This window comes from Colius striatus, chromosome 17 (genome assembly GCF_028858725.1).
Source record: "Colius striatus isolate bColStr4 chromosome 17, bColStr4.1.hap1, whole genome shotgun sequence".
In the NCBI taxonomy this organism is placed as follows: Eukaryota; Metazoa; Chordata; class Aves; order Coliiformes; family Coliidae; genus Colius; species Colius striatus.
The window spans coordinates 1,068,224-1,139,518 of NC_084775.1; the positions used below are offsets into that span (position 1 = coordinate 1,068,224).

The window sequence follows — 71,295 nt, forward strand, 5'->3', positions numbered from 1 at the left end:
TACCTACTAATGAAGATGAAGATAACGAAGACTGTTGTGAATGCGATATGCCACGTGAAAACTATGATTGTAATTGTAAGGTATTGTAATTGTAAGGTATTATCTTGTGAGTGTTATGATACATGTTGGGATTGTGGAAAAAGTTTGCCTGCAGTGTCGAAAATGAAAATAGCGTCTAATAAACAATAATAGGATAAAAGAAAAAAGGGGGGATTGTAAGAAACTATGAATTAGGGTATTGTTTATTAAAATTTATGTTAAGCTCAATGTAAAGGTTAAGCGACAAAAGAAAGGAAAGTACTTATGCGAACAGCTGCAGGACATCACTCATGTGAGATAAGATAACTGCAATTGCCTTCACATACCAGACACCATTTGTGTAAACAGGAGAGATACTGCTCAAGGATGACTACAAGATGTTCTAAGGGACTGGCGAAGAGAAGAAAAACAACTCTATCTAAGTGAGGGATCAATTATAAAACAAAGAAGGAAAACTTCTTACTCAGCAAGCACCGAAAGACAGAAAAAAAAAAACCCCTCACAGTAACTGAAGCATGCGCAGAGCAGTTCTCCTACTTTACGGCCACGGATGCAAAATGTATAAAAAAGGACTGTTTAAACTAATCAGTATGGCAGTTGGCGGAGCGCAGACTCCCCTGTCGTCCAGCGCTGTCTTTGCTCTTATTCTACTTGCTACAATTAATAAAATTATAATTGGCTTATGATCCATTGTGGTCTCAATTTATGACAACTGAGAATTCTTAAGGCTTGCAGCTTGAACAGCATTAATTTGCCTGGCTTCACATTTTTTGCCGTTGAGTACCCGTTGTAATGCGATTGCTCAGCTTCAGAGCTAATCGAATTTGAGCTGCAGCTTGGGGACACGTGAAGTGTTGTGTTAGTGAATGGCCTAAAGGTGAGACATGAAGTGGATTCGGGCTGCAGGAATGCTGCTGGGCTCTCCCAGGCAAAGTTTTAACCAGTGGTTCTCTGGTAGTTTGAGTGATGACTCAGCAGGAGGCCTGTAAAATCTCTAACGGGACAACAGCCTGCTTTATCAAGAGTGTTTTCCAGTTCAGATACCATGGCAATAGTTTTCTGTTAATCAATGGCTACAAAAGTATTTTTTCTAAAGCTGGTATAAAAATGACTGTCTTCTCAGAAGTGAGAAGGAGTGAGAGAGTTCTTAAATAAATCTGCCTAACTCAACCTAAAGGTTGTTTGTGGGAATGGAAAGGGGTAATGTCATCCTGTTGGTGATTATTTTTTAAACAAACGGTTTTCTTTCTAGGAAGGTGCTTCAGCTAATGTCCCATGCAGCACAGATAGCTGGACAGTTTCTTCTCTATACTGGAACATAGATGTTGCAGCTGATGGGTGAATACGACGAAGACGGCACGTGCACGAGATCAAGGCGGGAGTAGTGAGCACAGCTGCACTTCGGATGTCGGATCCTTTTGCTTAAAGACATTCTCTTGCCCAGTTTTGATTGTAATTACAGCAGGGGGGGATATCTACTGATGGGAACTAACTTTTTTTTCCTATTTGGGAATGCTTGCAGGCCTTAGTAATAAAATAAGTGTGTGGTGTTCACAGGCTCTTAACACAGAGGAAAAATGGGTGCCTAATGTCTGTGAATTCAGCAAAAGGAGGGAGAGCAATTTTTTTGCCCCAGTAACTCAAAATGGAGAATAAGTTTACCTGGAAACTTGCATGCTTTGTAACCAGTGGAATTTCTTGCACCGATCAAAACATAGTTGGATTGGTTTTTCATGGCTATCTGAGTGGCCTTCAGAAGAGACTGAGGTGGGGGACGTGGACACTGTGGGTTTTTCTTGTTTTTAATCCTTAACAGTGCTGGTATTAGTGCCCGACTCACATAGAGATACAAAAGGGTGAAGTGTACTGCTTTGCTCCTGCTAACAATGGAACTACACAATACAACTGAGTCCTGGTTCGGTGACTGCCTGCTCTCATGAAGTCTAATTGGAGAAAGTGCAGCTACTAAGCAGAAGCTTAAAATTTAGCCTTACTTTCCTTAAAACAATGGAAAATGTTTCCTTTTAACTACTTGTATTTTCCTTCAAATCTACAGAAAGTTCAGATTTGTTCAGCTCATACCAACTGAAGAATCGGATTTATTTCTTTAATGGGTCTGGTATTCAGTTCTGCCTGAAGTAATGAATTATTTGCTATGGTTTCCTGAGTCTGGCTTACAGGCAACCTGCTGAAGCTTCCTTCAAGATTTGAACCTTCACTTCTGTAGTGTTTACTGTTCAGTTACAAGATGATGCTACATCCCAAGATGTACTTGAGGTGCATGTAGATGCTGGATTTTGATGTTCCTGTGGTCAGGGAGAGCAGCAGGACACTATCTAGTCTTGTGTAACGTATATATATGCTTTAAACTGGTTATTCATGATTTTTAGTCTCCCAAGTCAAGCTGTATTAAAGGGCAAAGTTTTTAATCCTTAGGTAGAATTCTCGGTAGTATTCTGTTCAGTTTAGAGAACTGTTAGTAGGACCAACTTCCAGGAAGGTTTTCCTAAACAGCATAGGAGACTGGAAAACAAACCATGTTAGGTATCTTGTGTCAAAATTCAAACTCCCGTTGCTGAAGGAAAAAAGCCCAACTTTGGTTGCTCATAGGTGTTGCTCTTGAGGTTTTCATTTGCTTGCTTGTGAAAAATTTTAGCAAGTTGTTATATTCTCGCTTAAGACTGAAAGCTGTTAAGGAAACAACAAATACAGGTAAATGTGTCTGACCTGACAGTAGGTGCCACCTAGGAAGAGAAGCTCTGATGACAAAACCCAAACAAGCAGGGCAGGGGAAAAAAAAGCAGTGGGAGCAAGAGGAAAAAGACCAGCGTAGGCCCCACAGTGCTTGGATACCTATCTCAGCAGACATGCCATTAACTGTGTGCATCAGCTGCACTAATCAATTGTAGGAAAACTTGCTCTGCTAAAAGAGCATCAGTTGGACTGAAAAGACCAAGCATCATGGTTGATGAGATCTCTTCTCATCTGTCAACTGGGTCTGTTCACTTAAATGTCACTAATGTAGGAATATTGATCTCACTTTTGTCTGCAAATTTCACCTTTATATGCTTATTTTTTACCTTCACTTTATGGAAGTGACTTAGCCATCTTTGAGCTGCATCTTTCAAATCACTGTTATGATAAAAAGCAGCCTAAATCCAAATGTTGAAGGAACTGATGGATGTAAGTTCAGCAGGTCTCTGCACACGTTTCTTCAGTAATGGTATTCTGAATAAGTTGACCACTAAGAAAAAGCGTGGATTTTCCTGGTTTCTATTGTTTCCCATCTACTTCTGAGTATTTGCTGGAGGAGCGGGGTGGGCACACTGCTCCAGACAAGAGGAGGACTCATTCTTTCTTAATTTCTCGTGGGGAAGAAAGCCTATAGCTTGCAGAACTGTCAGTTTCCCTTCAGAAGAAAGTATTAAACTGTTCTGTGAGTAATAAGAGAGGTTATATTAAAATGGAAGCTTTATATTTAATCTGTGTTGGTTTTGACACACACCCACTCCCAAATGATTGTTGCCGTAACGGTTGGCCAAAGTCTTTCTGCCCCTTTCAAGGAACTGTGTTTAACTGATAGAGTGCAAGGACATGTCAAGAATTCTTTTAGTTTTTAAGCACCACTTTTTCTCTCAAAACAAGCACATCTCTTGAAAGCAAACTATGTAATGCTGCTAAGAATATTTTTGTTGCTAATGATGGGAGAAGCAACAGTAAACCCAGCTAACTTGCACAGTTCAGTATTGTGTTGTGTGAATTGCCTCTTCAACATCTGTAATACAAAAACTTTTGCAGGTCTGAGCTGTGTAGGTCTCAAAACTGCATTCTGTAGTTTTCAGTGGCTCTGTCTAAAACTTTAACTTGGTAACAGTTAAACAGTTAAAATGTTAACAGCCGCTGCTTTGACAGCTTAAGGCTTAAAACTTCAGCTGCTGCAGGTCCTGTGAGCTGTGAAGTCTCCACCTCAGAGCATCTCCCTCTAATTCAAAATGCAAACAACTGAACAAAGTAACTCAGCTCTGATGTTTTCATTATGGGAGACACAACATGGAAGTTGTGTCTGAAATTGTTCCGTTGCTTCCAGATCTGTGTTTTGCCACAGGCCTAGGGAATGAGATTTGCTGCTGTAGCAGCTTCTTTACAGAGATAAAGTTTTGGCTTAGAGTCAAACTGAAGTAGTTTGTCATTTTCTGAGTTGGAAGTGGTTTGATTTTTGCTTTTTTTACAGACTGCTTAGGAGGCATAGCTTTTACTTCACCTGTGTGTGCTACACAGCAAAGAATAACTTCAGCATTATCTGCCTCTCAGAAAGTTATATACATTTCCTGTACAATATCTAGCAACAGACAAAAAGAAGCACAGGCTCTTAACTGCAGGTATGTAGTTAAGAAGCTTGCTATTCTGCTTGGCGTTTTTAGCGTTAATTTTTCTCTCCATAAACTCAGTTAACCTGCACTTGTTACTGTTGCAGTCAAGGCTGGCAGCAGTGGTTTGTTGAAGGTGTGAAACATATTTAGCCCTTTTGCTTGCACTGGCCCCTTTTGCCTGTTGTTCTGCGTGACTTAGTAGCAACGCTCCAAGGCATACTCTAGTTACCAAAAAGGGAATTTTCACTGAAGTACTCGATCTTGTTGACTTAGGCACTGTTCATGTTCTGCAGGCAAAAAAAAAGTTGCTCTCTTTGTGACTAGAATGAAGAATCCAGTAGCTTTTTTGTGTATGTGATTTATCATTACTTCATTTCCTTCCTTTCATAAGGAAGTTGTTGCTTCATTGCACCTCCCTATTCTTTCAGGAGAGAAATAATTACAAGCTCTTCTGTCCACGGGGAGGGAGAAAGGCAAGGTCTAAATTCCTGAAACCATTTGGAATATGGTCTAGGAAACATCCTAAATTGCCTTCCTACAGAAAAGTAGGTCAGAAAAGAAAGAAAAATAGGATTTTGATCTGTAAGGGTTTTTCCTGAGTAGAGAGGTAGGTGTACACAACTTAGGAAATGTTGGTGATTCTGAACATGAACTGTGAAGATAACTACATATTATCACATTTAACTGACCAGAATTACAACTCTAAATCATTTCAGCATACATCTTCCTGAGATAGCACTGGAACTAAAGACACAAGCTTCTTTAATTAAAAACAAAGTTTTAAACCAAAGTACAAGGTGTATGTTGATGACTCAAGTTTTACTGGAAGTATTAATATCATTAACATACCACTTCAGTTATGTATCAGTAAATACTCTTGTGGAGTTTAGAATTTATCACTGCTTTCTCTGCCCTGTGTTGTCATATATGCAGTTAAGATGTTTATGAACATGAGGATTGCCGTTTTGCTGAAGGGAAAAGGTAGTATTTCACCACTTCACAGTTTTCAAGCTCAGTAGTCTAACTATGAAAATGGAGGTGGGTTAGGAATGTGTATTAGTGATGGCAATGTTTTCTGATGTGTGGTGCCAATTTTAAGGAACGATGTCCATGAATAAAAACCAAATGGTAGCTTTGCACGTTGTCTCTGTTAATTTCCAGAATAACTTCTTCCTGATATGATAATGAATGTGAATGGATCTATGGTCTTGCACAGACAGTTTCCAAATGCTGGACTTTGGCAGTGAAGTAACTAGATACTGTTTTGCAGCTCTTAACTCTTTACTGCTGACTCATTTTCTGGCATCAAACTGTGCAAACTATGTTTCCTTTCATAGAAAAGGAATGCCTTCCTCCATCTTTTACCAAAGCTTCAAAAGACTACAAACTACTGAGTACAGGAGATAGAAGGCAGGGGCAATCTCTGGTTTTTGCTAAATACTGTAAGAATCAAAGACCTATTTATAATGCCTGATGATAACTCCTTACAGTTCTTTACCCACAGATACATTAGTACACATTTTATTGCAGGGAAATATGAATTTAGTTTAGTGAAATCTTAGGTTTGTGTAGCTCAAGATTAACTTAGTCTTTGTCAGGAATAATGTGTGTGTGATCACTCTAGTGCACTTCTATCTAGTAAGTACATGCTGTACTCAGCTGAAGGAGTTTTTCAGAGCTTGACTCCTGAGCAGTTCCCCTCTTACAACCAAACCAAGATCTGATTTCTTGCTGGTGAAATGCACCAAATGCTACTGCATTGGGTTTAGGGGCAAGGTGTTGACAGTGGGAGGTGGAGAGGTGCTGTGGGCGGCAGCCTCTGCATCATAGAGACCTGCTTCCAGCTGGCTCCAAAATCCACCCACCACTGCTCAAATTTGAACCCTTCAGCCAAGCTGGTGGTGCCTGTGTGGAAATGTGTTTAAGGAAGAGTAAAAAATGTGCAGCGCCTGTGAGAGAAGACTGAGAAACGTGAGAGAAACAGCCCTGTAGAAACCAAGGTCAGAAAAGGAGGAGGAGCAGGTACTCCAGATGCTGGAACAGAGCATCCTTTGCAGGCCACTTAGGACCTTGTGTCACAGCAGGTGGACTTGCCTTGAAGGAAATTGCAGGCTGTGGAGAGTGCACGAATGAGTAGTATCACTGCAAGAGAAAAGCCCATGCAGGAACAAGCTTTCTGGCAGGCCCTGTGGCCCAGGGGGAACCCACATTGGAGCAATTACTGAAGTACCATATCCTGTGGGAAGGGCTCACACAGGAGCAAAGGAAAACGCTGGGAAGGAAGGAGTAGCAAAGAGGATGTGTTGCGGAGTGAGCACAACTCCATTCTGCTGCTCTGCTTGGGGCCAGGGAAAGGATGTAGAAGAGCTGGTAATGAAGGAGTGCTTTGGAAGAAGAGGCCAGGGAGGGGGGGGTGTGCAGTGAGGGGAAGGTGGTTTTAGTTTTCTCTTTGTTTCTCACCATCCTGCTTTACTTTTAAATGGACGATAAATTAAAGTGACCTTCCCTATGTTGAGTTTGTTTTGTTGATGTTGGTAACAGGTGAGTGATTTCTCTGTCTTTATCTTGACCCACAGGCTTTTTCATCTTAATTTATTCCTATGTCCCGTTGAGGAAACCAAGTGAGAGATTGGTTTGAGGGGCTTCTGGCAGCCAGCCAGGGTTAACCCTCCACAAGCACAAAACATTATAGGTAAAAATAAGAAAAACTCAAACTCAAACAATAAATAATCTTCTTTAAGTATAAGGACCACTGATTGATGATTGAGATAAACAAACAGAAGTTTACAGTATACTGTATTTCATACCTGAAAAACTAAAGTGCAAATGGTGTCACTTAAGTGATTCCTGTAACAAATGTCATTACTTGAGGAGCTCCTGCAGCTGGAGCTTCCTTACCCGCACGGGAAAGTCACCCAGAAAAGATGCCTATAATAGTTGCAGAATATTGTCCTAATCTGCTCCTGACTCACTACGTGCTTGTGCTTTCCAAATAAAAATCAGTATCTTATAGAGTAGCTGCTGTGTTTTCAGAGGCTTTTAACAATAAACTCATTTTATCTGAAATCAGAAATTACAAAAGAGTTGCTGCAAATAGCTAGTTATTCCAGTCTCCCAGAAAAGGTATTTCATCCTTGAGTGAGATGATCACGCTGGTGTTCTTCATCATTATAAGCATTTTCTGCAAACTTGATCAAGATTAGAATTTCATCTAGAAAAGTACAGCTTCTAATAGTTTCAGTGCTGTGACCTCTGGATTCAGTAACTAATTCTCTCAGTTCCTCTTACTCTTATCTGGCCCTGACATGGCGCTGTGCTTAGTTTTCAGAAGAGTTGTGATCAATAAAAACAAGGCTCTGTCAGGGGAGTTGTCCTGACACAGGACACGCTGACACAGGAACAGATGCATCTGAGTGGGAACTACAAGTCGTCAGGTCTAGTGTTCTCTGTTGGGGGCAACTGGTGAGAGCAGTGGTGGGGGGGGGGTGGTGTGTGTGTGGTGGTTTGGCCCAACCAGCCCAGCAGCAGCACGACAGTCTCTTGCTCGGTGCCCACATCCACCCCCACCCTCGTTAGGATGGCAGAGGCCCCAGCGAAATGGCAGTAAAAAGATCACCAAGGTTGTTGTGGATGGAGACAAGGGCAGGGAGGGATCGCTGCCAGTGACGGTCCTGAGCAAAACAGACTCCAGTGCTTGACCGAGAGAGGAGAGTAGGAACGCTTATTCTACAGGAAAAACGAAGGTGGGAGCTCTCCTCATTCGTGTGCAGTCAGTCTGCTCAGCCCAGACTCAAATAAAGGCTGCCGTGGGACCCCTCTACAGGAGTAGGATGGACACCTTGTGACTGGGTTTGTGATGCCAGCTTTGACGTGAACAAGCCATTCTTCAAAGCTGGCCATGGTCAGGGAATCACGGAATCACAGAATGGTGGGGTTGGAAGGGACCTGCAGAGATCATCTAGTCCAACCCCCCTGCTAAAGCAGGTCCATCTCTGTCAGGAACGTGTCCATAGAGGTTCAGAGAGCTCCAAGGAAGGAGCCTCCACACCCTCCCTGGGCAGCCTGGGCCAGGGCTCCCTCACCTCACAGGGAAACATTGTTTTCCTTACATTTCAATGGAACTTTTGTTGTTCCAGCTTCTTTCCATGACCTCTTGTCCTGACACTGCCTACACCAGAAAAAAAGGAAACCCCAGCCTCCTGACACCCACCATGTAGACGTTTGTAACTATCAATGAGATCCCCCCTCAGTCCCCTCCAGACTAAAGAGCCCCAGATCAGAAGAAAGCCCCCAGCCACAGCTCTCCTACTCCTCTAGAGAGGTCCCAGGGGAGCCTGTCAGCCAGCAAAGTGCTCCCTTGCCAGCTCCTGTGATGTGGGAGCTGTGACAGAATCACAGAGTGGTAGGAGCTGGAAGGGACCTCTAGAGATCATCTAGGCAAGCCCTCTGCTAAAGCTCCCAACTAGATCAGGTCACACGGGAAGGTGTCCAGGCCGGGCCTGAGAAACTGCAGAGCAGGAGCCTCCACAGGCTCCTGGGGCAGCCTGTGCCAGGGCTCCCTCAGCCTTCCTCTAAAGAGGCTTTTCCTTCGGTGAGACTACTTGTGTTGCAGCTCTTGTCCATCAGCCCTGGTGCTCTCCCTGGGCACTCCCATCCCGCCCCATCCCCTTGCCATGCAACTGTCAAAGTGCCAAAGTGCCGAGCTGCCGGCTTCAGGCTTCTTCCCTAGGGCGTGTCCCCCCCTGGCCCAGCCCCAGCGCCAAGGACACCCAGCCCAGGGCTGCGTCATGGGCTCGTCTTTATTGCAGGAGCCGTGGCGGCCAGGAGGCTCAGGCCCAGCGGCCGCGCGGCGGATCAGAGCCGGCCGGGCTCAGCCACGGCGGCGGCCGTGCGTCCCACGGCGGCGGCTGCGCGTCCCGCGGCGGCGGCGGCTCCTCACGGGCCGCGGGCGCCTGGGCTGCCCGGCCCTGCGGGCTCTCTTGGCTCGGCGTGGGCCCCGGGAGCGGCGGCTCCTGCTGCGGCTCCTGCTGCGGCTCCTGCTGCGCGCTCTGCGGCTCCGGGCCCGGGCCATGCTGCCGCTGCCCGAGCGTGCTGCTCAGCCGCTGCCCGCACTGCCGGCTCCCTGCCCCCGGCCCGCTTTTATAGGGCTGCTGGGGCCGGGCCCTTTGTGACAGTGCCACCTTCTCTGGCCCATCCACGCTCTCGGGCACCTTCTCTCAGCACTGACGTCACCAGGGCTGCACCCGCCGCGCTGCGCGTGGGCTCCAGTGCAACGATGGTGCTGACCACAGGGCATCCTACAGGGACCGCAGGGAAAAAACACCACGACACAGCAACAGAAAGGATTGTGCAGGGCACCTGTGTTTTCTTTCTAAGCTGCTCAGGCCAGACTGAAAAAGCCCAGATGCAGCCAAGAGAGATTCAGGGGACAGGGTGGACACTGAGGGACACCCCAAAGCCCCCAGCCCCAGCTTTCTCACACTTTGCAGAGGTTCCATGGCAGCCTGTCTTGCCAGCAAAGTTCCGCCTTCATCCTACTCTTGCTGTAGGAGCTCTCCTCATTCGTATGCATTCAATCTGCTCAGCCCAGACTGAAAAACGGCTGCCCTCTACAGGAGTGGGATACCTGAGGCTGGGGCCTTGTTACCGTCCCTCGGAGTCTATCCTATCTCTTTCTCAGCTGCAGCCTGGCTTTTTCAGTTGGGGTTAAGCAGACTCCCTGCGTACCATTGAGGAGAGCTCCCACAGCAGTAGGGCTGGGAAGGTCGAACTTTGCTGGCTGACAGGCAACCCTGGGACCTCTCTTAAGGAGATGGAAACCTGAGGCTGGGACCTTTCTTGTGTCTCTCACTACCAAGCACATCTTTCTCAGCTGCAAATTGCTTGGCTTCTGGGCTCATGTGATGGTTTTGCCCTGACTGGCTGCCTGGTGCCTACCAAGTTGTTCCACCACTCCCTGTGCAATGATGACTGGAAAGAATTGAGGAAGAATGTAGCAATGACACTTCTCTGGCAGAGATGGCATTGTATCAGAGGGACACGCGGCAGTGCCAGGCTCGTTTCTTTGCGGCTGAGCGGCCGGTTGAGGGTATCTGGGTGTTCCTGGAGCGCAGGGAACGGAGGAGAAACCAGGAGCCCCGCCAGGAGCCAGCAGGTCTCACGAGGGGATGCTCCTGGTGAGTGCTGGAGCCGCTGCAACCACAGGGCTTTAAACATTCCCCAGGGAGCTCAGTGACCAGGATGGGCAAACAGAGCCTGGGCATCAGCCAGGGCCTGGCACAGCAGCTTGTGCGGCAGGCGGCACAGGCAGGGCGAGCAGGGAGGACGGGCAGGCAATGATTTCAGTCCAGCATCTGACACCGTCTCCCACAGCATCCTGGCCGCAAAACTGAGACAGTGTGGGCTGGATGATCCGGTGGTGAGGTGGGTTGTGAACTGGTTGAAGGGAAGAAGGCAGAGAGTGGTGATCAGCAGGTCAGGATCTAGTTGGAGGCCTGTGAGTCGCGCAGGGGTCGGTGCTGGGACCAGTACTGTTCAGTCTCTTCATTAATGACCTTGCTGAGGGAACAGAGGCACTGTCAGCAAGTTTGCTGATGATACTAAACTAGGGGCAGTAGCTGCCAGCCCAGAGGCTGTGCTGCCATTCAAGCAGACCTGGACAGGCTGGAGGGTTGGGCAGAGAAAAATCTCATGAAGTTCAACAAGGGCAAGTGTAGAGTCTGGCATCTGGGCAAGAACAACCCCATGTACCAGTACAGGTTGGGGAATGAACTCGGAGAGAAGTGTAGGGGAAAGGGTGCTGAGGGTGCCAGTGGGCATCAGGATGAGCATGAGCCAGCAATGGGCCCTCGTGGCCAAGAATTCCAATGGCATGTTGGGGTGGATTAGAAGGGCTGTGGGCAGTAGTTGGAGAGAGGTTCTGCTCCCCCTCTCCTCTGCCCTTGTGAGACCACATCTGGAATATTGTATCTGCTCTGGGCCCCTCAGTTCCAGAAGGACAGGGAGCTGCTGGAGAGAGTTCAGCACAGGGCCACAGAGATGATGAAGGGAGTAGAGCATCTCCCTTGTGACGAAAGGCTGAGGGAGCTGGGTGTCTTCAGCTTGGAGGAGAGGAGACTGAGAGGTGACCACAGGAATGTTTACAAATCCATCAAGGGTGAGTGTCAGGAGGATGGAGCCAGGCTGTGCTCAGTGATGACCAACGATAGGACAAGGGGCAATGGCTACAAACCGGAAGAGAAGAGGTTCCAAAGAGACACAAGGAAAAACTTCTTCCCTGTTGAGGTGAGGGAGCACTGGAAGGGGCTGCCCAGATGGGCTGTGGAGGCTCCTTCTCTGGAGACATTCCAAACCCACCTGTGTAACCTACTCTAGTTAGCCCTGCTCTGGCAGGGGAGTTGGACTGGATGAGCTTTCGAGGTCCCTTCCGACCCTTAAGATTCCGTGTAACTACAAATAAGTGTGAGGCACTGGTGGCAAGGGACTTGGATGAGCAAGCTCCAGAAAGGGAAACCCCAGCAAACAATTCACCATCAGCTGCTCCACCAGCAACAGGTAATGGGCACCGTAGAAAGAAGCGACGGGTGCTCATGATGGGTGACTCATTACTGAGAGGCATTGGGTGGTGGTTTAGCCCGGTGCCCACCAAGTCATAAAATCACTGCCTGTCCCAAACTGGACAGGAGAGAGAGAGAGAGAGATAACAAATGGCTTGTGAGTTCAGATAAGGATGGAGAGATCACTCAGCAATGAGCATCACAGGCAGAACAGAAACAACTTGGGGAGAAAAAGGTGTGATTTATTAAAGGAACAATAAGAGCAGGGAGGTGAGAAATAAAACCGTCTTAAAAAAACCTCCTGCCACCCCTCCTCTTCCCAGGACTCTCCTTCCTTCCCCCCCCAGCAGCGCAGGGGATGGGGAGTGGGAGTTGGGGTCAGTTCATTACAGATGCACTTTGATGCTGCTGCTTCTCAGGGGGAGGCCTCCTGACACTTGCCACGGCTGCACTGTGGGCTCCCTCCCACGAAAGACAGTCCCTCCCCAACTGCTCCAGCGTGGCTCCTTGCCGTGGGCTGCAGCTCCTCCCCAACTGCTCCAGCCTGGGGCCTGCCACAGGGGCAGCTCCTCACACCCTGCCCCAGCGAGGGTCACGCATCAGGAGAGCAGTCCTTCAGGGACAGACTGCTCCAGCCTGGATCCATCACAGGCTCACAAGTCCTGACAGCAAACAGGCTGTGTCGTGGTGTTTTTTCCCTGCGGTCCCTGTAGGATGCCCTGTGGTCAGCACCATCGTTGCGCTGGAGCCCACGCGCAGCGTGGCGGGTGCAGCCCTGGTGACGTCAGTGCTGAGAGAAGGTGCCCGAGAGCGTGGATGGGCCAGAGAAGGTGGCGCTGTCACAAAGGGCCCGGCCCCAGCAGCCCTATAAAAGCGGGCCGGGGGCAGGGAGCCGGCAGTGCGGGCAGCGGCTGAGCAGCACGCTCGGGCAGCGGCAGCATGGCCCGGGCCCGGAGCCGCAGAGCGCGCAGCAGGAGCCGCAGCAGGAGCCGCAGCAGGAGCCGCCGCTCCCGGGGCCCACGCCGAGCCAAGAGAGCCCGCAGGGCCGGGCAGCCCAGGCGCCCGCGGCCCCTGAGGAGCCGCCGCCGCGGGACGCGCAGCCGCCGCCACGGGACGCGCGGCCGCCGCCGTGGCTGAGCCCGGCCGGCTCTGATCCGCCGCGCGGCCGCTGGGCCTGAGCCTCCCGGCCGCCACGGCTCCTGCAATAAAGACGAGCCCATGACGCAGCCCTGGATTGGTCTGATATTCTGATTGTTGTCATCCTGTTCCCTTTGCTTCTCTGGAGCAGGCCTTGTGTCCTGCTTTGTCCAGGACAGCTCCATCTCCAGGGTGGCACAGAGCACAGTCTGCAGAAGGGCCCTTTGCAACAGGACTGTCCTGCTTGACTTACGGACCAGATGCTTTTTCAGGAGTTACTTGTGTATCAAGTCATCTTCAAGGCAGCACAAGGGAAAACACAGGGCAGAGAGGAAAAAGACTAATGGGCACTGCAGCTCTCCTGACTGCACTAAGGCACAGAGAGAGGAGCCCTTTCCACGTCCTGTGCCAAGGTTCCTCCAATTTGCAGTGATAAAAGTGAGTTCTATCGCAAAAAAGAGCAGCCCTGACACAGAAAAGCTGACTCCTCAGCAGCACGGGAGCAGAGCTCTTGCCCCTCACAGACAACACACAGCACAGCAGAGAAATGCATTTCATTGGGAGGGTAATTACCTGAAGAATGGAGTGGCTTTGCTCAGAGGAGTCTGTCTTCTATTTTCTCTGCACTTTGCTGTGTTTAATAGGCTCCATCTCCACCACGGTCCCCAAAACCATGGCTAACTCCTGCTGGGACCATTGGGACATCTCCTACTCGGGACGTGCTGCCCACACATTGAGGAGTCTCCTTTTCATTTCAGGAGAGTGTTATCTTCTCAGCATCATGTGCCTCGGCCGCTCCCTGGCCATCTGCCCAGCCCTGCACTAGGGGCCGCCCTGGGCAGCAGAGCCTGTGTCCAGGTGGCAGCAGCTGCCTGGGGCTCTGGCTTTCCCTCAAGTTCCTGTACTTTACTTTCTGTCAAGTTTCCTTTGTTTCCCGTGTTTTTCTTTGCAACATTAGACTTTATTTTGTAGGGTATTTACTACAGTTACTACTATTTACTACCATTTCCTACTATTTCCTCTTCTTTTTCTCTGCTGCAAGTGCTTGAGGTGTCTGGGACTTTGCAGTCCTAGGGACAGAAGGACGTGTCACCAGTGCAGGGGGATGCAGAGGGTAGATGTTGTCGAGACACAGGTGTTTGAATCTGCTGCCAATCAGGCTCAGCGCTCCTTCAACTTCATGGGAGAGGCCTGGAAGACAAGAATCCCACCCAAGGTCAGCAGCACAGGTAGGCTGAGGACACCTCCAGCCCTGCCATGGGAAGCAAGCCAGCTGCCAGAAGCCTCCTGAGCTGCATTGAAAAGTTCAGTTGGAACAGATTGGACACAGACCCTGATATCCAACCAACGTGAGCAGCTCAGATCCCCAGGCCCCACTTGGAATGGCTTTGGCCTCCAGCATGGACCCAGTTGGCTGGCAGATACTTTTCAGTCCCAATTGATCCAATATCCTTCCCAGTCAAGATGCTGAGAAGCATCCCCTATCTGCTGCTTCAAGCCCAAAGGGATCCTGCAAAAGGGGCTGCTTCAGCTCCAGCAGCCAAAGCTGCTCAAATGCATTCTCAGCCCTACAACAGAGGCTGCACGTGCCCAGGCCCAGGCCCCTTGCCACATCCCTCTGCTGGAACAGCCCAGAGCAGAACATTTTGGTAAAAGCCGTGGCCTAGCCAAGCCACTGAATCCATTTCTAATCTAATTCAAGGCCCCCAAGCTACGCTCTAGACTCTGAACAAAAAGGCTCCTCTTACCTTTGATGCCACAGACTTCATAGTCATCGACATCATGGAGTGCTGAGAGGGAAATTTTGGCCCCAGATTCTCTCCTCAAGCTGTTAATAAACTGTCCTTGTTTGCCTATCAAGTGTGTAACTGTATCCTTGATGAAAGACAAGAAAGCAAGAGTCAAGGAGAGAAATGCAGATCAAACACCACTGTGCCCTGGGGCTCGTTTTGCCCATCTTCCTGGTTCCTGCGGCTGATTTGGAGGTTGGGTTTGGACAGGCAGCTGGAACGTGACCCTCCTGCACAGGGGAAAGCACCACAACTCATCCCCTGCTCTCAGGGACTGTGAACCCTCAAAGCCTTCTGAAGGCTTTCAAAGCATCACCCTGACAGATCAGGGTGGGAAGGGATGGAGAAAAAGGACCCCAGCAACCATCCCAGGCTGTAGCCCTAACGCTGAAACCCTCGTTGGCTGGTTCTGTATCTCCCTGGGGTGGCCCTGAGATGGAAGAAGCAGGAGATGGCTGTGTAGGGCAGGGCAGGAGGCACGAGCAGGACAGTGGCTGCTTACCTTGGGCACCTCTATTTCACACACAAGGACATTGGACTGCCTGTATTTTTTCCTTCGGTGACGGTTCTGGCAACTCACTGTCTGCCCCTTGGGACCGTCTGTGTCCTCCAAGTCTATGTTAGTTGCATTTAAACCTGACAGAAAGGCGCTCATGTCAGCATTCCATTGCAGAGGTTCCATTGCACACGTAAAACTGCAGTTGTGCAGCACCAGTACAGAGGCCCCAGAGCTGCAAAACATAACAGGAGCCTCTGGTCAATCTTACACAGTCCAACGAGGCAAAGACACGCTGCTATAACTGCGGCTGCTCCTCACTGCTGCCTGATGACTGCTGCTGAGACCCTGCAGTGAAGGAGAGGGGCAGAGCCCAGCTCTGCTGCAGAGTCCTGCTGCTCCAGCCGCTTTTCCCATCAGAGCCTGCAGCAGCTGCTGGACACAACTAACGAAACCAGCAGCTTCTGGATGGGGAACTGGCAGGGCTCAAACCTGCCCACTGCTGCTGCTGCCGGGGTTGGTGCCACTGAAAGGGCCCTGAAGGTGGGATAAAAATGGCCCCATGTCAGGGCAGCGCAGCAGCGCTTGTTCCTGAGCCCATCTGTGTCAGGATGCAGTTGCAAAAGTGCTGAGACCAGGTGTAGATGCACGACAGGCCACAGCACTCAACCGTGGGCTGCCCCTGTCAGCAGCAAGTCATGAGTGTCCTGCTGGAGGAGGGGGGATTTTGGGGTCCCCTCCGTACCTTGGAGGCGGAAGGTGAAGACGTTACTGCTGAGGAGGCGCCGGCACATCGTGTTGACACAGGCTGGCACCGCCTGAACGGCCAAACCAAACAGCCCATGGAAACGGGCGGCAGCAAAGGCGAAACCCTGCAGCTCCAGGGCCTCGACCAACCACTGCTCCAGCACCGAGATTTTGGGAGGAAACTGAGGGCAGGGGGCACCCTAAAACCCCCACTAGACACCCCAAAACACTCCCCAAGACTCGTCTGGGTCTCAAAACAACTCAGAAGGCCCCAAACCCCCACTCAAAGCTGAGCGTTTGCTCTGGCACTGACATGTTTAACACCAGGGGAGGGGCTCAGGGTTAGAAGGGGACCCAAAACCCACCAAGACTCCTCAATATTTCCAAACACCCCAAAATGCCTCCTTCCCCCTGTCAGTTTTTTTTTGGCTTATGAAGCCCCAGAAGTCCCTCCCCACACCACAAAATGCTTGTGGCAAAATCCTCCTCCATGTTCCTCCCCTGCTGTGCCCCCTCCCCACCATCAGCGGGTCCTGGCTGAAGAAGCCCCTCACGCTGCCGCTGCTGCAGCCGATGCTCAAGGTGCTGCCGTTGGGCTGCTGGGTGCAGGGCAGCCCCGGACGATAGCAGGACAGCAACCCTGGGCTTGGGGGGGTCCTACATTAAGGGGGGGGGTCTTGGCCAGCCAGCCGATCCCTCGCCACACCAGACCTGCCCCCTCCCATGCGCAAGGCGGCGTGTCCGAGTGGCAGCAGCGCTCTGAGAGCACTCAGAGCTCGGAAAGGCTGGCGAGTGCCCAGGGACATGGTCCCATAGTGCTGAGACTGGGGGGGCAGAGAGTGTGTGTGGGGGTCACACAGGGGACCCCTCCCCACACAAACCAGCCCGGGAGCTCCCAGTGCCTCCCAGAAGATCCTAGTTGACCCCTCAGGAGTCGCTTGTCTCTCTCAGTAGTCCCCAGAAGGCTCTAATAGTTCCCCAGTAGCTCCCAGTTTTCCCCCAGAAACTCCCAGTGCTCCCCAGTATTTCCCAGTTCACTTCCAGTAGCCGCCAGTTCCCCCCAGTTCACCTCTCTGTAGCCCCTTGTCCCTCCCAATAGCCTCCGGAAGCCCCAGATAGGCCCCAGTAACACCCAGGACTTCCCAGTTCACACTCAGTAACTTCCAGTACTTCCCAGTGCCTCCCAGTAGCCTCCAGTTCATCCCTTAGTAGCCCCAAATAGCTCCCCAGTAAGTCTTTTCACCTCCAGTAACACCCAGTACTTCCCAGTAGCCTCCAGGGCAGCCCAGTGACTCCCAGTTCACCCATTAGTAGCCCCTTGCGCCTCCCAAAGAGCCCCCCCAGTAACTCCCAGTCACCCCCACTAACACCCAGTTCCTCCCAGTAGCCCACAGAGCCTCCCGATAGCCCCAAACCGCTCGAGGGGGGGTCTCTGGGGGTCTCTGGTGCTGGCTGAGGCGCAGTCCTTAGCTCAGTGTGCCCATCCACAGCTCAGGGCCTTGTGTCACAGTCACGAAGCTTCTCCTGCTGTTCCAGCGGCGCTTCCCCTGTGTCAGCGTGTGCCCGGCACCCCGCGTCCCGTCCCTGCCCACCACACAGCACACGCCGGCCCCGGCCTCTCGCCCCCTGCCCTGCAGGGAGCCCTCCACACTGACAAGGGCCCCCTGAGCTCAGCCTTCTCCTCTGCAGGGCCGCAGCCTTTGCTGCCCACAGCCATGTGCCGGCCCCTCAGCACTCACCCCTGGGGGCCTGTGTCCAGCAGCTCCCGTCTCTCTCGCCCTGCCTCTGCCTCTGCCTGTGGCTCAGGGGCTTTGCAGAGCCCGCCCTGAGGCTCCGCCGCCTCTGATTGGCTGCAGGCCTGTCACCGCCTTGCGCTGGGCCCGCCCTCCCTGAGGCGCCGCGGCCTCCGATTGGCTGCGCTCACACGTCCATCAGGGCCGTGCCCGCCTGCTGCGCTGCCATTGGCTGTGCGGGGCTCTGGCTCCCCTCTGGGCAGCCGTTGTCGGGCTCTGAGGGCTCCTGTGGCCGCAGCAGGCGGCTGGGACCCTCAGCATGGGGCTGCTGGGCCTCAAGCGCAGGCTGTGTGCAGGGGCACGAGGGGCTGGGTGCTGCCCGTGACGCTTTGGGCCCTGAGAATGGCAGCAGGAAGGCCGCTCTCCCATCGTCCCCGGCAGGTGCCCCGTGCCGGTCCTGCCATCCCTGACACGGCTCTGGAGCTGAGGCCAGGGGCTCCCAGTGTGACCTGGGCGCGGGTTTGCGATGCGGACCCTGAGGAAGCTGCTGTACTACCTGGCTTATGAGGCCGAGGTGCGTGAATTCGAGCGCGAGCACGGCTGGGAAGCACTGCTCGACCCTGAGAGCTGGCACAGTGCCGTGGGGCTGCTGGCCAGGTGAGAGCCCCCTTCTCTCTGCTCCCTCCAACATTTGTCCCCTGCAAACAGGACACCCCCGCAAATGCCCTTGGTGCTGGCTGAGAGGGGCTTGTCACCAAGGGCTGGCCCGGCAGACTGGAGAAGCCTGGCAGAGGTGGGTGCCCAGGAGCAGACACCCCCCAAAGCACCAGCGTCCCCTCCCGTGGGGCCTGGGCTGAGGGCTCGGGATGGGGCGTCCGTCCCAGGGCCAGGCAGGATGCAGCGAGGGCCAGAGACAGAGCCGGGGGGACGACTGGCCCGTGGGCAGCAAAAGAGTGTCGTCAGGAGGCTTTGGGGCAGGAAGGGTGCTTTTTGCTGGTCTTGGGCACTGCCTTTCTCCTGAGAAGTCCAGCCCTCAGCTAGTCAGTCCAGGGCCTTGCCCACCTTAGCGGTGCCCTTTTTCCCCCCACCCCCTGCCCGAGAGATGTGTGGTGCCGCGAGGGGCTCATGTTAGAAACTGATTCACTGCCTGGTGAATCTGCTGAGCAGGGAGCAGCCTTGCTGGGAGGTCCCTGCCAGGGCGTTCCTGGTCGAGGTGAGCCTGGTTGCTGGGAGGAGATGGGGGGGAGAGCAGTCAGTGGGGCAGAGGGTGAGTACTCGGTGTGTTTCAGTTCCTGGCCTGCCCTGACATGAGCCCTGTGATGAACGCGCCCTGCAGCTGGAACCGAGGTACCTGGGGAGCGAGAGCAGCGTGATGCGGTGCCTGGTGCTCAGAGCCGTCATCGCCCTCTGCCACGAACCCGCGATGGTGAGCAAGGGGCAGCCGGCCGGAGCCGTGCTGGGGGCCTGGAGCTGGGTGAGGGGAACTGGGGGCTGGGGGCACACAGCTGGGGCTTGGCTGTGCCTTGGGAGCTCTGGCAGCTGCTCCAGGCCTGTTGTAACAGTGCAAGCAACATTCATCCCAAGATGTAGAGAAGCTAGGTAATGCACGTGCAGAGACATACACGGGCAATGTAATGCCACCAACAGTGTTGACTCAAACCCACCCTTCCTTTGCTAGCTACTTCCTTAGATGCTGCTTTCACCCCTGTGATCACCCAGGGCCCAATTGATAACCTTGCAGCAGCTGTTTCTGATAATTGGAAGTAGCTTGCCAGTTGCATTAACTTGTCCCTACCATCTTTATTCAAGCTGGCTGGTCCATGTCACATTTGTGCCTACAAATCCACTGCTGAGCTGCTGTTCCCACCACACTCAAGAAAGAGAATATGATTTCTATTTGCTGGTGAAAGCAACACAGGGAATGGGTTTGTCTGTTTTGGGTTCCCTTGGTTAAATCCCTTCCTTCGGATTCCCCGGAGATGGGCAGAGAGGAACCTCCTGAGGTTCAACAAGGACAAGTGCAGAGTTCTGTAGCTGGGAAGGAACAACCCCCTGCACCAGATCAGGCTGAGGATTGACCTGCTGGAGAGCAGCTCTGCAGAGAGAGACCTGACAGTGCTGGCTGGTAAGAAACTGAATATGAGGCAGCAGCATGCCCTCGTGGAGAAGAAGCCAATGGCATCCTGGGGGCATCAAGCAGAGTGTGGGCAGCAGGGCGAGGGAGGTTCTGCTCCCCCTCTACTCTGCCATGGTGAGGCCTCATCTGGAGTCCTGTGTCCAGGTCTGGGCTCCTCAGCTCCAGGGAACTTCTGCAGAGAGGCCAGTACAGGGACCACAAAATGATCAGGGAACTGGAACATCTTCCTCATGAGGAAAGGCTGCGGGACCTGGGGCTGTTTAGTCTGGAGAAGAGGAGACTGAAGGGAGACCTTATTAACATTGACAAATATCTAAAGGGTGGGTGTCAGGAGGTCAGGCCGTCTCTTTTCTCTGTTGTGGCTAGCAACAGGACAAGGGGTAATGGGATGAAGCTGCAACACAACAAGTTCCATTGAAACAAAAGAAAAAACTCTTTTACTGAGAGGTGAGGGAGCCCTGGCCCAGGCTGCCCAGGGAGGGTGGGGAGGCTCCTTCCTTGGAGGTCTTCAAGACCCACCTGGACATGTTCCTGTGTGCCCTGATCTAGGTGGGAGCTGCTTCTGCAGGGGCTTGGACTGGATGATCTCTAAAGGTCCCTTCCAACCCCCACCATTCTCTGATTCGATTCTATGATTCTGTGAAATCTCTCAAGTCTGGTACCTGGTTCAGGCATTAAAGGTGTCCCGCCTGGGAAGCCTGCTTCCCTTTTCCTTGCAGGTGCTATTTAGAGCATACACAGTTGCTTTTTGAAAGCAAAACCATCACAATAAAACCCCAAAGAAACAGCTGGGTGATTTCCCTTCCCCAGTGCTGGCCACTCTGCAAGGTGATGGCCGGCAGCACTCTCAGGGTGCAGGGCTGGGCCCAGGACAGGCCTTTTGCAGGCACCACACTTCTGGAGGCTCCTGCTAGTGCAGTTCCTGGGCACTGCTCAAGAAATGAGGGCACTTGTCCATAATTGCTAGTTTTGGTGTCCCCCCGTCACTCGGTCTGGCTCCCTGCCCTCATCTTTCACCTCCTCCCTCTCGGTCTTTAGCCCATCACTGTTTTTTTCTTTCTCTTTCTCTGTAGGACTCCTTGTCTGTATTTTCTAACCCCTCCCTGTGTGTCCTACATCCTGTTGCTGTTTTTCCTTTCTCCTCTCCTGCTCCCTGTCCTTTGCCTTTTTCTATCACCACGTTGTGCTTCCTGGCCTTACTTTCCCTCTCCCCCCCACAGCCTGTCCCCACTTTCCTCCCCATCTCTCTTGCTCAGCTGGCTGGAACTTGTCTCTTCTCTCCGGGCCTCCATCCTGCTCCTCACCCCCTTTTAGCTCTTCCTCTGACTCTCTCAGGCCATCGCTGTTCCACCCTCTTGCGCCTCCTTCTGCTGATCCACATCCCTCTGGTCCTTGCTCTCTCTGGATGCTTTGCTTTTCCTCCCCTCCCTTTCTCTGTCCTTCCCTATTCCCTTCTGTCCTAATCCCTGTCCCAGTTCTCTGGCACTCCACTCTCCTGCTGCCTTTTCTGTCTCTCTGCCCCCCTGTCCCTCTCCCTGCCTGTGTCTGTGTATCGCATGTCCTCCTTTCTGCCCTTCCAATCCTCTCTCTGTCCCTCTTTCCTGCTCTTTAGTGTTCTTTTTCCTCCTGCACTCCCTGTCTCCTTAAGCTCCATCCCTTTCCTGCTCCAGCTGTGGCCTGGCTGAGGTGAGGGCTCAGGCCAGCCAGGCCCTTGGGCAGCTGTGGGGTGTCTCCTGCCTGCTGCCCACCCAGGGCTGGTGATGGGACCTCCAAGCTGGAGCTGGGCCTGGCTGGGACAGCCGTGGGGGTGACCCGAGAGCTGGGGAGGGGCAGGAGATGGAGTCAGAGGCCCCGGGCACAGGCCCCGGGTACCCCAGCTGCCAGAGCCCCCGGAGCCGCCCCAGCATTTCAGTCTGACAGCAGCAGTGTGTGGTGCTGGTCACTCTGGCAGGGCTTTCACTCCATTTCCCTTCTCCCCACAGGTGCTGGGCCAGAGGTTTCGCAGGCACAGCCCGGCCGGGAGCTCGCCGATCTGGCTGTGCCGCTGCTTTGGCAGCCGCCGCGGGGTAGGAGGGGACAAAAGCTCTGCCTTGCTGGCTGCAGAGGGGCAAGTTGACAGACCCAGGTAGGGACCCTGGCTGTGACGCCAACCTGATGTTCTTCAGGAGTGAAAAACACAGTGTAGTGTTGGCTGGGGGTTGTTGTTCTGGTATCTCTGGGATTGATGTGACCTTTCATAGGCAGTTGTTGGGATTTCAGCAGACATTTCCAGTTCAGCCCGTGCTGACTGCTGCCCTGAGGTGCAGCTGCTGAGCTGCTGTTCCCACCACGCTAGAGAAAGAGAATATGGTTTCTGTTTGCTGGTGAAAGCAACACAGGGGATGTTTTTGTCTGTGTTGGTTTCCCTTGGTCAAATCCCTTTCTTCGGGTGCCTTCGTTTCCCTCAGTCATGTGTGTGACTGATCCCAGCAGCCCAGTGACTCTCCTGTGTGGGGTGTGGAATCCAGCTGTGCATTTGCGGAAGGGAGATGGGGGACACATGCCCTTGTAAACACGGTCATAAGAGGCATCAGCAGTTGATTTTCGGAAATGATCTTTACAACTTTCCTGTTGTTCCTTTTTGGATCTTTTTCTCATGATCACTGTTCACGTCCTTTCGACATGGCATTGGTAGTGCTGCGTCTCTTCCTAACCTTGGGGAATTTCAGTCAGCTCTGTTGGGAGTGTTTTGTTTGTGTTCCATTGAGCTTGTGGAGGAAACCTCAGGAGAGGTGAGTAACCACAATTAAAACAAGGAGGTAAGATTCAGCCAAGTCAGAAGTGCTTGATGTATTCGTAGGATGGACTTCCTGGGATGCTTGCACAGCCTGTTTGAGTTTGTCTCTGACTGGGACGTATAGTCTTGGAGAAAGGAGCATGGCTCAGAAATGTGCTTCCACCTGAACTCACTTGGATCATCGGTGCTGCAGAGCCCAGGTTGTGGTTTTTGGGTCAGTCCAGTTCCTGTGTGTGTGAGCCAACATCCAGACTTGACAAGGTAGTAGTGGTGAGGCACAGTGCAGCTGGAGCTCTTAGCCAGGCTGGTAATTCATCTGCAGAGCCAAGTCTAAACTACCAAGGTGTAATACAGAGCACTGTGTGGAGAACTACTGCAAAGGCCTTCCAAAGCCCATGACTGAGCGGCAGTCTGAAGTACTTTTGGGTTACTGTTTGTGTGTTGGCAGTCTCCAGCTGTCCTTTTGTGATTGCCTCTTCTCTCCATTTCTCTACAAAGAGAGTGTTTCTGCTGAGAGTGCCTCGGTGGTGAAGCACTCCATGCCAGGCAAAGATCTAGCTCAATGCCATCATGACATTCAGCTCAAAGTCAGCAGCAGCCTTGCTGTTTTCTGTCTAGTGCATCTAAATCCCCTGGCATGTCTTGTGTCAGCTTGTTGTATGAAGGTGAATTTAAAACAGGGACGCTATTTTCTTTACTTTTCCTGCTCCTGGGTGTTCAGTCAGTGTGTGTAAACCATTAGAATGAAATGCAGGGCTTCAGGAGTAGGGATTTGACCCATGGTGGAAATGAGTTTCTGGAGAGCTTTTCCTAAGGATTTCAAAGACATGATTTTCCTCTCAGAGACAGAGGTGTCACAGATGCATTACCAGCCGTTGTCCTCAAGATGCACTTTTGATCCTTGTAATGTGGTCTGCTGTCTTCAGCAAGACACCTGCTTGCTCTTGGTTTCCCTTCTTCAGTTGGTAATGCACAAGACAGTAATCTCCTGTTCTGAGGGACCTTTCCTGTGCAACAGCAGTGCTTTAGTATCTGTGAAAGGAGCTCATAGTTCTAGTCCAGTTCAATTCTCCTCAGTACCTGTTTGTATGACAACAACCTGTTCGATTGCAGGTCTGGTTTAGGGTGCACCCCTCTAAGTGGGATTGCAGTCAGTTACTCTTGCCACACGTGGGTGTGTGAGGCTTTTGGGTCTGTTGCAGTTTTGTTCTCTTTCTATTCTAGTGAGTGCTTTGGGGGCGGCGGGCGCGGGGCCTCAGGGCCCTGCTCTTTGGGGCTCATCTCTTGGGACAAATGAAGGTTTTGCTGCTTGTGTTTGATTCCCAGACCTGAAGATGTCTTGCAGCCTGCAGCTCGTGTGTTGAGATGAGAAGTGCACGATGTTAGATGTAACATCGGGCTGTCCTGTCTGTAGCGGGGTTCTCTGAAGGGCTCTGACACTCCACATTCAGACACTTGCTCACAAACTGACTGACAGCTTTTTCTGTGCTGCCTTTGCTTTCAGAACACACCAATGAGAATGCCTTGATCCCTAAGAACTCGTCGGTTATAGACAGAAGAATGCCACCTGCAGGAGTTAAAGCCACCAGCCAAACGTCTGCTCTGTGAATATCCAAGAAACATCACGTTCTTTGGGAGGGGTTTCAGTATGTTCACCTTTCTTCCTGGCTGTTGGTTTGCAGAGGCATTCAGATTCTGTCTGTCTCCTTCCAGCTGCTGTTAGCTTTTCTTACCATGGAGTAGATGTGAATGGAGCTGACCCACAGCAGAGTTACACTTTTAGGCCTGCCGGGACGTAGGGTGCAAACCACAGCAATGGGAAGCTTTCAGATGATGCGCTTGGGCTTGTTCTTGCTGGTTTTCAAGACAGCAGCCTGATGAGTTGTTCTGGTTTTTCTTTACAGGGCTCCTGAGTCCCAGGACTTTGGGCTGAAAGCCTTTCAGCTGCACTGAATGTACCACGAGAGAGCAGTGTCTGTGCACAGAGAGATTTCCACAGTCACTGGACTCTGAGAACACAGCATTTTGATGTTCAGGCTTTAGAGTCTAGCTGCAAGTGCTTCATTTGAAGTTCTGATCCCTTGTGATGCTGTTCCCAGAATGAAAAGGAGTACTGGAATGCCCAGGAGTTTCATGGTGGAGGTGGATGATCCCAACACGAAGGGCGCGATGCTGACGAGCGACGGGAAAGACGCCATCCCAGCCAGTAACGCGTAAGTGGGGAGCTAATTGGACTGGCCAGAGAGTGAGCGAGAGGAACCATGTGTGTGTGTGAGAGAGAGACGGGCCAGCATCTGTCCTTGTGAGGGAGGCAGCAGTGTCAATGTATCTCAACCTTCCCATCTGTCCTCCGTTCCAAGATGAAGACAGTGCAGTCCTGCTGTTGGTGCCCCTGGAAGTTGCTTCATCTTGTAGTGTGCCCAGAACCTGCATTTCTGACCAAGAGTTCAGTGCTGTTCCTGGGGAGTCTTTCTCTTGGAAAGCTCCTTTTGCCTCTGGTTTAAGTTTCAAAGGCTTCTTGTCAACTTTCACCACTGGCTGCTGGCTGGAGATTTCCTCTGCCTTTGATCAGATGGCACGTGTGAAACCGGCTGAAGTTGTGCGGTTGCTCTGAACTGAGCAGGTGCTGCTGTGTGCTGACAAGAGTGGCTGTTTGAGAAAGGGATGGGGAGCACTTGTGGTTTTCTGTCATAGGGCTCCTTTTGCAGAAGCTGTTACAAAGACTTCCTCCTTCTCTAAAATGTGATGACTCGGAGACTAAACTCCTCGTGAGCCTGCATTTTGCACTGACCCTCTTCCAGAGCAGAGGTGGGATTCATTCCATGCATTTCCAGCTGTCAGAAAGGGATTTTACTAGTCTGAGAGGATGACTTTTCCTTTCCCAGTCTTTAATGTTTCTCTTTCCCCACCCTCCCTCTCCCCAGGGCAGCTTAGGTTCGGAAGAAGGAGGAAAAGCCAGTTGGAAGGGAAGGAAATGTTCACTGAGGTCTCCTTAGGCAAGGCTCAATGGGCTGAGGCCCAACTGGCTTCTCCAGGCCATGATCTGTTGTTAGAGAAGCTGACAGCTCCTTACAGACAATGTGGCCAGTTCAGGTCACGCTTGTTCCACACAACTGCCTCCCTTTCCGATGGGCTGTTAACACTCAAGTGCTTTGAATGCAGCTGCTCTGGGTGACCAGTCATTCTTATCAGCCTTTAGTGGGATGTGCTCATGTATCTGTCTCTGGGTTGATTTTAGGATTGACAGCCTTAGGAATCTTGTGTAGGTGAGTAGCTCCAGTGTGGCAGAGGTGAGAGCTGGCTGACAGTTGTAATGGGGCAGCAGTTGCTCAGGAGCAGGTGTCTCTTGACTAAATCTTCTCTGTGAAGACACCGTTCACCTCCTGGCAGGCGTGAGGAGGAGAGAAAGTGAAAAGGTGTAGGTGCTGGGTTTTCTGCATCTCCCTGTTCTGATTTGGGGTAAGCATTACCCCAAAGCACTTTGGAGCATATCAGTGAGAGAAATGGTCTTCATCTCCTCTTTGGTCTGTCTCGTGTAAAAGCACAGAGAGACTTTCACCCAGACTGCAGACTGGTGGCTTTTGTGAGTATTGGTCAGTTTTTGTCTCCGGAATTACGAGATCAAGGTCATTTTTAAGGAAATCTGAAACTGATGAAAGACCTTCAGAGGGGGAATGATGCTGAAGAACGTGTGTGGAATCATGTGAAAGTTATAACTTGGTGGGCTGTAGAGCCTCGGAGCGGGACAGCCAGAGCCAGTTGGGCTGAGCTGCCCTCGGGAGGACTCGGCTCCTTCTTTGGCTACTCGCCTTCCTGCTTGCTTCCAACTATCTCTCATTTGCTGCCCACTTCTCCAACCTCTTCCAAAGGTAAGGATGATCCAACTCTGTACCTCGTGATCCATCTCTAGGCTGAACTCTTGCACCTCTCTAGGCTGGCCAGGGCTATGAGTAGTGTTGCTCTGTGCTAGTTCTGATTGTGGCCCAAAAAGGAGGCACTGGGAGCTACAGAGGAGGGTTTGGGCCCAAACAGAAGCCTCAAGGCTTTTCTGAAACTTTTGCCTTCCTGTTTCTTTCCCTGTGTCTATTTGAACGTGCTGTCTGTGTGTCCTTGCTAGATGCTGCTGAGGCTGTGTGCAATGTCTCTGCGCTTCTGCAGCGTGATCCCATACGCCGTGCCCGGAGCGCTGGCACTGCTGGGCTGCTGGTGGCTCTATTCCTCCCGAAAAGCGCAGGCCAGCGACCATGAGGAACCGGCCACTGCTGCTGAGGAAGCGCTGGAGGAAGGAGGCCCAGAGAAGGAATCGTGGCCCCAGACGGAAGCCTGTGTCCCTCAGAGTCTGTGTTCCTCGTTGGAAGAGGAATGGCCAGAGGCTGACCTTCCAGAGGTGTCAGCGATGACATTTCAGCCCAGCACCTTGGAGGATGACACTGGGAGACAAGAGACAACAGGATGTGCAGGGGAAAGCAGTGTCCCTGCTGCTGTTTCTGTCCCCGTGCAGAGCACAGAGTGTCCCGACAGCGCTGCAGCCAGCCCCGCACAGGCCTCAGGCTCAGGCAGTGACGCAGAGCAGCGGCCGTCAGCAGCGCTGGCACCAACAGGAACCGGGCAGGAGCCCAGCAGTGCCCAGAGCGCCGCTGCGCTGCCGCCATCCCCGCAGGCAGAGCCCCGGGCTGAGGAAGCGCTGCCGGGTGCCGCGCGGGATGTGCCCGCTGGGCTCTGCCCGGCTGCAGCCGCCCCAGCTGATGCCCCTCCGCAGGCGGCCGGCGCTGCTGCCCCTGAGCGGGGGCTGGCGGAGGCGGCGGCAGCGGCTGAGCACACGGCTGCCAGCAGGGATGCTGCGGGGCTGCTGGCGGCGGGCAGCCATGCGCGTGGCGCGGCAGGTAAGGGCTGTGTCGGGCTGCTCGGCACCTGGCTGGGCTGGGACCACGACAAACGGCTGCTGCTCCACTTGGGGCAGTTTTGGTCAGCACTTGGACAGGACTGTCTTGCCTCTGCTGCTGGGATCACTGTGTTTGAGGGGCTGCTGCTGACCTTGGGCCTGCTCCTGTTGCATTGCCAGAGGTGGGCTGGTTTCTCCCCAGGCATCAAGGCTGTGTGATGGGATTTGACCCTTCGTGACATCCTGGGGAACCTGATGGAGGAGCATCCCCATGGAATGCGTAGCAAGTGCTTAGTGTCACCTCTCTAGGAAAGGATCTCATTGCCTGGCCTGCTGTGTGGCAGCTGCACTGTGTGGGCTGTCTGAATGCTGACCTGTGCGCCTGTCTTGCAGGTGTAAATGGCTCTGACGAGGACTCGGAGGACACAGACGGTCCCGAGTGGCAGACAGTGACCCGAAAGAAGCGCGGCCAAAGGGGAAAATCCAAAGTGGTTGTCTGGGCAATAGAGGTGCCAAAGGTAAGCAGCCACTGTCCTGCTCGTGCCTCCTGCCCTGCCCTGCGGAGACGCTTTCAGGTACCGTGGGACCCAATAGGAAGGAAGAAGAGGTGCAGAGATGGAAAGAAGAGGCATGTTAGGGAGACACCCAGGGCTGGTGGTTGCTGGAGTCCTTTTTCTCCAGCACCTTCCACCCTGATGTGTCAGGGTGGCGCTCTGAAAGCCCTCAGAAGTCTTTGAGGGTTCACAGTCCCTGAGGCAGGGAATGAGCTGTGGTGCTTTCCCCTGTGCAGGAGGGTCACGCTCCCGCTGCCTGTCCAAACCCAACCTCCAAATCAGCTGCAGGAACCAGGAAGATGGGCAAAACGAGCCCAGGGCACAGTGGTGTTTGAGCTGCATTTCTCTCCTTGACTCTTGCTTTCTTGTCTTTCATCAAGGTGATAGTTACACGTCTGATTGGCAAGCAAGGACAATTTATTAACAGCTTGAGGAGAGAGTCTGGGGCCAAAATTTTTGTGTCAGCGCCCCTGATGTCGATGACTACGAAGTCTTTCACATCAAAGGTAAGAGGAGCCTTTTTGTTCAGAGTCTAGAGCGTAGCTTGGGGGCCTTGAATTAGATTAGAAATGGATTCAGTGGCTTGGCTAGGCCACGGCTTTTACCAAAATGTTCTGCTCAGGGCTGTTCAAGCAGAAGGATGTGGAAAGTGGCCTGGGCCTGGGCACGTGCAGCCTCTGTTGTAGGGCTGAGAATGCATTTGAGCAGCTTTGGCTGCTGGAGCTGAAGCAGCCCCTTTTGCAGGATCCCTTTGGGCTTGAAGCGGAAGATAGCGGATGCTTCTCAGCATCTTGACTGGGAAGGATGTTGGATCAATTGGGGCTGAAAAGTGTCTGTCAATGAGTTGGGTCAATGCAGCTCAGGAGGCTTCTGGCAGCTGGGTTGCTTCCCATGGCAGGGCTGGAGGTGTCCTCAGCCTACCTGTGCTGCTGACCTTGGGTGGGATTCTTGTCTTCCAGGCCTCTCCCATGAAGTTGAAGGAGCGCTGAGCCTGATTGGCAGCAGGTTCAAACACCTGTGTCTCGACAACATCTACCCTCTGCATCCCCCTGCACCGGTGACACGTCCTTCTGTCCCTAGGACTGCAAAGTCCCAGACGCCTCAAGCACTTGCAGCAGAGAAAAAGAAGAGGAAATAGTAGGAAATGGTAGTAAATAGTAGTAATTGTAGTAAATGCCCTACAAAATAAAGTCTAATGTTGCCAAAGAAAAACACGGGAAACAAAGGAAACTTGACAGAAAGTAAAGTACAGGAACTTGAGAGAAAGCCAGAGCCCCAGGCAGCTGCTGCCACCTGGACACAGGCTCTGCTGCCCAGGGCGGCCCCTAGTGCAGGGCTGGGCAGATGGCCAGGGAGCGGCCGAGGCACATGATGCTGAGAAGATAACACTCTCCTGAAATGAAAAGGAGACTCCTCAATGTGTGGGCAGCATGTTCAGAGCAGGAGATGTCTCAATGGTCCCAGCAGGAGTTGGCCATGGTTTTGGGGACCGTGGTGAAGATGGAGCCCAGGTCCGAGAGGGAGAGGCTGAGGAGGAAGAAGTCCATGGGAGTGTAGAGGGGGTGGTCACAGGCTACGGCGCTGATGACGAGGCCGTTGGCCAGGAGGGCAGCCAGGGAGATGCCCAGGCACAGCCCAAAGTGCAGCAGCTGCAGCTCCCCCGTGCCTGCGAAGGGCAGGAGCAGGAGCTGGCTGCTGCAGCTGCTGTTGGGCATTTGCTGCTCCTTTGAAGGAGAGCCTTTTAAAAACAGCAAAGTGCAGAGAAAATAGAAGACAGACTCCTCTGAGCAAAGCCACTCCATTCTTCAGGTAATTACCCTCCCACTGAAATGCATTTCTCTGCTGTGCTGTGTGTTGGCTGTGAGGGGCAGGAGCTCTGCTCCCGTGCTGCTGAGGAGTCAGCTTTTCTGTGTCAGGGCTGCTCTTTTTTGGGATAGAACTCACTTTTATCACTGCAAATTGGAGGAACCTTGGCACAGGACGTGGAAAGGGCTCCTCTCTCTGTGCCTTAGTGCAGTCAGGAGAGCTGCAGCGCCCATTAGTCTTTTTCCTCTCTGCCCTGTGTTTTCCCTTGTGCTGCCTTGAAGATGACTTGATACACAAGTAACTCCTGAAAAAGCATCTGGGCCGTAAGTCAAGCAGGACAGTCCTGTTGCAAAGGGCCCTTCTGCAGACTGTGCTCTGTGCCACCCTGGAGATGGAGCTGTCCTGGACAAAGCAGGACACAAGTCCTGCTCCAGAGAAGCAAAGGGAACAGGATGACAACAATCAGAATATCAGACCAATCCAGGGCTGCGTCATGGGCTCGTCTTTATTGCAGGAGCCGTGGCGGCCGGGAGGCTCAGGCCCAGCGGCCGCGCGGCGGATCAGAGCCGGCCGGGCTCAGCCACGGCGGCGGCCGCGCGTCCCGCGGCGGCGGCTGCGCGTCCCGCGGCGGCGGCGGCTCCTCACGGGCCGCGGGCGCCTGGGCTGCCCGGCCCTGCGGGCTCTCTTGGCTCGGCGTGGGCCCCAGGAGCGGCGGCTCCTGCTGCGGCTCCTGCTGCGGCTCCTGCTGCGCGCTCTGCGGCTCCGGGCCCGGGCCATGCTGCCGCTGCCCGAGCGTGCTGCTCAGCCGCTGCCCGCACTGCCGGCTCCCTGCCCCCGGCCCGCTTTTATAGGGCTGCTGGGGCCGGGCCCTTTGTGACAGTGCCACCTTCTCTGGCCCATCCACGCTCTCGGGCACCTTCTCTCAGCACTGACGTCACCAGGGCTGCACCCGCCGCGCTGCGCGTGGGCTCCAGCGCAACGATGGTGCTGACCACAGGGCATCCTACAGGGACCGCAGGGAAAAAACACCACGACACAGCAACAGAAAGGATTGTGCAGGGCACCCGTCTTTTCTTTCTAAGCTGCTCAGGCCAGACTGAAAAAGCCCAGATGCAGCCAAGAGAGATTCAGGGGACCGGGTGGACACTGAGGGACACGAGGGGATGCTCCTGGTGAGTGCTGGAGCCGCCCCAACCACGGGCTTTAAACATTCCCCAGGGAGCTCAGTGACCAGGATGGGCAAACAGAGCCTGGGCATCAGCCAGGGCCTGGCACAGCAGCTTGTGCGGCAGGCGGCACAGGCAGGGCGAGCAGGGAGGACGGGCAGGCAACGATTTCAGTCCAGCATCTGACACCGTCTCCCACAGCATCCTGGCCACAAAACTGAGACAGTGTGGGCTGGATGATCAGGTGGTGAGGTGGGTTGTGAACTGGTTGAAGGGAAGAAGGCAGAGAGTGGTGATCAGCAGGTCAGGATCTAGTTGGAGGCCTGTGACTCCCGCAGGGGTCGGTGCTGGGACCAGTACTGTTCAGTCTCTTCATTAATGACCTTGCTGAGGGAACAGAGGCACTGTCAGCAAGTTTGCTGACGATACTAAACTAGGGGCAGTAGCTGCCAGCCCAGAGGCTGTGCTGCCATTCAAGCAGACCTGGACAGGCTGGAGGGTTGGGCAGAGAAAAATCTCATGAAGTTCAACAAGGGCAAGTGTAGAGTCTGGCATCTGGGCAAGAACAACCCCATGTACCAGTACAGGTTGGGGAATGAACTCGGAGAGAAGTGTAGGGGAAAGGGTGCTGAGGGTGCCAGTGGGCATCAGGATGAGCATGAGCCAGCAATGGGCCCTCGTGGCCAAGAATTCCAATGGCATGTTGGGGTGGATTAGAAGGGCTGTGGGCAGTAGTTGGAGAGAGGTTCTGCTCCCGCTCTCCTCTGCCCTTGTGAGACCACATCTGGAATATTGTATCTGCTCTGGGCCCCTCAGTTCCAGAAGGACAGGGAGCTGCTGGAGAGAGTTCAGCACAGGGCCACAGAGATGATGAAGGGAGTAGAGCATCTCCCTTGTGACGAAAGGCTGAGGGAGCTGGGTGTCTTCAGCTTGGAGGAGAGGAGACTGAGAGGTGACCACAGGAATGTTTACAAATCCATCAAGGGTGAGTGTCAGGAGGATGGAGCCAGGCTGTGCTCAGTGATGACCAACGATAGGACAAGGGGCAATGGCTACAAACCGGAAGAGAAGAGGTTCCAAAGAGACACAAGGAAACACTTCTTCCCTGTTGAGGTGAGGGAGCACTGGAAGGGGATGCCCAGATGGGCTGTGGAGGCTCCTTCTCTGGAGACATTCCAAACCCACCTGTGTAACCTACTCTAGTTAGTCCTGCTCTGGCAGGGGAGTTGGACTGGATGAGCTTTCGAGGTCCCTTCCGACCCTTAAGATTCCGTGTAACTACAAATAAGTGTGAGGCACTGGTGGCAAGGGACTTGGATGAGCAAGCTCCAGAAAGCGAAACCCCAGCAAACAATTCACCATCAGCTGCTCCACCAGCAACAGGTAATGGGCACCGTAGAAAGAAGCGACGGGTGCTCATGATGGGTGACTCATTACTAAGAGGCATTGGGTGGTGGTTTAGCCCAGGGCCCACCAAGTCATAAAATCACTGCCCGTCCCAAACTGGACAGGAGAGAGAGAGAGAGAGATAACAAATGGCTTGTGAGTTCAGATAAGGATGGAGAGATCACTCAGCAATGAGCATCACAGGCAGAACAGAAACAACTTGGGGAGAAAAAGGTGTGATTTATTAAAGGAACAATAAGAGCAGGGAGGTGAGAAATAAAACCATCTTAAAAAAACCTCCTGCCACCCCTCCTCTTCCCAGGACTCTCCTTCCTTGCCCCCCCAGCAGCGCAGGGGATGGGGAGTGGGAGTTGGGGTCAGTTCATTATAGATGCACTTTGATGCTGCTGCTTCTCAGGGGGAGGCCTCCTGACACTTGCCACTGCTGCACTGTGGGCTCCCTCCCACGGGAGACAGTCCCTCCCCAACTGCTCCAGCGTGGCTCCTTGCCGTGGGCTGCAGCTCCTCCCCAACTGCTCCAGCCTGGGGCCTGCCACAGGGGCAGCTCCTCACTCCCTGCCCCAGCGAGGGTCACACATCAGGAGAGCAGTCCTTCAGGGACAGACTGCTCCAGCCCGGATCCATCACAGGTTCACAAGTCCTGACAGCAAACAGGCTGTGTCGTGGTGTTTTTTCCCTGCGGTCCCTGTAGGATGCCCTGTGGTCAGCACCATCGTTGCGCTGGAGCCCACGCGCAGCGCGGCGGGTGCAGCCCTGGTGACGTCAGTGCTGAGAGAAGGTGCCCGAGAGCGTGGATGGGCCAGAGAAGGTGGCGCTGTCACAAAGGGCCCGGCCCCAGCAGCCCTATAAAAGCGGGCCGGGGGCAGGGAGCCGGCAGTGCGGGCAGCGGCTGAGCAGCACGCTCGGGCAGCGGCAGCATGGCCCGGGCCCGGAGCCGCAGAGCGCGCAGCAGGAGCCGCAGCAGGAGCCGCCGCTCCCGGGGCCCACGCCGAGCCAAGAGAGCCCGCAGGGCCGGGCAGCCCAGGCGCCCGCGGCCCGTGAGGAGCCGCCGCCGCCGCGGGACGCGCAGCCGCCGCCGCGGGACGCGCGGCCGCCGCCGTGGCTGAGCCCGGCCGGCTCTGATCCGCCGCGCGGCTGCTGGGCCTGAGCCTCCTGGCCGCCACGGCTCCTGCAATAAAGACGAGCCCATGACGCAGCCCTGGGCTGGGTGTCCTTGGTGCTGGGGCTGGGCCAGGGGGGGACACGCCCTAGGGAAGAAGCCTGAAGCCGGCAGCTCGGCACTTTGGCACTTTGACAGTTGCATGGCAAGGGGATGGGGCGGGATGGGAGTGCCCAGGGAGAGCCCCAGGGCTGATGGACAAGAGCTGCAACACAAGTAGTCTCACCGAAGGAAAAGCCTCTTTAGAGGAAGGCTGAGGGAGCCCTGGCACAGGCTGCCCCAGGAGCCTGTGGACGCTCCTGCTCTGCAGGTTCTCAGGCCCGGCCTGGACACCTTCCCGTGTGACCTGATCTAGTTGGGAGCTTTAGCAGAGGGCTTGCCTAGATGATCTCTAGAGGTCCCTTCCAGCTCCTACCACTCTGTGATTCTGTCACAGCTCCCACATCACAGGAGCTGGCAAGGGAGCACTTTGCTGGCTGACAGGCTCCCCTGGGACCTCTCTAGAGGAGTAGGAGAGCTGTGGCTGGGGGCTTTCTTCTGATCTGGGGCTCTTTAGTCTGGAGGGGACTGAGGGGGGATCTCATTGATAGTTACAAACGTCTACATGGTGGGTGTCAGGAGGCTGGGCTTTCCCTTTTTCCTGGTGTAGGCAGTGTCAGGACAAGAGGTCATGGAAAGAAGCTGGAACAACAAAAGTTCCATTGAAATGTAAGGAAAACAATGTTTCCCTGTGAGGTGAGGGAGCCCTGGCCCAGGCTGCCCAGGGAGGGTGTGGAGGCTCCTTCCTTGGAGCTCTCTGAACCTCTATGGACACGTTCCTGACAGAGATGGACCTGCTTTAGCAGGGGGGTTGGACTAGATGATCTCTGCAGGTCCCTTCCAACCCCACCATTCTGTGATTCCGTGATTCCCTGACCATGGCCAGCTTTGAAGAATGGCTTGTTCACGTCAAAGCTGGCATCACAAACCCAGTCACAAGGTGTCCATCCTACTCCTGTAGAGGGGTCCCACGGCAGCCTTTATTTGAGTCTGGGCTGAGCAGACTGACTGCACACGAATGAGGAGAGCTCCCACCTTCGTTTTTCCTGTAGAATAAGCGTTCCTACTCTCCTCTCTCGGTCAAGCACTGGAGTCTGTTTTGCTCAGGACCGTCACTGGCAGCGAGCCCTCCCTGCCCTTGTCTCCATCCACAACAACCTTGGTGATCTTTTTACTGCCCTTTCGCTGGGGCCTCTGCCATCCTAACGAGGGTGGGGGTGGATGTGGGCACCGAGCAAGAGACTGTCATGCTGCTACTGGGCTGGTTGGGCCAAACCACCACACACACACACCCCCCCTACTGCTCTCACCAGTTGCCCCCAACAGAGGACACTAAACCTGAGGACTTGTAGTTCCCACTCAGATGCTCTGGCATTCGGACCTCCATCTGTACCTAGAGCAGAGAGATCCCTTGCCCTAGAAAGCACTTGGATGTGCAGGTATTGGGAAAGCAGGACAGGCTGTGGTGATCAGCTGCAAGGCAAGGCCACAGAAGTGGACTGATCAGCCCCCTGTGTACGTGTGACCTGCTTCTTTCAACCCCTTTTCTCTCTGTTTTCCCACCTCTGCTCCTCCAGAAACCACCTGATCTCACCCTTTGCCTTGGTTTGGTCCTTTCCTACACATCCCATGGCAAGATCCGCGAGGCAGCAGCAGCCATCCTGAGTTGCCACGGCCATGCTGGTGTAATAAATAATACAGAGTGTGTATTGATCATAATATAGAGTGTGTATTGACCATAATATAGAGTGTTTATTGATCATAATAAATATAGTATTTAAAATAATAAGAGTTTAAGAAAAATATGTGTTAGGTGTGACAAACTTAATATGGAGTGTTTTAGAGAGATAAGTGTTTTAGAGAGAGATAAGGTCAGCTCTCAGTTCTGTTTGTTTATAGATATCTAGGGGTGGACCGTGAAAATGGGCTATGGGGACACTGTGATAGTGCTTAAAAATAAGTAATCGAGAGGGAACAGGAGTACTGCTGGACCCCAAAAATGCCCAAATTAGGAATACCGGGACATCCGATCTACAGCAAATGCAGAGGAATACGGACCAAATTGGGAATATCAGGACATCCCATCTACAGCAAATGCAGAGGAAAAAGAACTTTAAATCCTAAGGATGACCAATGAAGATCTCCGACGTAAAAGCTGGACATTTCGGAACCCAATCATGGACTATGTTCAGGCGTGTGGACAGCATTGAAATCTTATATAAGGCGGGAAATAGAAGGCCAAAGTGTGCCGTGGCGGAACTACTGTGTTTCCCCGGTCACCCAGCGCTGTTTTGCTCATTTGCCGCTTGCTAAATGTCTTTATTTTATGTTAAACATTAATTAATAAATTCCTTTATAGAAGAAAACAGATGTGACAACTTTTTCGTCCGTAACAGATGTAGATTCAGAATCTCTCAGCTGTCTGCCACTGGTCCCCCCTGCTCTGCTGGCTCCAACTAATGATAATTTGGCTTATGTGTTTGTTTTAACAATAGGTTCTTAATTCTCTTATTGACAAATCCAAAATGTCATACAAAGAGAAATGGATAATCTGAAGGGCAATGTATTTGTCAGCATCCGTTTCCGTTCCCAAGCACCAATAAACTGATGAACCTAACAGTTTGCTACACTGTCTCCTTCTCCTCACACCTTCCGCTGCCCGGGCCACTTTTCCCACCTTTCCCCTTCATTCTCGCGATGGGCGATGCCAGCCGCCAGGTCTTCCCTCCGAGCGGCGATAACGCTGGCGCCCGGCCTGCCGTTCCCTGGGACCGCCCTTCGCCCCGGCACACCAGCGGGCCCCGGGCCTTCCGGGCCCGGCTCACAGGAGCCACGGGGCGCTGGTACCCCCGAGGGGCGCTCGGGCTTGCGGGAAGAGGGGCTCGTTATCTCGGAGGAAACTAACGCCTCAGCCCCAGCCCCAGACTGGGGAGCCCAGCCTGGCCGGCGGTAACGGCCGCTGTGCCATGTCGGGCGAGGGGCGGCTGGGCCACGGCAATGGCGGTGGCGGTGGCGGCGACAGTGCTGATGGCGGCGGTGCGGGGCAGGCCGGGCCGGCGGCCTCTCCGCCACATCCTGCCCTCGGCGGCTCGGCGCGGCCTCGGCGCTCCTCTCGGAGGCCCCCTCCCCGCCTCTCCCGGCCCTTCTCCGGCCCCGGGGCTCAGCTCCAGTCAGCGCCCAGCAGCCAGGCGCCGCGTTGTAGCCCCGCCTTTCCCATTGATGGCGGCAGCCGCCGGGCCGCCTCCCTCCGGCCCGCTCCCCCCAGCGGGGAGGCGCCACGGCGCGGAGTGACAGCGGCGGCTGCGGCGCACCGGGCGGGCGGGCGAGCGGGCGGCGGTGCGTGGGCCGGCCGCCCTCCTCCGCGGCCGCTCCTCGGCGAGGAGCCGGGCCCTCCGCGGCCCCCTGCCCCGGCCCGGACAGCGGAGTCGCCGCCGCTAGGAAGCCGTGCGAGGAGGAGGAGGAGGAGGTGGGGGCGGTGGCCGGCGGCGGGGACCCCTGGAAGGAGTGCGCGGAGGCGGCGGTGCAGCTGGCGCTCCGCGCCGGACAGGTGAGAGGATCGCTCCCCGCCCGCGCCGCGGAGCGCTGCCCGGCGGCGGGACAGGGGCGCGGAGAGGCTGGGGGTGCGGAGCAGGCTGCCCTGCGGCTGGAGCATCCTTCTCCCAGGCGGCCGTACCGGCTGCGCTTCGAAATGAAAGAAAGAATTGTGCTAGAGGCGGGCGGTTTGAGGAAGCGCCGTGTGGGCATTAGGCTGGTGGGGCAGAGCTGGCGGGTAGGTGGCAAGCGGGCCAGGCCCCCGCTGCCGGAGACCCCGGCCGTCCCCTTCGGCCACCCCCTTCGGCCGCCCCCTTCGGCCGCGGGGGTCACGTCCAGCTAAGGACGAGGAGCCCCTTCAAGTGAAGGCCAGTTTATTTTGTAACTGGAAGTATTCTGATTTCACTTCAATAATACGGTGGAAAGAACTGTCAGCGTGAAGGTGGTTTTAGTAACTTTTTCAAATGTACACCGAGCGTTTATTCTATTACTGTCACGTTTTGAAGTGTGTGGTGATGTTAAGGTTGAATTTGTGTATAACTGAAGCTTTACGCTGTGGTGCCTTTATCCAGAATGTTGTGTATGTGCACGTTCCAGGACCAGCATTTAGTTTTGAGCAGCTCGTGCAGAGAAAAAATGCCCGTGTCAGGGAGGCTTTTTCTTCTTCTTTTACATACCGGTGTCTTCAGAGTAACTGAATTTCACTTGCTGGGGATAAATCGGCAGTGGCCTTGCAAAGATCTCCGTTAGCTTAGTTAAGATCCGTGTTTTGACACAGCAGAAGGTTGGTCATCTCAGGAGACATCCTGGCCGCACTGTGCGCAGCAGCAAAAATTGCACCAACTCTACCAGAGCCAAGAAATGGGATCAGCAGATTGTTCAGATGAGAAACTGAGTAAAACACAAACCTCAGCAACATGTATTTCTCTTCTGCTTCCATCTGCTCTATTTTGAAACTCACGTTGTATCTGTACACTATGATTTAAGAGCCTCCCTTTTCTATCTTGAGTTTAGGACCTGTAACTTTTCCTTAATGTGTGTTATTAAATGTATTTTCTCCTTAGTAGAAAGACACACACAAAGATGGAACAGAATGCCAGAGGAGAGGAGACTTGTTTTAGTAATACAAGGGAATAAGTGGGTAATCCAAATTGGGATGACAGGTCATGCTCTCACAGGCTCTCCAAACAGCAGTGTCTCCAGCATACTCATTCTGCCAGCCATTTCACAGGAGAAACTCATGACTTGCTCACAGCCATAACCATCTCCAGACATTTAAATTGCCTAGAAGACCACAGCTGAGTACCTCTTCCTGGAAGATATAAACATGCCAGAAAATTCATCCTGGTATCTTTTTAGCTCACAATTTGCCATCGCTACAGTGCAACTGGCAGGAAATGCCCAATTCATCGGCAGCCCAAATTTAAACCAGTCAAAGATATTGTTTAAGTAGGACTTTGGAACTGTGTCGGGTCTTTATTAACTTTGTAACGTTAAGGTATGTTTTTAGTTCCAAAACCCATCAGAGATTCTTGTGGAGGAAAAGGTGCAAATAGGGCTGTATCTTTTATTTAAGTGTCAATCCACTTCTAGCTGTCCCCAAAAGAGTCTAGAGACAAGAACACAAAATGCAGTGTGATATAGGTTTGGTAGGACTGGATTTTTGTTGAAAATTGACTGATCAAATGGGTCACCAAAAATAGTCGATTCCGCTGGTCATGTTCATCTTGTTCTTCTGCTTCTCTTCCCACCCCTCAGAGCTCTCCACTTTTGCCTCCATTGCTAGAAGTCTGCTTGCACTCTTTCTCCCCAGATCTGCCTCCTGTTTCCATGCCTGCTTGAAATGTCACCACTTTAGCCTTGCTTTTAAGGCCCTCCATTTTTCAGGACCATGGCAGGTTAGGAAGGCTTGGAATCATTAGAAAGTTTCTAAAAGAGACTTGGTGCAGGGGCCAACCTAAAGAAAGGCATGCAGGTCAAGATTTTGAATTTTTAGGGAAATGTAGACGGTAATACAATTTCCTGGTGTCCCCTTTTGTCCCCAAACGTGACTGTTTGGTTTACATTTCATGAGTTGGAGTAAAATGTATCTTCGTTCCAATGGATCGACATCTATGCTTTGGTATAGTTTCTTCTAAACTTCAAAGGCCATTAAAGAAGTGATTGCTTGAATATTTGTCAAAAGTTGTGTTGCTGGAATAACTTCTATTCCCAGGTTAAAACTGTGACATTCTCGCCCATCCTCTTACTTAGTTTCATTATTTTTATGAATGATCACAGACTCTCATTTAATACGTATGGCTTTTTCATAATGAGAGTGGCCATGGTTTTGTAACCTTGGTAATTGACCTGCATGAAAATGATGCAAAACCTGCTCTGTGAGGCCACATGTAATTGCACTTTTTGAAACCATTCTTCTGCAAGGTCTTCTATGAGTATGCTCTGCTTGCTGTATTCATGAGACTGTGCTTGTTGGTTTAGTATGACTTTTTGCTTAAAAAAAAACAGCATCCTTGATGCTGTTGAGAGCACTGAGTAATATTTGCAGAGTTCTCTGAGATTACAGTCAGAGAAACTTCACCAAAATGAGTGATGTACATATGGGTGAAAAAAAGGGTAAGAAACTCAGACTGGAAGCCATCACATTCAGTCCACACTAAGTACTTTTTGACTCTTTTTTTCAGAGGATATTTTTGTGAGGCATAAGAGACCTCACAGAATCCCACTGAAAAAAAAGGCATATCCGCTGATTCTAAAAAGCCAAAGTCTTTTTCCCCCATATTTGCACCCAAGGGATATTGTTAGGCTGTTGTCTATGGAACACAGACAGTTTTTTTTAACAAACTGGATTGATATTTCCTAAATTGTTTGCAGATAGTTATCCTTTTTATCTAGATGTTTAATTATGTGTTTGGGCAAATATTTCAGGACAATGTTGCAGGCAAGTAAAACCAACTTGGAATTCCCAGGATAAGGTGAGATAAAATACTTACCACAAGGACCTCACTGGAGGTGGCTGTCCTGGCAGGTACTGGGGGAGAAGGCGTCTTTTCCCTCTGTCCTCTTCATTCTCCTTTGTGTGAATTAGTTTCACAAAGGTGTTAGGAAAGGAGAAGTCCAGGACCATGACTGCACTGTGCCCTGCTCCGTGGGAAATGAAGAAGGGAGAAGGACAACTTCGCTCTTGCTCTGTGATGTGGTCTTCGTGCATGTACTGCTTGATGTAAATGCCCATCACTTTGCATAACACCCCCCCCACCAAATGCTCCCAGACAGGGTATTAGGATAAGATCTAGGCAATTCTTTGTTAGAGGGAAGGCAGCATGGGATAAGTGTTAAGTGGCTCTGCTGTAAATAACCACACTCCCAAAAACCAGCTGCTTAGAAATTGTTGTAAAATTTCCAGTCTAGATACAACCTATAATAGAGTATAAAAGACATTTACAGACAAAATACAGCATCTTGGTTGCCAGTTTTGTTGTACAATAGTGATAAGGAACAATCAGCAGTTTTCATTTCATCAACCTGTAGTTCTTCACCTGTAGATCTTTCACTTACCTATTGTCTGTTAGAAAGAGAGAAGCTTTTCTGGAGCTTCACGCCCAGCTGGGAAGACCAGGCAATTGCAGTAGGTGTCTTCAAACCTTGTTGTAAGGCTTCTGCAAGGAAAGGAGCTGAGTGATGTTGTTGGAGTAGTCTGAGGCCCCGGGCTGTAATACTCTGTAGGTAGATGATTTTTAGGGATTATTCAACATAAGCTGAATTCTGGACTACTCTGAGCTATTTGATGAATTTGTGAAGAATAAAGCTGTTTCCCCAATGATGCAGGGAATGTGGTCTTTGTGGGGGACACTAGCTTGGATTGCATACCTATACAAGCTGATGCAAATGCATATGAGTCCCTTTTGTCAGACCCTTCCTAGAATGCAGAGAATTATCAGGGATGAATCCATCCCATGGCACCACCACAGGTGAGCTGATGCAGATGGTGCCCATATGTAGCTGATGACCTCAGCATAGCATTGTGACTTCCCTTCTTCTGCTCTTCCCTTGACACATCAGTTACACAAGAGGCAGGGAGAAGCAGCACATCGTAGGACTGGGTAATGTGTGTCACAGCCCCTCAGCACAGGTCTGCAGAGGAAGAGAGAGGTGAGAAGGCCATCAGACACTGCTTCTGATCAGTCACACCCTTGCATAAGTCGCACCTCCAAAGTGACTGGAGCTTCAGGCTGGCACGTGCAGATCAACAGAGAAACAGAGTTAAAAATGGTCAGGAGCAATTGGAGAAAGGGTCAGAAATGAAAAATAATAAATTCAGTGCTGAGAGGTGCAAAGGATTGTGTTAAAAAGGGAGAGATCAAGTGCTGGATCACAGGGTGAAGAGCAACTGACTGCAGAGAACAACCACAGCAGAGAGCTTGCACCTCTCTTGTTTTTGCAGCAAGGCTCAGGTGTGATCTCACTCCCTCGTTGAGCACATACTGATTTAAATGGCTACAAAAATCTCCTTAATCTTATATTAAAACTGAGTAGAAGTCAAAACCATGGCACTGCTAAGAAGTTGTTGAAATCTTCTCTATTAAAAGGAGCATATTCCTCATCTATTTCACTATGCAGAGTTCTGAGCCCTGTTCTAAGCAGGGCATTTACTTGTGTACAGGCAGTATAAAAGTAAAGAACAATTAAATTGTAACAGAGTAGCATTTTTTTAGAATACACAACCAAGATGGCTGTATTGTTTTGAATTTTACTTTGTACTGAAGAGGAGCTCGAGGGCATTCCTAGAGTTGTGCTTTTATGCTCCTACAGCAAAACCTTCAAGAAAACCATGGAGGGCATTGAGGGGAGTAAAAGAAGTAAGTGTAGTTAATATTTTTATATACAATAGTGAAGCTCTGCAAGACGTCAAGCTGAAAAGTTTTAACCTGCCTTCACAAGCTCAGTAAATAGGCATAACTAGTGTTTTGAATACCTTCATTAGACACCTTCTGTACTAAAGCAACAGTTGGCCATATCCATTACTTGGCAGAACAATCAGCACACTCTTCAAACACAGTATTTTCTACTATGAAAACCAAGAGGCGAGACTGAAATTTGGGAGTTGCTGGTTCCCCTTCCCATGCAGCACAACTGTTTTCTTTGGTCATCAAGCATTTCTCAACACTTTAAAACTACTTTGATATTTGGAATAGTAGTGGATAGTGGAAAATTAGTTAAACAATTGAAATATTTGAAAGTTTTGGAAGGGACTTGGAATATTGGTCTTGTTGCTGCCAGTTTTAGTTAATATAATTCTGTACAAATAAGAGGTGTTTAATGTTTGGGAGTTTTTTTTGTTTTCCTAATTTCAAATAGTTTATCGTTTTCACTGGTTATAAAAATAAGTCAGCTCCATTTGCATCCTGCCTTCTTATTTTAATGAAAGAACAGAAAAAAACCAGAAATAAGATGGGAAAACTAGAAGAAAGCTTTTAACTGTTTTCCCATATGTGCATTTGCAGTTGATGTGGTTTAGTTCTGAGTTTATAACAGCTAAATCCTTAAAAAACATGTCAAAGACTTTTCTAGAAGAGTCCAGGGTTAGATCACTGGTTCCATACCTAGGGAAAAGTCTTAAGTTTTTTGTTTTATTAAAGACATAGAAATTCTTTGGGAATTAGTGGGTGGTCAGCTCTTGAAGTTCCAAAAACCCATATACTCGAGATAAAATAAACTTTGTGTGTTTTCACTGGCAAAAAAAAAAAAAAAAAAGAAACAAGTGGGGTTTGCCTTATTGCATGTCTTTTAAAGTAAGAGAGCAGTGGGGTATTGACCCTGTAAATTAAAGAAAAGAAAAGAAGCAGAGGGAGTTTCCATGAAAAATTCCTGAGTGTTAAGGCTCTTTCTTATCTTACATGTATTTTTTGTAATTTCCTAATTGGCTACAACTGCCATCATCCTTTTATTCTCTTAGTTGCGTTCCGTTCCTCAGTCCCTTTCTGAACTGTCAAGAGTGGTTCTCACAGAATGATTCAAAATGGTGTGTTTCCAAAGACTACTCATTAGCTCAGAAGGACTTTTTTAAAAAGTCAGAAGAATGAGAACACACTCTGGTAGAATTAGGCTTACAGTTGTTTTTTCAGGATTAGGTATAATTTTTCAGTAAATATATTATTTTAGTGTGCACTGGATGAATGGCCAACAACTATGGTCTGTGAACTTCTGTTTCAGATTATTAGGAAAGCTCTAACAGAGGAAAAACAAGTGTCCACAAAGACATCTGCTGCAGATCTTGTAACAGAAACTGATCATTTTGTGGCAAGTTGAATTATTTCTGTTCTGAAAGAGAAATTTCCTTCCCACAGGTGAGTGCCTATGGGATGATTTTTTTTTCCTTTAAGAGCTAAATATCTGACTGGCACTTCAAGGGAATTTTAAAAGTATCTATTTCTCATGTATATTAACCTATTGCTGTTGGACATTTTCACAGGACTCCTTTGTTTAAGAAGTATTACTTCCCTATACGTAGTACTTTATATTTTATTATCTTTATGTTTCTTAAGATATATATTGAATAGTCGTGTTTCCCCTCTAGGGGTATCATGTACAAAGGTTCCATGTGGATCTCCACTGATCAGTCCTCTAGTGTATAAGAATTCTTCCCAGGATATCTATTAAAATATAGTTGAAATTAATGATAGCAAATGTCCTGTCCTACAGACCTTTCTTCTGCTTTCTTTTGCCATGATAGGTAAGCATTTGCCAAATCAGGACAAGTACCGTATTTAATCACATCCACCCTGTGTTGTATGGAGTCCTAAAATGAGTGAGGAGCAGAGTTGTTTATCGTCATCATTTGATGCATGTACATGAAGAGATTATAAATTAGTATATGGGGTGTCAACCCAAGGTTTTAAAAAGAGATCAAATTATTGGCTTCTCTTGAATTATTATGGTCAATTTGAAAAATAACCATTCCTAGCACCTGTGCAGAATAGAGAGAGATTCTATGAGTTGTCTGGGTTTGGTTTGATGCAGAGGGTCTGCATCAAACATTTGACTTCAGTCTACATGGATAAAATGAATCTTCCTGCAGAGCCAGTGCAGAGCCTGTGTATCCTTTAAATGCTGTATGACTTCTTTCTAACTGTGTGCATCTCTGACAGAGATGAGCCTTACACTCCAGCACTGTGCAGAAATCAACAAAGATGAAAATCTGGAGGGCTCAGCTACTAATCTGGTTATCGACAATGCTGCTAGGAAAAAAAAACCCAACACCCCACCATAAGAAGGAACAGAAAAAACATTGTATACTAAATATGGCTTTCTAAATACGTGTTGTGTGTGATCACATCCTGAAGCAGTACTGTGCAGCACAATGTGTGGTTCTTGGCCACCATTCTCAAGAGAGTGCCAGGCTTTACGAGCCTATTATTTGTGTAATATTCCTTCGACTATTGCTGCCTGTGCTCCTTTCTCATCTCCACTCCTGTGTTGTGGGGTTTTTTTGCCTTGAACAGTCTGCCAGAGAACATAAAACATACACATAAAATAAGATTCATCAGAAGTGCTTAATTGAACTCAGAATGGGAACAAAAGTTTTAAGGTCAGTGTAAGACCTAGAAACTGAAGAATCCCTGACTTTATTAACTCTGTACAGTTAGCTTCTGACTTTATAGGCAAATGAAGGAATTGCTATTTCTTCAGTATTTTGCTGATGTTGGTTATTGGGTTTGGTTAGAGTTTGTTCAGACAGTAAATGCATTTATGTTAAACAATTGATTAAACTAGATTTAACTAGACTAGATTAAAACATTTGCAATGAGGAGTCCACAGTAGCAATCAAGGTTTAAATTCAAGTAAAACAAAAACTTCAAAAGATCGTGCACACTTTGTTTAGTCTGTTACTTAATCTTGCTGTTGGAAGCATTCTGCTACTTCTTCTCTCTTGATTCTTATGTTCTCTGAATCAACAAATGTACCTTAAGAGGAACATTAAAAAGTAAAAAAAAATTACAATACATTAAAAATTTAAAAGGGTTCTCATGAGAATCTGTGCCGTTTGCACTGTGACAGTGATGAGTCTTGAGATATTGGAAGTGTACCCAGAAGTAAAGAGAAGTATTAGGAAAACACGTGGAAAAGAGAATTCTGTCCCACGTTTCATTCTTCTTCTCTCCACTTGGTTCAGTGATATGTATCATCCTCATTCACACTTCATCCAAGTTTTCATCTCTCACCACCCTTTGGTACTCTGACATCCTTCAAGTGAGTTTTTTCAAAAGGGGATTTTTCCGATAGATCTTTGAATTGTGGATAGGCACAGCCTGAAAGGCTGTATTGTTACACAAGTTGTCATCTTCAGTTTTAATTGTGGCCTTAATCCTGTAGACATTACAACCACGACACAGTCATTATAGAGAGTGACATCCAGCACTAGCTTCCTGGCCTTCTGCTCTCAGGCCTCCATACGGGGATAGGTGAGGGGACAGCCCTGGCTTGAACCTCCTGCATTCTACTGGATGACACCCTTGCTGCAGGTTTCAGCACTTACTATGCTACAGGTTTCCCTGCTGTTCCAACAATGAGTTTCAGAGTGGCACCATGGTAAGAACAGATGTATGATGAGAGTTGGCTAAAATCACTGGACTCATTTTCAGTGGGAGAAAACTTTAATCCAGATTTAAGGAGAGCTCATAGGCTGTCAAATTAACTACTGTGATAACATGGCTATACCTCCTGCTTCTCAAGCTGTTCATAAAATTTTGTCTCCAGTATTTCAAGCCAAGTGTTTTGCTTAGTTTGCATATTTTTACAGGACAGGAAGCCATAGAACAACACATCTCACATTGACCTTGAGCAACTGTCACAGTTCCTAGTGTTGTATAACAGCAAGGGGCTTACTTTAAACTGTTAGCCCAAATTTCATTAAATGTGTAGCTAATTTATCCTGCATCCATTTTGGAAAAAATATTCTTGGACATCAAGACTGTATCAATGGCACTGCTGTTCCTCAGCTTCATGTTAGCATTTCTGTATGTGAGGACTGCAGCGTCACATCCCAGTGCAGGAAAAGGTGAGAAACAGACTTACAATACTTGAGAGCAAAACAACTCACACAGAAGTAGTCTTGTCTTTAAAGAGGTTACCATTTCATCTGTCTTGAACTGGCAAGGAAACAGCTACAGTTCAGGCTTTGGCTGTGGGGGTTGGCAGAGGGTTGAAGCAGAAGCATAATTTATGGAGAAGGTGGACAGTCTGAGAATGTGCTCCATCTGCAAGAAGATGAGCTTCCTCTGCAGCCAGTAGCACAGCCAAAGTGTGTGGTTGGGTTTATATGCTAATTACAAGATTTGTAAAAGATTTGTATCATTTGTCAAAATTATACAGCACCATGACAAAATAATGAAATATTTACAGCAAACAGTCTGCAAAATGTTACGTTTGAAAGAATTCCAAACGCTTGTTCTAGTCTTTCTCATTTCTCAGTTCCACACCAAGACTTTTCCTTCAGCTTTAATAGAGATGAAAATCCTAGTAAACATTTCCTTCTTCCCTCTTCATACCAACTAGGGGCCTATAATGCCATCAAAACAGTACTTTTTTTACTCAGGGAAAGCATTTGGAAAGTTCACAAAGTCTCCTCCTGTGTTGTCTGCGGAACATTTTAAGCTCACAATTGCAAGTGCTATGTGGCATCATGCAGCACTTGTTGAGAGCACAAGAAAAAATAGCTGCTACTCTAGCCCTGGGCAAGCAGCTATTTTATTTTATTGGGTTTTTTTTTTTCTCTTTGTGTCATCAAGAGGAGTTTTTTCATCTTCAACTGTTTGGAGGAGATTCTGAATACCACTACCAGCTATTTGAATGAGAAACCAAAAGCAAGATTGAGTGCTAGCAGTCTGATTCTGCACCTTCTGTACATGCAGCACTTAATTCAGATCTTTGAGAGTGACAGCTGCACAGCACTTAAAGAAACAGGCCGTGAGCAGTTCATGGGAGAGCAGGGATAATTAAGGTCAGCAGGAAGTGTACCAGAACTGGATGTTCATTTCCCAGGGAAAAAGGAGGGTATCTACTGAAGGAAAAGGATATCTACTGAAAGAAATTTGGACAGAACAACAGAACAGAAGATGAGCTCAGATTTCAATTTGTGCCTTCTGCATCCAAACAACAAAAAACCAATAACTTGTTGATTTTCTCTAGGTCACGGGAAAAAGAAAGTTTAGCTTTGTAAACCTCATTTCTCGAGTCAGTCTACTGTAAAAAATTCAAGTAGGAGTGAGATTGTGGATTTTCTAAGAGTGTGTTATTTCCTAATGACTGAATTTGGCTGCAGAAGAGAAGCAGCTACAGTTTGCAGTTTATATTACTTACTGCAATAGACAGTCCTAACCCATAAAATGACATTCTGCATTAAAAAACTCCTTCTGAAGTTCCAGGGGTGCCAGTTTAGATCCATTGTTGTATTCATTTTCATGACTTTTTTATATTTTGGGAAACATAAATGGAGTCCCTTTTTACCATGCAAAATAGTGTGCTATGAATTTGAGAACTCTCCTTCAAAGTTTCTATGAAAGCTCCTTATTCCGAGAAGAAAAAGCAGTATGTACGTTTATACATATAGATATAGATATAAAAATTAATTAAAATATACAGATATTAAAAATTAAGTATCTCTTCAAAAAGAGAAAGATGGAATTTGTCTTTTCACGTCACATCTCTAAACCACACTTGTTTTACTCCACACCAAATGCAGGTTTATTGCAGAAGAGTCCACTGCTGCTGGTTCAAAATGTGTCCTCACTGACAGTCCGACCTGGATTATTGATCCTGTTGATGGAACGTGCAACTTTGTGCACAGGTAAGTGGACAGTGAACTGGGAAGTACATAAAAGAGCAAAATGTAGCTTCTCACAAAGCCTCTCTTCTTCTTGAAAATGTTTTACCATGGTAGATTTATTCCATTGTCTTGTAAGTAGGTGTCATGCTGTCCTGGTTTCGGCCCATCAGGGAACAAAGACCACGATTAGCCTCAAGTACCGAAGAGGCTGAGAATTGCTCGAGGGCAGGGAGGGCTTAATTGCTGCTTAAGGTTCAGGACAAAACAGACCAGGCTACTTGGTTTGGGGAAGAAAACAGAAAATAATTTAATGCAGCATCAACTAAAACATACCCACAAAAACCCAAAACATAACCAAAACGAAACAAAACAACACAGAGGAATACGTCAATGAAGAGTCCAACCAGCCTTTTTAAGAACACCTTCCCGCCACACCTCCCCTCTTCCCGGGCTCAGAGCCCTGATCCCGGGGTTTTTACCTTGCCCCCCACCCTGAACGGTTCGGGGGGGCAGGCAGTGGAGGTCTCAGTCAGTCTGCTCCCAATAGCTTCTGCCGTCTGTCCCTCCTCAGGACGGGTGAACTCCACACCAGTCCTCCCTGCGAGTCCGTGGGGTAACTCACACACATGGCAGCCCTGCACGGGCTGCTCCGACGTGCACCCATTCCAAAGGCTGCAGCTCCTCTCTGCCTCTCGTGTGGGGCTGCTCTACGGCGTGCAGGCTCTCCAACACGGCCTGGGCCATGGCCGTCTCCCCACACAGTCCCTCGCCCGTCCGGGCTCACTCACATGGAGCTGCTGGTGGCTCTCAGTCCTGCCACGGATCTCCACAGGTTTCAGGGGCACAGCTTGCATTCTCGCCACGGCCTGCAGAAGGGTCTCCGGTCTACTGCTCCTCCTTCCTTCCTCCTCTGGCTGAAGGGTCCGCGTGGTCGCCTCCATCTTGTATCCCTCTTACACCTCCTGACCCGCATTCCAAATTCCCGTCCCCTAAATAGTGATCGCAGAGGCGCCAGATTGGCCCAGCCAGGCCGGAGGTGGGTGTGAACCCAGGAGCCGGGGGAGAGTCCGCAAACTCTTTACCGGGTCTTCACTGCAACCCGCTCCCCCTGTTACTAAGCCAAAAGCTGCTCCTTGCTAAACCAGAACACATGCCTTTATCTTTTTGTAGCTCCCTTAGTGTATCTGAGGGAGTGTGTGTTTGTGCTGGGGAGAGCTCTAGACTGTTATCTAAAGGTAAGCTAAAGTTTCTGCTGATTGCTTAATGGCCCACAGCTCTTGACTCACAGCTTGTTTATATATAACCGCACATGAACATGCAGAGGCTTGAGCTGAACTGGAGGAACAAGGCTGTGCTATGATGACATTTGGCCTAACGCCTTATGTGATTGTTACCTATTCCTTGTAGTGGTGACGTTTTCTCCCTTTCAAATACAAGTGCTTCAGTTTTCCTAAGAAGTACAACCTTTGCACATATGTAAAGTAGAAAAAACAAAGTTGTACATAGATACTGTTTTTAGACTTACAGAATACTGCTCTGCAAAAGTAAATCTAGGGCTCGTTCTCACAGAAGTGCAAAACCTTTAATTCATCATTTAAGTCCTAGAAGTTGTAAATGAATGACTGCTTGTAATACTTCTGCTTAAAATATGTTCTGCCTTGTACTTTGTGATGTAACATAACTGCAGTTTTCATTAAATGAGAACAAAATAACTTGTTGGTGCAATTCCCTAGAATTCAAGGGGAGGTGGAGGGATGTCATGTGCTTTTCTTCAAGTGACATTTTCTCTTACTAGCAATATTTCCTGAGCCTTGCCTTCACAACTCTTTTTAAAACTTGTTTTTAAGAAATGAATTCCTTTCATTGTTTAAAGTGTAATAATTATACTTTAGTCAAAAGGAGCAAATTAAATACATGATGGTGACTGATGAAAGAGAGGGTAGAGGAGCTGGTTTCTCCTTACGTTGATGTCAGCAGCAAGGTATCTGTGCAGCTGGATTGCTATCTCTGATGCTTGAACTTGAACAGATTGTGCTCTTTAAAGTGATGACTTGTTATAACAACAGTGATGATTTTATACTGGGTAATTCAATTACACTAAGGCAAAAAGATCACTAAAATATACAACGCGTTTCGTGTAAAAAGCCTGGTATCTTCCTGTGCTTATTTCTTGCCTTCTCCAATAGTAAATTCAGTTTTAACGACACTGACAAAGAGGACAACAAAGGAGAAATAGTACAATGCCAGGAGCATTTTGACACAAGTAAAACCACAGAGCTCCATGTGGGTTTTTTTTGCCTGAGGGAGTTGCATAACGAGTAAGTCAAGAGATTTTTCATTAGTGATGGGTCTTTTCTTATTTTTCACAGATTTCCGACAGTGGCAGTGAGCATTGGATTTGCTGTTAACAAAGAGGTATGAAGTATGTTCTTTAAGATGAGTGTCTGAGATGTGGGTAGAACCCTCAAAATCACATGGGAACTTTCAATAAAATACTTTTAGAAAGAAGCTAGCCACTACTCAGGTTTTTCCACCCTTTTTTAATTCATGTGGTCATACTCTACTAGTCTAAAATGATAGTCCTGCAAAACCTACTTGTGCAAACTGGCAATTGAAAGATAATTCTTACAAATTATTATAAATATTATTATAGGATTTATGTGGGGAAAAAAGAGAGTACTGACGTGGGCAAGGTTTTGTAAGACAAAACCGTGGTGAGTTAAATAATAGTGTTGCCTATTTGTAATTGAAACACATCTCCCAGTGTTCTTATATTAGCATTATTGCTTCTTTCCTACAAGCGGTATCTGTGAAGGCTAACTGCTGCTGTGAGGCAATTCAGAACTGATTTCTGTTAAGACCTCTCTGAACTTATGGGCCTAGTTAATTTAATCTACCTTTATGGTTTTCTTAACATGGAGAATAAGTGTATTTCCCACGAGAGCTTGATTATTGGCGGGGGGGTGGGGGTGTGTTAAGTATCCAGCCTTCATATGTGCCATTTTGAGTCTCCTAGCTATACCCGATCACGCTACTGCCTTTTCTCTGTATGTTGTCAGCTTACAGTTTGATATATACAGAAGAAGGAGCTATTCAAAGGAATGTACCTTTTTCAGACTAATTGCATGATCTCAAATACATGTATAGCTGTAAGTGAAGCCACCAAGAGTTCCATGCAATAACAACATAGTTTTCAGGTGCGCTAGTGCCTGTTACTGGTTTAAACAGCACAATGTTCTGTACTTCTCTAGTTAGACTTTTCAAACATGGAATCTGCAGAGAAACACTTCCATGCTTTTCTGAAGTTTGTTCATTCCCAAAGATCCTTTTAAATACTACATATTATTACCAGACAGCTTTCTCTAATATTTATGTTTTCTAGAACACCATCATGATTTTGATGCTGCATAATTTGGGTTATGTAAACTGAACAAAGCTGAAACAAAAATAAAGAATGATGTTAAATCTCCCTCAGTAAACAAATGGGAAAAGCAGAAAAAAGTATTAAGCTGAAAAGGAGCCAAAGTACACACAGGGGAACTGACCTGAATGTAAGCCTTGAATGGTACTGAAGAAATTCCTGCAAATGTCTTCAGGGAAAGAGTCTATTAATAGTGTCTTCCTCAAAAAAACCCCTTGCCAGATGCAATGTGAATGGTGAATCAAATTCAGAGTACTGTGTCGGCTGTGAAGTGTGTTATGTCTGTAGGCACACATGCTAACTGTAAACTAAAGGATGAGTGCTTCATTAGGGGTTCTTTAACAGCTTGCTTTTGTGTGCGGTATGTTTCAATATGCAAATAGCTAGCAATACTTCATCAACATTTTCATGGAATTATTTTATTGGTAAACCATGTTACAGATCTATCTGTTTGCCTAAGGATAACAGATAACAATAATCACATGTATGTAGTGAAGTTTTCTTTTAATCAATCAAAATGCAGATGAGAACAGACAGAAGCAGACATGTGCCAAAAATGTACATCGTTGTACACAGGAGGTGATAAAAAATTTATCCCAAAACCAGATATCGTGAATTTGAAACACAGTAAATTCAAGCAATTGAACATACAGACTTGTTGTAGTGCCTCAAGCAGACCCTCAAAACTTCCCTGAAATTTGGGAAGTTTAACTATTCACCTGGATTAATTATGAGCTGGATCTCCCTATTTGGAGAGTTGTAATGTCAATGACCCCTAAGATTTTAATCCTTGATTATATAACACCTTTTTTTTCAGTGCTTGAATATCTCATGTTCCACAAAAGCCCGTGCTGGCAGAGACTAAAAACATGTGCTCCCATTTGGGCTGGCTGAGCCACTTTTGAAATGGCCTCACTCCTTTTTGCAGTCAGAGTTCTGGTTTCCAGATGGGCAAGGAACAGTTTTGGCACGTGCCACTTTGTCTTCCTTTCTCTGGACATCCAAATCTAGAACAAAGCAAGGAAGTGGACCTTCTGCCCTTGCAAGTGCTTTGAAATTTGCCTGTGTTTTGAGAGACATAATTTGGTGGTGGCCAGTTTCACTAGTGAAGATGGATCTTCTTTAGTCTCACTTCTTTTGATGTTTTAAGTATATAAAATCACAGTTGCTCTTCTTCTGTGAGGACTGTGGCTTCAGTGAAATAAACCAGCCCTGGAAGAGAGGGTGTGTTTCCCTATGCCCACCACTGGAAGTCAAGCAGCCTTCACCAATGCATGATGTGTTGGAGGTCTAGGCTGTCACGTTACTTCATGCCTTTTGTTTCTAGGAAATGTGACTGTTGGATAACATTGATCTGCGCTATACATTTATTATTCACATGTAATCATTTGAAATCACAGTCCAGGCAAACACTCTTCTTTGTCAATGCCAAATTTTGTAGAGGCCTGGCATGGGAGTCCAGGCATCAGGATGCACCTAAATGAAGGATCCATCTTCCCTTTGATCATGAATGGTGTTTCTTCTCATGCTTAGGTTCAGGTCAGGCCTTGTATGTGCTTCTGTGGTCAACAGAATTGTTCTTTTCCTCATAAATCTATCCGTATCACCATTAAATCTCTTCTACCAAGCCTCCTTATTTTTCTGGCCTGTACTAATGTAAGGAGTAGCCTGTAAATTTTCTCCTGTACCCTGAATTCGTGAAACCCCACTGATACTTGATCAGCCAGCTCATTTTCCTAAACAGAGACCTCCCTCTTAGTCTCTTCAACTAATTTCTACCTATAGCCTTTATGAAAACTGAAGAGAGCCACTTATCTGTTAGAAATTCATTTTAGAACTCAGAAGAACAACTTAGTCATGACCTAGCTGTGACTGGTGTGGTATGAATGCTTGGTGCATTTCAGCAATGAGGCGTGCTTTAGATATTCTGTAATTATAACTTGGGCCTGTTATGCAAAATTATCTGAGGCAAATTGCTTTCACCATCCAGAGTTTTCACTGATGGCTAAACAATGAATACCCTGCAGCGTGCCTGGATGGGTGTTACTGTATTTGAATTCGATAATTTAAAAAGTGATTGTTAAATCTGTGTTCCTACAGTTATGCTTTGTGATATCTTGTATCTTTCAATCTAATGACGTACCTGTTGCTCACCAACCGTTTACCGCATTGCTAGAATCCATACTCTACTTCTGCAATACTAAATTCATTGTTAGCCTGTTTAATTAAATGATGTCTCCAGCCTAATTTGAGTTTGAAAACCCCCTTGCTACTTCTGCTAAGAATTTTCAACTTAGGCAATTAGCTGTAATAAGCAGGCAGCCGTTCTCTAGCGGAATGAATGCCTCGCCTTTAACCCACAGTAGAGGTGACAGCTGACACTTGGACACAGCTTAGTTACTAAGTAATGAACGGCTAAACCTTTGAGTTTTGTCATGCCTTTAATGCCTCCAAGTTCAGCTGGCACAACAGAAGCAGAGACACTTGGCATTTGATGAACCATCTGCATCTGCATTGGCATACGCTTGTTATAGACTAGCAGTATGCAGATCTCAGAGGTGGACGACTTCAACACCTTGCAAGTCACTGTGGGTCTTTCCTTTGACTGTACACAAGGCTGACATCCTCATCTGCTGTGGGGCAGAATTGCCCTTGCTGAATGCAATACAGAAATAACACTCATATTAGTATTTCTTAATTAAGATACTGGTTTCATTTGTAATAGGTAAGGGTTCTTCTCAGTCATAAGGTGTCGTCAGTCTCTGAAATGTCAGAATGAGGAGGAGCTATTACTGAATGACTGGTGGTTTAGGTAGAAAGTTTCCTTTGCTCTTACTGTATTCCCAAATAGTTTATTAACAAATTTCATTGAAGTTCCCTATTCATGAAATCCTGTTTTCAAATATAATTAGATTAAAATCATTGCTAATCCCTCGTTTATTTTATTATGCTGGGTCCCCCGTTTATTTTTAGTTGACCGCTAATGTTAGTACATTTGCCAAAAGCTGACCGGTCAATGAAATCAAATGGTGTGTATAAAGAGAAGGAATGTAAGAAGGCATACTTCTTTTTAATCTTTCTGTTCTGGTTTTAAAAATATCTGTTTAGATCAGACTGTTTGGTATGAGAAATCTGGTCTTGCTTGAATTTTTATGCAAAGCTGTCACTTATCCTATGAAAGAGTTAGAGGTATAAAATTTGGGCATGAAAACTGTTTTATTGTGAAAAGTCCATTAGTGTTGTGTTTAAAAACAAATTTCTAGAATCTGCCTGGAAGCTGTTGAATTACTGGAAGCAACTGCCTACATTGCAGATATCTCGAAGGCCTTAATTTTAACAGAAATTGGTCCAAAACGTGACCCTGCGACTCTGAAATTGTTCCTTGGAAACATTGAGAGATTGCTCAAGGCCCAAGCACACGGGTAAGATATTTTACCATATATGTCTCACATTAGTGACCAAAAGTCATTAAAAGCACTCCCTCCCGCCCCCTGAAAGCAAAACCCAGACAAGTATGTGGCATGTTTTGCAATCTTGACACATAGGTTGAAATCAAAGGCCCTTTCTGCTTTCCATTACCATGTGTCCTTCTCGTGGGGTTTAGGGTCCGTGTGATCGGGAGCTCAACCCTGGCCCTGTGCCATTTGGCGTCCGGTGCTGCAGACGCCTATTACCAGTTTGGGTTACACTGCTGGGACTTGGCAGCAGCCACTGTCATTATTAGAGAGGCAGGTGGCACCGTGATAGACACTTCAGGTGAGTAAAATATCATTGTCTCTGTTGACTTTTGGGTGACCGAGTGGCTATTTTGGGGCAACTTGTGTTAACTCAATACAGTCTTCCTATGGCTCTACCTCATTTCTAGCAGCATCCTGTAGAAATGTCTGTACTCTCCACTAGAGTCTGGCTGATTATTCATGACACAGTGATGGAATTCCAGCCCAGGGTTTCATCACATCAAGATCTTCTGAGTCAAACTCTATTTTGATGACTGAATAATTCCTTTAAAGTATCAGATTTACAGTGAAGAACTAGCCCAGGAGAATGGTAGATGCATTCAGATTCCAAACAGATTTGGGGAGACATCCTCCTGAGAAAGGATGATTCCAGGTTATTATTTTACTCATTTAGACAGTACACATCTCACAGTAATTGTTTACTGGTGACTCCAGATAGGAGTTGCTGAATAAGATTGTCCTTCCCACCCCAAAAAGAGCCACGTATGAAATTGTTTCAGTGTTTCTGAACCTCCTGAATGACAACATGGTTTCTATTTCAGAACACATTGCCTTTTTACATAATGTAAGACAGTTCTCATGAATCCCCTTGTTCTCAGGGGGACCGCTGGATCTGATGTCCTGCCGAGTGATTGCTGCGGGCACCAGAGAGATGGCTGTGTTCACAGCTCAGGAATTACAAACCATTCACTACAGACGGGATGATGAAAACTAAATACTTAGCTATGGAGTCTACTCTCCTAAACTATGTTAACCTTTGCAAGATGGGTGGCTTAAATGGTACGTGATTTCAGCAGGATGCTTTCTGTGGAGATTGTCTGTGTCAAATATTTTTAATAAATTTATTACTATGTGGAAAGGCATAGGGAGATTTTTAAACCTCTAAGAATCTTGTTTCCTTTTGAATATGTATCTCTTTCAGCAGTATCTTTTTTATAAGATAGCATATTTTACTTGTAGTAAATTAGTCTCAAAATGAAGTTATCATTTCATATCTGTGGGGCTGATATTTAGTCTTTTGTAACACGCAGCTAAAAATGGAACTTTATTTTTACAGATGCAGATCTCAGGTAAACGAGCTTTAGGACTGTAGTAAGGACAAGTAGTTGAGAATGTGTGCCTATAATACCCTTGTTCTGTGATACTTAAGAACGCAATAAAAGTGACGTTATTGTTTCCTAACTGTCATAGCTATATATCCATATATATGTATATCATAGAATCATTTTGGTTGGAAAGGTCTTTTAAGATCATGGAGTCCAACCACTAACTTCACACTGACAAGCCCATCACTAAACCACGTCCCTCATCTGCACATCTTTTAAATATCTCCAAGAATGGGAACTCCACCACCTCCCTGGGCAACCTGTTCTGTTGTTTAACTAGCCTGTCAGTGAAGAAGGTTCTCCTAATATCCAATCTAAACCTTCCCTGGTGCAACTTGAGGCCTTTTCCTCTTGTCCTATCACTCATTACTTGGGAGAAGAGACCAACCCCCAGACTTCACTACCACTTCCTTTCAGGTAGTTGTAGAGAGTGATCATGTCTCCTGAGACGCGTTTACTCCAGGCTAAACATCCCGAGCTCCTTCAGCCTCTCCTCATAAGACTTGTACTCCAGACGCTTCACCAGCTTCATTGCCAGCCTCTGGACACACTCCAGCACCTCCATGTCCTTCTTGTAGTGAGGGGCCCAGAGCTGAACACAGTAGTTGAGGTGCAGCCTCACCAGTGCTGAGTACAAGGGGACAATCACTGCCCTGGTCCTGCTGACCACACTATTTCTGATACAGGCCAAGGTGCCATTAGCCTTCTTGGCCACCTGGGCATACTGCTGGATCATGTTCAAACAGCTGTCAGTCAACACTTACGTACATCCATGTATATCTGTGTGTATGTGTGTGTGTATAGATACACACCTATACACGTATATGCATGTATACATATACATATCGGTGTCTTGGATGTTCACAGCAATGTAGAGAATGCTTAGAAGAAAGCTAATATTTGAAGTTATTTTCAGGTAAAGAGCATAGGTTGTTTAGGTGGTTTTGGTGGGGGCTGTCCAAATGGCAAATAACAGAGCTGATCATGAAAAACGTGTCATGATTTTACAAACTGTCCAGGTAGTTCTTGTTTCCCTTCATCCCTCTGCATTGGGATAAACCATACTGTCCTACAGGCCTCTGTAAGATATTTAAACCTTTGAACTCTTACTACCATAGAGTAAGTGTAGTTAAAACCAGGAATATCAACTCCACTGAGTTGTTCACAATATTAATTACAACACGCAATAGTAGGCCAACAGAATAGAGCACAGTATCAAGGAGCTGTTGATTTTGGAGAAACTTGGAGCAGAACAGCAGGATTTGAACAAATTACAGGCAAGTTATTAAAAATATGAGATATGCTTGAAAAAAAGTTGTAAATCACATGCCCTTTCTCACAAAGTCGTAATCACACTTTTTGATTAGAGAAATGTGTAAAATCAGTTACATACATTTCCTAAATACACAGTTGCTGTCCATCCTCGTATCTAGCATTGGTGTTAATTCCCAGTTGATCATTTCTGTTCATATTAATTGTTAAGTTATGAGCACATGGAATATACAAGTGTGTCCAGAAAAGCAGTTGAGATTAAATGACTTCTATATTCTTATTTAAAAAAATAGTTAAAGGGTACTTAATTTTTGCAAGAATGCAAATTAAATAGAGGAATGAGTCAAAAAGTAAGTTGGTTAAAAGTTTTTAACTTTATACACTGCATGTGTAGACTTTGTAAACATGTTGAAATATCTGCTTAGAACATACAAACTAAATATTTTTTTAAATAATCTTACATATATTTCTTGCAATGAAAAACGTTTTTTACTGACGATAACATAAAATTCTGTGTGATGCTTTTTTCACAAGAAATATGAAGTATTGACTGTGTGAAGAATGTTTAAATACAACTAAGTGCCGCAAAGTTTTCGGCTCTTGGCCTGAAAAACCAGACTCGAAGTCTGCAACCCAGACTCTAAGTCTGAAAAACCCAGGCTCAAAGTCTGAAACACCCAGGCTCGAAGCCTGAACAACCAGCTCCAAGCCTACTTCATGCGGTGATCAACCCAGGGTCCGATTCTCAGCTGGGTGGGAAGAAATCAGTCCTACTCAATGTGAGTGATAGCAGAAATCCTCTTTTATTGAGAGCAGGCTCTAACTTATATACACAGCAGCTTCAAAGCTAGCTCAGCAACAGCAGCTAATAGATTACATTCTCATGTTCATCCTACTTGCGGTTTCTGCCATAAGCAAGCTCCCTCACATTTTCCCATCTTGTTTTTCCCCCGTAGTTGTTTTCCACCTTGGGCTGTTAGCTCGATAGCTGAAAACAGCCCGACCTTGAGCTGTTAGCTCGTTAGCTGAAAACAGCCCGACCTTGAGGGAGCAGAAAGCGGCCTGCTGTCTACATGACAGCAACTGCTTTAACCATGGCTCTGACTCTGGTCTTGATTGTGCATTAAATTCATATAACTAGAACTCAGATTGCCTTGCCCCAACAGGTCTAACATTATACCCCGGGATCCATGTCCATGCTCCCTTAACCACTCCTCCACAAATCCCCCGTTTTGTTTTTGCACGATCAAGACAGAGTCAGTCAATGTGTGTACTGCCTTCATAACACAACTATATACTATTCTAAACATTACAAGCAAAAGCAAAATAACCAAAATCCATCTTAACCCTTCTTTGATTAACACAGTCAACCAAGGTGACAACCCCCAAAAGCTGATTGAAGCCAAGTATCAAAAGGGTTATAACCCACCGTAATATTCTTAGCGTGAGCCTTTAAATATGCCAAAGCTTTGTGAATAGATTCACTATGATCAGAAAGATTAAAACAACACATGCCTTCAAAGTCTTGGCATCCGTGCCCTTGTGCCAATAGCAAAAAATCAATAGCTGCACGATCTTGCAATCAGGCATGTGTAAGGCTTTTCTGGTCTGCTAACAATTTTTCAATAACATCAGTAGTAACATTAGCTTGCTGCTCCGACCAACACACTAGCTTTTCTAACGGCCGTAAGGCCTGGGCTGCAGCCAGCCCAGGTACAAATGCTGAAGCAAATACATTCGCCGTAATGGACCACAATTGTACTTTACCATCACAATCTCCTTTTAAGTTGTGGGTGTTTCTTGTTTTCTGTAACTTGGTAATTTTTAACCAGTCCTGCTGTCGAGGAACAAAGTAAGTTAGTTTCCCTAAATAACATGGTTTCTAGATCTCTCTCTTGATCTACAGTAAATGCCTCCTCCTGAGCAATGAGGATATCATGCATACAATGATACACAAGTGCATGTCTAATACTACTTACATCACTAATCAAGCCTTCTAATGTCATTGAGGTTTGGTTACTTTGTTTGCTAAGCCAGCATCCTAATTTGCATAGCTGAGTTAATAAAGCAGATACTCTTACACCTGGAGCAAATATACTAGTTGCTATTATTGCTGAGGGAGACCAAAGGTAACATGGTCATCACACTCGCCAGTAAATGCATGCACAAATTGTTTTGGACAATGATGTTTCTAAATCATTGTGTGATTAGGCATCAAGATCGTCAGTTGTCCCAAACTGCGTGGTTCCCTTTGTAATCTCGAGGATATTCCAGGCCATGCCTGGTCCCCACAGATCAGAAACATTCCCTTTGGTAACTGTACAGGCACAAGACTAGACCTGGGTCTTTTTGGTGAAGTATAATTGCAGCAAGATGTTGTGCTCTTATACACGCCCAGGATGGGATCCACATTCTGTCCCAAATGTTTTGGTATTGCTGCTAAAATTAAACATAACACAAAAATCCATCTTTATAGATCCCAATAATTCTAACTCCTGTGGCTCTGTTGTCATTATTGGCAACCGTGAAATGATCAAATCCCAGCTGTCAACTTTGCCATTACCCTTAACTAAGGGATTTGTTTTTAATGCATTTGGTACAGGCCATTGTGCCACATCTGATGGAACTCCCACCAAACAGGTAGAAAAAGGATTATCTGGAGTGGCCATTGATAAACATATTGTAGACTGAGTGATTGCTTTGGCCAGTGTAAGCCACATGTTTTGCTTGGGTTGCTGAAATTGCCTAAAACCATTTACCACAATCATTTGAAGCATCAACAGTGTGACAAAATCTTTTTTTTTTTTTACTTCTGATAAAAAAAAATCCTTCACCACTGAGTCTAAAACACAAACCACCTTTTAGCTTCTCAATGCCAAAATGTTCTGTTCCTGACACCTAAAACACCTCAGAAAGTTTCCACTGTAAGAAAACCACTATTCATTATCACATTTACAGCAAAAGGCATAACATCACGACCAACAGTTTTTACACTCGTTGAGGCAAGGGACTGAGGATGGAAAGGACGAGCCCAGCGGTCCGTGAGGGCCGGGGCCGGCGGTGTCGGTGCGATGTGTGGGGGGGGCTCCGGAGACACCGACCGGGCGCGGGAAGCGGCTGCGCGGCGGCGGCTGCGGATGGAAGGGGCGGGGGGCTCTGGCTCACTCCGTGCCGGCGCCGGCGGCGCAGCCGCTGTTACTCTCTCCTGTGTTTTCTTTGTCTCCCCCCGCGTGCCCGATGGTGCCCAGTCTAACACGGGGTCGCGCTCCCCCACTCTCCTCTGATCGTCCTGCGCCGCACCCCGCCCGACTCCGCCCGCTCGGCATTGCCCTGCGAGTCGTCCCAGGGGTAACTCGGCGGGCTGGGCTCGAATGGGAAGCAGCTCTCCCGCGGGGGCTCTGCTCCGAAGCCCCTTCGCCTCTCTGACTTTGTAAAAACTCCTGTGTAGAGAAGAACTCGTTTTTTTCTTTTTTTTCTCAGCACGCCCCGCTCAGCACCGGGCGGCACCGGGCTGTGTCACAGCGGTACAGGCCGCGCACCGGGCTGTGTCACAGCGGTACAGGCTGCGGCACCGGGCTGTGTCACAGCGGTACAGGCCGCGGCACCGGGCTGTGTCACAGCGGTACAGGCTGCAGCACCAGGCTGTGTCACAGCGGTACAGGCCGCGCACCGGGCTGTGTCACAGCGGTACAGGCTGCGCACCGGGCTGTGTCACAGCGGTACAGGCTGCAGCACCAGGCTGTGTCACAGCGGTACAGGCCGTGCACCGGGCTGTGTCACAGCGGTACAGACTGCGGCACCGGGCTGTGTCACAGCGGTACAGGCTGCGGCACCGGGCTGTGTCACAGCGGTACAGACTGCGGCACCGGGCTGTGTCACAGCGGTACAGGTTGCGCACCGGGCTGTGTCACAGCGGTACAGGCTGCGCACCGGGCTGTGTCACAGCGGTACAGGCCGCGCACCAGGCTGTGTCACAGCGGTACAGGCTGCGGCACCGGGCTGTGTCACAGCGGTACAGGCTGCGCACCGGGCTGTGTCACAGCGGTACAGGCCGCGCACCAGGCTGTGTTACAGCGGTACAGGCCGCGCACCGGGCTGTGTCACAGCGGTACAGGCTGCGGCACCGGGCTGTGTCACAGCGGTACAGGTTGCGCACCGGGCTGTGTCACAGCGGTACAGGCTGCGCACCGGGCTGTGTCACAGCGGTACAGGCCGCGCACCGGGCTGTGTCACAGCGGTACAGGCTGCGGCACCGGGCTGTGTCACAGCGGTACAGGCCGCGCACCGGGCTGTGTCACAGCGGTACAGGCCGCGGCACCGGGCTGTGTCACAGCGGTACAGGCTGCGCACCGGGCTGTGTCACAGCGGTAGAGGCCGCGGCACCGGGCTGTGTCACAGCGGTACAGGCTGCAGCACCAGGCTGTGTCACAGCGGTACAGGCCGCGCACCGGGCTGTGTCACAGCGGTACAGGCCGCGGCACCGGGCTGTGTCACAGCGGTACAGGCTGCAGCACCAGGCTGTGTCACAGCGGTACAGGCCGTGCACCGGGCTGTGTCACAGCGGTCCAGACTGCGGCACCGGGCTGTGTCACAGCGGTACAGGCTGCGGCACCGGGCTGTGTCACAGCGGTACAGACTGCGGCACCGGGCTGTGTCACAGCGGTACAGGTTGCGCACCGGGCTGTGTCACAGCGGTACAGGCTGCGCACCGGGCTGTGTCACAGCGGTACAGGCCGCGCACCAGGCTGTGTCACAGCGGTACAGGCTGCGGCACCGGGCTGTGTCACAGCGGTACAGGCTGCGCACCGGGCTGTGTCACAGCGGTACAGGCCGCGCACCAGGCTGTGTTACAGCGGTACAGGCCGCGCACCGGGCTGTGTCACAGCGGTACAGGCTGCGGCACCGGGCTGTGTCACAGCGGTACAGGTTGCGCACCGGGCTGTGTCACAGCGGTACAGGCTGCGCACCGGGCTGTGTCACAGCGGTACAGGCCGCGCACCAGGCTGTGTCACAGCGGTACAGGCTGCGGCACCGGGCTGTGTCACAGCGGTACAGGCTGCGGCACCGGGCTGTGTTACAGCGGTACAGGCTGCGCACCGGGCTGTGTTACAGCGGTACAGGCTGCGGCACCGGGCTGTGTCACAGCGGTACAGGCCGCGCACCGGGCTGTGTCACAGCGGTACAGGCTGCGGCACCGGGCTGTGTCACAGCGGTACAGGCCGCGCACCGGGCTGTGTCACAGTGGTACAGGCTGCGGCACCGGGCTGTGTCACAGCAGTACAGGCCGCGCACCGGACTCTGTCACAGTGGTACAGGCTGCGGCACCGGGCTGTGTCACAGCGGTACAGGCTGCGCACCGGGCTGTGTTACAGCGGTACAGGCCGCGCACCGGGCTGGCCTCCAGTGGCGACAGGCTGTGCTTCCATGGTCTCTTGTCGCTCCAGTTTCTTTAATACTTCCTGCAGGAACCTGTCCGCTCCCTTGTCTGTCTCCTTCAGCCTCGGTGCAAGGGTCAACGCCTGGGCTGCAGCCATGGCCATTCGCTGCTCTGCTTGCATTTCTTTTAAAGTATTTAGCACGTGTCTCCAAACGAGACCTAGATCTTTACTGATCTTACTATTGTCCTTATCACCACTAATAGTGGCTTCCCAGAGAAGGTTTCCAATTTCTCCCCACTCACCAGAAAAGGGAGGTGAGACATAATTAGTCCCGATACCAAACCGTCCAGCTGTTGGCTCGGCTGCAGTCTCAGGCACATCAAGCCGCTGAGTTACAGCAGCGGCCAAATCCTTTTCCAACTTATACTTTTTCAAACAGTTAATTACTTCTCTCCACGGTTTTATCAGTTTCCGAGCAGTCTTATCTTCATCTATAACCAAGTCCCAAAGACAAGTCCCATATGCTCTCCACTCCTCCTCATCAAAATATTTCTCAGAGTCCTTACAAAAGCCTTTACAATTACCGTGTACAAGTAGACCAGACAAATCGGTCAGTTTAAAGTCCACCCCCCGCTTTTCTAAAAAGCGATGTAAAAGTGAGAGTGCTGCCTCCTTATCCATGGTGCCGGCTCCTCGTCTCACCGCAACCTGTAGTCACTCCCCCGGGTACAGCAACCTCTGCTTGGGGTCCGGCAGGCTTCCTCCGACGACTGCCTCTGCCTCCGGATTTTCAAGTCTCAGCTCCCCGCAGGCAGGCTCCTTACCCGGTAACACCCAGTGATGTCCCTGTTCGGGCGCCATATGCCGCGAAGTTTTCGGCTCTTGGCCTGAAAAACCAGACTTGAAGTCTGCAACCCAGACTCTAAGTCTGAAAAACCCAGGCTCGAAGCCTGAAACCCAGGCTCGAAGCCTGAAAAACCCAGACTCAAAGCCTGAAACCAGGCTCAAAGCCTGAAACCAGACTCTAAGTCTGAAACCAGACTCTAAGTCTGAAACACCCAGGCTCAAAGCCTGAAAAACCCAGGCTCGAAGCCTGAACAACCAGCTCCAAGCCTACTTCATGCGGCGATCAACCCAGGGTCCGATTCTCAGCTGGGTAGGAAGAAATCAGTCCTACTCAATGTGAGTGATAGCAGAAATCTTCTCTTTATTGAGAGCAGGCTCTAACTTATATACACAGCAGCTTCAAAGCTAGCTCAGCAACAGCAGCTAATAGATTACATTCTCATGTTCATCCTACTTGCGGTTTCTGCCATAAGCAAGCTCCCTCACATTTTCCCATCTTGTTTTTCTCCGAAGTTGTTTTCCACCTTGAGCTGTTAGCTCGATAGCTGAAAACAGCCCGACCTTGAGCTGTTAGCTCGATAGCTGAAAACAGCCCGACCTTGAGCTGTTAGCTCGTTAGCTGAAAACAGCCCGACCCTGAAGGAGCAGAAAGAGGCCTGCTGTCTGCACTGACTACGTGACAGCAACTGTTTTAACCATGGCTCTGACTCTGGTCTTGATTGTGCATTAAATTCATATAACTAGAACTCAGATTGTCTTGCCCCGTCGGGCCTAACATTATACCCTTGGATCCATGTCCATTCTCCCTTTACCACTCCTCGACACTGTTAACTATTATCTTGCTGAAATTTCCTGGCTCCTGGTACAAACCGTCTCTCACTTTTTTTAAATTAGAGAAAAAATGGTGTTGCTGTGAGACAAAAGAAGAAAATGGGAGTAGCTGACGTCACATTTGATCTGTACAAGCTGAACCCTAAGGATGTTATTGGCTGCTTCAACATCAAGGCAGCGTTCTAGGAGATGTACTCTATCTCGTATGACATCAAACGTATGGGAGCAAAAAGTGTATTGCGGTAAGTATGTTCCCACTCCTGATCAGGTTTACATGTTAATGGAAAATCTGTGCTTGCTTACTGGTCTCAGGAAGCAGCTGTAGTATTTGTATTAATTCTCACATACTGGCCAATACACTGAATCTTTCTTTGTAAGGTGAATAGCTGACTTGTAAAAACTTACTACAGCTTTTTATGGTGGAATTCTAAATTTCCCCTAAAGCAAAAATCTTATCAGCTTGTATTTACTACTAGGCTCTAGATACAGTCTCTGTTTCTGGAGAGAATTTCCTCAGGCTTCTTTGATTTGTTTGAAGAATGCAGGAGGCCTAGGAAGAAGAATCAGACTGCTTAAAGGAGGGGTTTTAAGAGCACAAAATGAGAGGAATTTGAGATCCAATGGCAGAGGTCTTATAGCTCGCCCAAGCTTTTCAATACCTGGCTGCTGAATTCACCAGGTGAGCTACATGGATTCAAAGGAAAATGGGAGAGATATAACACTCTCTGCTGTCTTAATGGGAATTGACCATCTGCAAAATGCTGCCACCGTTTTTAAGCCAACTGGTCTCTAAGCAAGCTAACAATTGGACTCTGATCTTAAAGGTCTTTTCCAACTGTAATGGTTCTACAAGGACTGCTGTCTCTTGCAGGACTGTGACACGACCCACACTGTGGTGGGTTGTGATTTTAGTAAAGTTAGCTTTTGAGAAATACTGGCTTACGTAGGGGCAAAATAATACCTGTTCTGTCCACTGCTCTCAACAATGTGGTGAAAGCTGGTGCCTTGTCAAAAGCAGCTGTGTCCTGCCCTGGTTGAGGAAAACTTCTTCTCTGTTCAGACACCTTTACAGAGGTGCCATACTTGGACAGATGTTCAAGCTGCGGCCCTGAATTCCTCTACCCGACCTTTCAAATTCTGGTTGAGACACAACAGTATAGTGTTGCTGTGCTTCATTTCTTGAGGACCAGATCTGTTCTGTACAGAACAGATTATATGCCATAGAGTTTTCACTTTCACTGAGCAATAGGTAGTCTTTAGTTTGAAGTGTTCAAGTAGTACCTTGTTTCATGATAAAGCTATTAAACTTTGTAATACTAATCTTGCTGCTTGTCTTTCAGTCTGATTGACCTCTCCCACCCTATTTAGGTGGTCCCTCCTTTAATCTTTGAGGCCACAACTATCATGGCTGCAGATGAGACTCATTACTCTGTCTGTGCTGTGGTGATTATTCAGCTGTAGCAATGGCTTCATCAGGGTTTCTTCAAAGCAAAGGTTTTCTCTTGAACAGCTGCACTCCTCCTGCTCCTGTGTTTGTCAAGTCTCTTGAGGCAGAAACAAACTTTTGTTTCTGGCTGTGTGCTGTGGAGGCAAGTATCAGCACTGGAACTTGCACTGCTAAGGAGAGTTTGAAGTGACAGCTCTGCCTCCCTGCTGGCACAGTACAGCTGATGAGGAGGAAATGACACTGGCAAACAGCTGAAGTAGCTGTGGAGTTCTTCTGGAAGCACTGTTTTGTTACAGAGTTGAGCTGCAAGGGAAGTGCTGCCCAGGGAGGGTGTGGAGTCTCTTCCCTTGGAGGTCTTCAAAGCCTGCCTGGACATGTTCCTATGTGACCCAATCTAGGCTGACCTGCTTCTGCAGGGGGGTTGGACTAGATGATCTCTAAAGGTCCCTTCCAACCCTAACATTCTATGACTATATGATAAGCGTCACAGTGGGAAAACAGTCTGCTAGCAAAGAATAGAGGTGACAGAAGAGAGAACCTTCTGTACTCTTGAACACAACAGTGAGGTGGCCTACCTGCAGAGTGTGAAGGGGAAAGAACTTTAAAATGCTGTTCAGTGGGAGGGGCTCGAAGCATGCCAGATCTGATTAATGCATTTCCCCTGTTTCTCCCTGTAGTGTCCAACTGAAGGATCAAACGTTCGGTTCAACAAAGAACTTGTTCCATGGCTTAAGTGACAACTGGTCTTGTGTGCAAGTGACACACTGCAGCTGCTCAAAAGCCCAGTACCAGCTGCAGCTTTCTTTACAACTGTAAAGCTCCGTGGCCTGTGTTATCTGGTGGAGGGAAAGGCACACTTGAAATGACGTGTGTGTGGAAAGCATGAGTAAGGGTACAGTGGTCTTTCTTTTTTTTTTTTTCCTAAAGGCTTCCCAGGCTCTAAGTACAGAGTATTCTACTCTTTGGAAGCATCGGCTTTTGACTGCAAACCTTCTTTAATCCCAGTGAGGAAAAGGAGAATTTGTAGCAAGAAGACTTGGTTTCCTTTGCTAGAGCTCAAAGGAGAAAGGAACAGCAGCAGAGAGTTCACAGCTGTGTTTATCTCAGGAACTCAGAAAGTCTTCCTCATCTCTTACAGAAGACAAAGGCCAGGCTCATTTCTGTGTCTTCAAAAACTGATCCCTTTCCAGTTTTGGAATGGTTCCAGTTCTTGCCTACCACTTCCCCAATGCCTCAGCTTCATACTTGTGAGGGCCTACTTAGCTTTTGGGGAATGAGGCTTGAATATAGCTCTTAGTACTGTTCCTATTGTTTCTTGGAGAATGGAAGAAAGATGCAGCTATAATCAAGTTGAATAAGTGACTATTCAAATATTACAGTCTCTATTCCTCTGTGATCCTGTGGTGAGCCGCAATTTATATCGTATACCTTTGCTTACCTGATCTTAGTTTATGGATCTGTATGGATTCTCAAACAGTGTTCCGTATTTCAATGTGAATACTTTAAAAATCTTCAATAAAAATGGAATAGCTGTTAACTGAGAATTCTTAAGGCTTGCAGCTTGAACAGCATTAATTTGCCTGGCTTCACATTTTTTGCCGTTGAGTACCCGTTGTAATGCGATTGCTCAGCTTCAGAGCTAATCGAATTTGAGCTGCAGCTTGGGGACACGTGAAGTGTTGTGTTAGTGAATGGCCTAAAGGTGAGACATGAAGTGGATTCGGGCTGCAGGAATGCTGCTGGGCTCTCCCAGGCAAAGTTTTAACCAGTGGTTCTCTGGTAGTTTGAGTGATGACTCAGCAGGAGGCCTGTAAAATCTCTAACGGGACAACAGCCTGCTTTATCAAGAGTGTTTTCCAGTTCAGATACCATGGCAATAGTTTTCTGTTAATCAATGGCTACAAAAGTATTTTTTCTAAAGCTGGTATAAAAATGACTGTCTTCTCAGAAGTGAGAAGGAGTGAGAGAGTTCTTAAATAAATCTGCCTAACTCAACCTAAAGGTTGTTTGTGGGAATGGAAAGGGGTAATGTCATCCTGTTGGTGATTATTTTTTAAACAAACGGTTTTCTTTCTAGGAAGGTGCTTCAGCTAATGTCCCATGCAGCACAGATAGCTGGACAGTTTCTTCTCTATACTGGAACATAGATGTTGCAGCTGATGGGTGAATACGACGAAGACGGCACGTGCACGAGATCAAGGCGGGAGTAGTGAGCACAGCTGCACTTCGGATGTCGGATCCTTTTGCTTAAAGACATTCTCTTGCCCAGTTTTGATTGTAATTACAGCAGGGGGGGATATCTACTGATGGGAACTAACTTTTTTTTCCTATTTGGGAATGCTTGCAGGCCTTAGTAATAAAATAAGTGTGTGGTGTTCACAGGCTCTTAACACAGAGGAAAAATGGGTGCCTAATGTCTGTGAATTCAGCAAAAGGAGGGAGAGCAATTTTTTTGCCCCAGTAACTCAAAATGGAGAATAAGTTTACCTGGAAACTTGCATGCTTTGTAACCAGTGGAATTTCTTGCACCGATCAAAACATAGTTGGATTGGTTTTTCATGGCTATCTGAGTGGCCTTCAGAAGAGACTGAGGTGGGGGACGTGGACACTGTGGGTTTTCCTTGTTTTTAATCCTTAACAGTGCTGGTATTAGTGCCCGACTCACATAGAGATACAAAAGGGTGAAGTGTACTGCTTTGCTCCTGCTAACAATGGAACTACACAATACAACTGAGTCCTGGTTCGGTGACTGCCTGCTCTCATGAAGTCTAATTGGAGAAAGTGCAGCTACTAAGCAGAAGCTTAAAATTTAGCCTTACTTTCCTTAAAACAATGGAAAATGTTTCCTTTTAACTACTTGTATTTTCCTTCAAATCTACAGAAAGTTCAGATTTGTTCAGCTCATACCAACTGAAGAATCGGATTTATTTCTTTAATGGGTCTGGTATTCAGTTCTGCCTGAAGTAATGAATTATTTGCTATGGTTTCCTGAGTCTGGCTTACAGGCAACCTGCTGAAGCTTCCTTCAAGATTTGAACCTTCACTTCTGTAGTGTTTACTGTTCAGTTACAAGATGATGCTACATCCCAAGATGTACTTGAGGTGCATGTAGATGCTGGATTTTGATGTTCCTGTGGTCAGGGAGAGCAGCAGGACACTATCTAGTCTTGTGTAACGTATATATATGCTTTAAACTGGTTATTCATGATTTTTAGTCTCCCAAGTCAAGCTGTATTAAAGGGCAAAGTTTTTAATCCTTAGGTAGAATTCTCGGTAGTATTCTGTTCAGTTTAGAGAACTGTTAGTAGGACCAACTTCCAGGAAGGTTTTCCTAAACAGCATAGGAGACTGGAAAACAAACCATGTTAGGTATCTTGTGTCAAAATTCAAACTCCCGTTGCTGAAGGAAAAAAGCCCAACTTTGGTTGCTCATAGGTGTTGCTCTTGAGGTTTTCATTTGCTTGCTTGTGAAAAATTTTAGCAAGTTGTTATATTCTCGCTTAAGACTGAAAGCTGTTAAGGAAACAACAAATACAGGTAAATGTGTCTGACCTGACAGTAGGTGCCACCTAGGAAGAGAAGCTCTGATGACAAAACCCAAACAAGCAGGGCAGGGGAAAAAAAAGCAGTGGGAGCAAGAGGAAAAAGACCAGCGTAGGCCCCACAGTGCTTGGATACCTATCTCAGCAGACATGCCATTAACTGTGTGCATCAGCTGCACTAATCAATTGTAGGAAAACTTGCTCTGCTAAAAGAGCATCAGTTGGACTGAAAAGACCAAGCATCATGGTTGATGAGATCTCTTCTCATCTGTCAACTGGGTCTGTTCACTTAAATGTCACTAATGTAGGAATATTGATCTCACTTTTGTCTGCAAATTTCACCTTTATATGCTTATTTTTTACCTTCACTTTATGGAAGTGACTTAGCCATCTTTGAGCTGCATCTTTCAAATCACTGTTATGATAAAAAGCAGCCTAAATCCAAATGTTGAAGGAACTGATGGATGTAAGTTCAGCAGGTCTCTGCACACGTTTCTTCAGTAATGGTATTCTGAATAAGTTGACCACTAAGAAAAAGCGTGGATTTTCCTGGTTTCTATTGTTTCCCATCTACTTCTGAGTATTTGCTGGAGGAGCGGGGTGGGCACACTGCTCCAGACAAGAGGAGGACTCATTCTTTCTTAATTTCTCGTGGGGAAGAAAGCCTATAGCTTGCAGAACTGTCAGTTTCCCTTCAGAAGAAAGTATTAAACTGTTCTGTGAGTAATAAGAGAGGTTATATTAAAATGGAAGCTTTATATTTAATCTGTGTTGGTTTTGACACACACCCACTCCCAAATGATTGTTGCCGTAACGGTTGGCCAAAGTCTTTCTGCCCCTTTCAAGGAACTGTGTTTAACTGATAGAGTGCAAGGACATGTCAAGAATTCTTTTAGTTTTTAAGCACCACTTTTTCTCTCAAAACAAGCACATCTCTTGAAAGCAAACTATGTAATGCTGCTAAGAATATTTTTGTTGCTAATGACGGGAGAACCAACAGTAAACCCAGCTAACTTGCACAGTTCAGTATTGTGTTGTGTGAATTGCCTCTTCAACATCTGTAATACAAAAACTTTTGCGGGTCTGAGCTGTGTAGGTCTCAAAACTGCATTCTGTAGTTTTCAGTGGCTCTGTCTAAAACTTTAACTTGGTAACAGTTAAACAGTTAAAATGTTAACAGCTGCTGCTTTGACAGCTTAAGGCTTAAAACTTCAGCTGCTGCAGGTCCTGTGAGCTGTGAAGTCTCCACCTCAGAGCATCTCCCTCTAATTCAAAATGCAAACAACTGAACAAAGTAACTCAGCTCTGATGTTTTCATTATGGGAGACACAACATGGAAGTTGTGTCTGAAATTGTTCCGTTGCTTCCAGCTCTGTGTTTTGCCACAGGCCTAGGGAATGAGATTTGCTGCTGTAGCAGCTTCTTTACAGAGATAAAGTTTTGGCTTAGAGTCAAACTGAAGTAGTTTGTCATTTTCTGAGTTGGAAGTGGTTCGATTTTTGCTTTTTTTACAGACTGCTTAGGAGGCATAGCTTTTACTTCACCTGTGTGTGCTACACAGCAAA

The 71,295-nt window shown here is 48.6% G+C and overlaps 1 protein-coding gene across 1 annotated transcript; it reads left to right on the top strand.

The window, feature by feature from the left end:
* The first annotated feature begins 36,760 nt into the window (after window positions 1-36,760).
* Window positions 36,761-56,023, top strand: LOC133627112 (inositol monophosphatase 2-like). Its single transcript, XM_062010306.1, is given in 9 exon segments — window positions 36,761-37,116; window positions 37,215-37,341; window positions 43,539-43,672; window positions 48,067-48,171; window positions 50,520-50,565; window positions 51,402-51,454; window positions 54,835-54,993; window positions 55,176-55,327; window positions 55,908-56,023. Coding segments are annotated over 9 exon segments (1,248 nt in total).
* Window positions 56,024-71,295: the final 15,272 nt, after the last annotated feature.